General features: G+C 38.4%; 2 protein-coding genes across 7 annotated transcripts; one reads left to right on the top strand and one right to left on the bottom strand.

Moving 5' to 3' along the window:
• The first annotated feature begins 26612 nt into the window (after positions 1–26612).
• Positions 26613–51293, top strand: LOC108673370 (choline transporter-like protein 4). Of its 5 annotated transcripts, none has more exons than XM_018161189.2 (14): positions 26613–26674; positions 34361–34406; positions 36059–36181; positions 36997–37157; positions 38443–38620; positions 41309–41463; positions 43585–43750; positions 44157–44418; positions 45056–45218; positions 45691–45798; positions 46511–46668; positions 47143–47328; positions 47719–47827; positions 49056–51293. In XM_018161189.2, exons 1-14 carry the CDS (start codon positions 26669–26671, stop codon positions 49383–49385), a joined length of 2151 nt encoding a protein of 716 aa, XP_018016678.1. In that variant the 5' UTR covers positions 26613–26668; the 3' UTR covers positions 49386–51293. The 5 variants fall into 5 exon arrangements, with proteins under 5 accessions (XP_018016678.1, XP_047737177.1, XP_047737178.1 ...); XM_047881221.1 differs by lacking the exon at positions 41309–41463 and adding an exon at positions 39376–39530 and having other exon boundaries at positions 26615–26674; XM_047881222.1 differs by lacking the exons at positions 26613–26674; positions 41309–41463 and adding exons at positions 34040–34109; positions 39376–39530.
• Positions 51294–54752: 3459 nt separating this feature from the next.
• On the bottom strand, positions 54753–71745 carry LOC108673379 (signal recognition particle subunit SRP72). Of its 2 annotated transcripts, none has more exons than XM_018161201.2 (13): positions 71226–71745; positions 66870–66984; positions 65966–66106; positions 64788–64905; positions 61724–61917; positions 61160–61343; positions 60703–60792; positions 59754–59966; positions 59035–59199; positions 58007–58174; positions 57485–57645; positions 57114–57335; positions 54753–55851 (listed from the first exon to the last, which is right to left on the bottom strand). In XM_018161201.2, the coding sequence occupies exons 1-13, from the start codon at positions 71329–71331 to the stop codon at positions 55743–55745; spliced, it is 1986 nt and encodes a 661-aa protein (XP_018016690.1). In that variant the 5' UTR covers positions 71332–71745; the 3' UTR covers positions 54753–55742. The 2 variants fall into 2 exon arrangements, with proteins under 2 accessions (XP_018016690.1, XP_018016698.1); XM_018161209.2 differs by having other exon boundaries at positions 59754–59963.
• Between the last annotated feature and the right edge of the window lie 344 nt (positions 71746–72089).

Raw genomic sequence — 72089 nt, 5'->3', positions numbered from 1 at the left:
CATCGCAGGTTCTTGATTTGCTTGTGAACCGGCGATGCGGATATAAAGAAACCGCACCGGAAATTGGCGATGGTGCATTAAATGCTTTGACTGACTCTTATAATGGCTTCTTGTCGAGTATAGTATATTAGCATGTAGAACTGTGTCTGTGAATATTACAGGCTTCAGCAGCCAAAGTTAACGAATAGGTCTAACCTTTTGCCAACTGGTAACTATTTCCTTGGTATTTAAATTTCTGTACTCAACTATGCTAGACCATATATACTATACTAACTATATTATACTATACTATACTATACTATTCTATACTATACTAAACTAACTATATTATACTATACTATACTATACTATACTATACTAACTATATTATACTATACTATACTATACTATACTATACTATACTATACTATACTATACTATACTATACTATACTATACTACACTATACTATAATTTACTACACTATACTATATACTTTCCAAGCCAAAATTTTCGTTTTTGCCCGTTGTTTTTGTGTAGCTGAGTGCGCCTGCAAACTTTATGGCGCAAGGAAACTTGCGGCAAAGTTTTGTTCAAAACGAACAACAAAACAAAATTCACATCTTCGGAGAATTTGCTGGAGTTATATATTATTTTAAGTTGATAGATACTTTGAAATTCTAAAATATATCGCGTTGTGTTTGGCTATAACCAAACCATAACCCACTTTCCATAAATTCTTAATGTTTGATTGATATTATAGATTTAACGTTTCAAAAATTGTAAAAATTTCCGATCTAGTTTGTCATAGCTGTAGCCGAAAATAACGACGTAATACCACATGTAATGCAGGTTATATTGGGTCACGAAACTTCGAAAATGAAGTGTTATCGAAACTAGATGTTTAGGATAATATACGAGAAATATTATTAACAATTATGGCAGAACTAAATTACGTATTAACACTCACGCCAGACATCATTTTCTAACGATAAGTTACACGACTCTTCGATAAAAAATCACGGTTTACTATATACTCTTTCGGTAATTCACAACAACTTTAATTAGCCAGAGTTTCTTCCAAATTTTGCTTGACTTGAATGCATTGGACAAAATTTCTAAGACAACTGGTATTTTAAATGACATTCTGAGCAAACCTTGACTGGCCATTAGATAACCGACTCGTTATTTGCTCTACAGGAGAAGCTTTAAAACGAATAAATGTTTTAATGGTCCAAGAAGAGTACGACATGAATAATAAAAGCAACACAACGACAAGACAAAATAGGCCGTGAACGCCTGCTCACACTTTTTTTCTGAGGTTCTATAGGGCGTATTTTGTGTTGAGAGTTCGAGCAATAAATAACCCTTGGAAGACCTACAAACATTAATGTGAGAGCCGTTACTGGTAGCGAACCCAATAGTATGAACCCAATATCCTTCAAAGAAAATAAAAAAAAGAACGAAACCATTACGAAGATATCCTTCAGGGATTAAAGTATTTCCACAATTTCGGCGGTAGGAAGCGCAGTTCATTCTCTCTCTCACTTCAAGCTTTGAAATTTTATTATCAGTTACACAAATTTTGCGCAGTAAAGGGGTGTCTTTGGTTAATGAAGTTGAGGTATCAATTATTCATTTGTACTGTTGTGTCAATTTTCACTTATCAAAAGAAAAATATTCCCAACAATAAAAAAAGCATTTCATTTCATCTGTCGCTCATATGCTATACGTGAAGACTGAAGATGCTCTTATTCGCTGAATTTGTTATTCGTGTTACGCTTGCAAGAGGAAATATGTCCTCGCTCATCCATATTCTCTTCATTCCAGGAAATCAATTACCTCCGAACCTTCACCGCACTCTATGGCAGCAAACGCTCGAGTGCAATCGTTTGTTACGAGCCCCAAAATTTACTTGGTGTATCATGAATAAGAAGTAATCCAATGGTATTGCAATATCGAAGCAGAGAACACTGTCTGTATCAAAGACTTCCATCTTGTGCTGACCACCGGAAGCTGTATAGTGGCCAAACTTGGTTAACTGCCAGTTAGAGTTAGGCGGAGTTTAAGGGTTACGTTGGACTTTTTTATACGTAGTTAACGTTTTATGTAAGGTAGTAGTAGAGGTTACATTAGTAGTTACTTTAGATGTAGTAAGAACATTAGCTTTAGTTTGTGCTCAGCAACGAGCGAGGGAGCGAGGTGCGACCCCATCATATAGTAGGAGCGTCGGTGAAGACAAGTTGCAGAAAAGTAGATGTGCATTGAAAGTAGAATGCCTAATACGGAGTTTCGTAGTTTAAATCGCTAAATGTGTCAGGAGGCTGACACGATAACATTCATCGCGTGGAATTCGTGGCATATAAAGCAGAACTATTCATGTTTTCATAATAGTTACATGACCTCAAAATCCAATTATGCCCGCGCGAGCAGCATCGCACATTCAACCGCTGTATACTTCGAAATTAGTTTGATATAATTAATTAATTATATAATTCACGTATGCATATTTGAATGAAAACTTCTCTGTTCTTTAGCAAGCCCACCTTATAACTGTGTTAGTACAGCTGCACCATATTGCCGTGCAACTATAATTATTTGTAATTCTTTACCTACCAATTATAATTTTTCGAGCGTTTGACTCACTGAAAATTTTACAGATCCTAGTGCAATAAAAACTGAAATTCTTTGCACCTCATTACAATATCTGAAAATTTTATAAGAGCGATTGCTAACCCCGATGCCAATTTGCCAATGCAAGCGCACCCTAGCTTATATTATTATTTTAAATCCCAACGCAAGTTTTCCTCCGATTCTCCCACACCAGCGAATGCAAAACTTGCGACGGCCGGGATCTCAATAACGATTTCTCAGAGGACCAGACCTCGTGCACAGCGCTCACAGATAAAATGATTGAAATGTGGGAAATCCATCATATATTCACTTCATGTGAAATGGAGTGCATAGCTGGCACAGAGACCCTATTGAATGTCTCTTGGAGTGCCGAACATCCATTCAATCATTGAGATTTTACAATCGTGTATGCACTGTTGGATAATTTTTATTTTAGTTTGTTTATTGTTCAAGCGAAGAGCTTGAGTAATAAAACATTAGCTCATTATTAAGAGAGTAGTCATGAGTCATGCACTCATGACTCGTTACTGGGTGGAAATCTGTTCCCAGTTGAAGAAAAAGTTTTCATTCAAAAATTCCTTCAGGCCGAATCAAAGAAAACTTCATAAAAATGGATATAGATAACAATAAGAGATAGAAATTCATGAACGATGCTGCATATGGAAGGACAACGTTAGTTCTTTACAGTTGAATATTCGAGTTTATTGCTGTCACCAATTGACCATGAGATATAGTTTCAAATTTGAGTTTTGTAATTTAGTAATATTTAAAAAAATAGAGCGGGAAATAAATACACCCTAAGCTCGCGATTTAAGCAAACTAATGATTTCAGTAATTTGTTATTGAATTTTAGGTATAAATACACATTTTCAGGCTCGTTAAGTCATTTTGACTACTCTTTATTTTCCAACGCATCTAAAAGAAGCATGTTTTTCGCTGATACATTGCGATGTATCAGCTTAATGTCTGCTATTATTTCTCGAGTAGCAGTTCAGCCGTTTTTAAAGTAGAATTAGTATTCATAACTTTTTAAATTAAGGTATACGTAGGTAAGATGTAGAGTGCAGCTACTGTAAAACAAAAAAGTTATTTCATGTCCTCTGATATCGCAGTGAACAATCACGCTCAAACATTTGTCCTCTCCATTTACGTTTTCTAAAATTCCTTACTAAGAATATGAAAAAGGAGGGAAAATAACCGAAACTTGAGGGGAAGAAAACAGATACTCAGTATCTGCTCCTATGATAAATGTTAATAATTTAAAACTAAGTAACCCGAGAAAATTATGTTGCAAAATCCCTAGAATATGGTGGCTAACCATGTTCCTAACACCAAGCCAAGCAATTTAATAACTCAAGGAAAACATTTGAAAATTTTGCAAACAATTCTAGCTGTAGATTTTCTTCCAGCCAGAGCGTGCAGTTGTGAGGAATTTTAGTTAACCTTTGTTTAATTTAACATAAAGACTGCGAAAACTTTATTTTGCTCAAGAGTTCGAATTTACTGTAACTGTCATTACAATATAACTGTTACCTATATCGCTAACAAACGAAATTCTATAATTTGGGTCTGGCCACTAGGTAAATATCTTATTATTATGTTATATTATTCAGCTGATGTTCAGTAATGTTCTATAGGAATTTATAACTACGCAGGACCGTCTGAAGAAAATTCTTGAAAACAGCTGTGAAGTGAAAAAACTCAAATAAAAAAATTCAAAATATGTGATCAGGTATTACGTTTATATTTTTGGAGAAAATTTCCAACCTCGAATATTTTATTTGTGGAAAGAGAAAACTGAAAGCGCTTGGAGTGTTTCGTAAAGCTTAAAGTGTGTCGATGGGATCTATCAATCAATTCAAAAAAACGAATGCTATTCGAGGCCAAAAATCAATTTCGTAGTGGCCGCTAATATCCGGCAAGCGGTCGCTTTTGAACGGAGATTGATGGTCACCATCGACGTTCTGAGGCCGTCGAGTGCCTCAAACGTCGTCCATCTATTTTGGCTAAAAAATATGAGCCTTGTTGGCTCGTGGTCAAGTTATACAACTTTTAACTTTTTGATCGAAATTTAAGTGACTGGTCAAAATTTCCGGTAGCACGAGTGAGATGGGCTTAAATAAGAGCAAAGTTGTGACAATTTTTATTTTTACCGTTTGATTCCGTTAAAATTTTCCTAGTTCTTTTAATTTATGTGGCATTTAAATGAGGAAAGTGATCACTAGTCGAGAAAAAACGCGTAGTGACACAAATGTGTCCTCAGTTGGAAGTGGCAGTAATTGTAGAATATGTGGCAGAAACAATTAAACAGTGAAAATATTTTATTTTACATCTGGGTTCAACTTCTGCCGACCTCAAACGCTGATAAAAGATGCAAGGAAATGGGCAGTTTGCAATGTAGAATAATTTATTACAAATATGGTCAGCTACCTACCAGTTTAATGAAGATTGTTTTCTATGGCTTAAAATATTCTCAAGTCATTTATTTTCTGCCTTATGAATGGTACATGAAATAGGTAATTAAAATTTGTTTGCTCCTGTTATCGAGATAAAAAATGTATGCATCTGTATACTTGGCTGCAAAGCTTTGTGTTATATATTTTTGTTAATTGAAGGAAGAGAAATTGTTATTGAACGATAAGTTCAACTACAGACATGAGTACTTACATCATTAGTCAGCTCAAATCTCAAATTAAACAAGATTTTAAAACAAAATATTTCGCCAAGTGAATTCCCTATATCTTCAATAAAGCATCAACTTCGTTGAAAATATAGTTAATTTGCTAAGTGTTTCCTTTGCTTTTGATTCTTGGCAGACATGAGTAAAATATAGATATGAGTTGCTGGTACTTAAACCTCATCTTTTGAAGATCTGTTCTAATCAAGATGACATCGGCCTGAGTTTACGGTCACGTTGGGATAGTTTTCAGTCTCAAGCTTGAATAGAGTCGCTGATCGCGCATCACAGACCACCAGAGGTCGGTAAACTTAATACCAGCAGCGGCAGGAGCCACTGCAAACAAACTGCAAATTGAAATCCGAGCCTCGAAAGCTGAGACTCGCATCCAAACTCTGGTGAGGGCTGCTCTGCTGACTCAGCCCGGGTATTGTCGAAGTAGTCCTGTTAACATTGATATCTTGGTAACTATGATATGTCTTTGCTTGCAAGGCAGCCCAGTTAGCAATATGTCTTTGCTTGCAAGGCAGCCCAGTTAGCAATATGTCTTTGCTGGTAAGGCAGCCCAGTTACCAATATGTCTTTGCTGGTAAGGCAGCCCAGTTACCAATATGTCTTTGCTGGTAATGCAGCCCAGTTACCAATATGTTTTTGCTGGTAAGGCAGCCCAGTTACTAATATGTCTTTGCTGATAAGGCAGCCCAGTTACCAATATGTCTTTGCTGGCAAGGCAGCCCAGTTCCTAATATGTCTTTGCTGGTAAGGCAGCCCAGTTAATAATATGTCTTTGCTGGCAAGGCAGCCCAGTTACCAATATGTCTTTGCTGGCAAGGCAGCCCAGTTCCTAATATGTCTTTGCTGGTAAGGCAGCCCAGTTACCAATATGTCTTTGCTGGCAAGGCAGCCCAGTTACCAATATGTCTTTGCTGGCAAGGCAGCCCAGTTACCAATATGTCTTTGCTGGCAAGCCAGCCCTCTTACCAATATGTCTTTGCTAACAAGATCAAGTTAGTTTTATAAATTGAATAGATATTTCTACTTCCATCTGTAAAAAATGCCGAAGGAACGTAAATTTCCTTTTCCGAGTCAAAACATTCCTATAAATGCTCATGTTTTAATTCGTTGGCTTATTTCATGACGATGCTAGGTATATAACAGTGGTCAGATAATTAATTGATGAGTGCCAGTGGCGTGATAAAGTACCTTACTTCCAACACAAACTGGGGGTTGTTGTGGTTTTTTTGGAGGAGATTTTAAGTGATCATTTACCGTATCTTGCCCGCTAGAAGGTTGATACCACAGCAGTCCAGTCACTATTATATATAGCAGTTTCAGCGTTTATTAGGCCGAAGGCCTGTTGCCGATTCTTAACCTAGCAAAATATTCACAGCTTGTTGCGGTCTCGAACTCGCAACTCGCTGCTCCAATTCTGTTTTGCTTAACCGCCCGGCCTCCTAGCCGATTCTGACCAGGAACTGGCGCACAGAGCTGGGATCGAACCCGCACCTCTCTACTCCAATCCCGGTACTCTGAACTGTAACCACTACTATTGCCGTAATATCGTTTTAAGCAAAATACCTCACTCGTCTATTTTATTCGAAAGTCCCTCCGCCGGGACAGACCAGCTGTCAAAATTATCGCTCGTCTGATTTAAATGACACCTTATGAGGCAGGCCCAGATGGTTCATTAATATAACTTTACTCCACACGTATGACATTTTGCATTCATTTTCATAAACCTTATTCAGCTTCTTCAAATGAGAAACTTTCGTGAAATCATAAATATTGTTCATGATAGATGTAGTAAACGTCCAAATTCAGATGCGAACTCGTGAAGCAATCTTAATGCTAGAAACTGGAAAAAAAACTTTCGTAAAGCCTCTGTTTTGAGAATGTTATTCCTGGGGAGGTGCTAAGTCTGAGCTCCGGTTGTTATGAAACTTTCATGACAGAAACGGAAGTTTGAGCGGAAATTTATTTCCTTCATAACAATTCAAGCTTTGTTGAGGTTCGCACTTAATTTCCTGTTATTGACATGACCGCCAAGTTCGTCAAGGGAGCATCAGCATTTTGGCTGTTTTCTCATAAAGCTTTTCGGAAAGCTTTGAAGATTTTTCTATCATATAGTACACGGGAAATCGTACAGGTTTTAGAAAAATAACTCGTGTTTTGAAGGTATGAATTGTGTTTTGAATATTTCTGGCGCCGTTCAGTACTGCAATTTGAAATTAAACTTGTAATGATCTCGAAAATTTTCTCTATCTTCGTTCCGGTTATTTTAATCTAAAATCGCAGAAGATTGATCATCTTGTAACAATACCGAAAACTTTTCTCTCAGAAGGTAAATAAATAATTTAACAAGGCAATTTACTCATGAATTAAAAAAAAGTATAAAGAAAAAGTGTATGAAAAGACATAATGTCGACCTCTCATTAATTTGACTGAGAAATATTTTTCGTGTCTGACATTAAGGCATTTTGTCAAGGCTTTAATATATGACGCGACATGAAACAATTTTGTTTGGAATTATGGATTCAAACGCTCAACTAAAAATTGCTGATCATTCATTATAGCAGTGAACGTCAGAGACAATTAGAAATTATGTATTAAATTTTAATAGAGTTTGTGTTTGACGCGTCATTCATGTGAACCGGTGACAACAGTCGGTATGTCAGTAAACACAATATGATTTTTGCCAGAATATTCAAACTTAGAGAAGTGAATTTTTGGTCTATAAATAAATTCACTTGATTGACTGAGTCATGATGATAAGGCAGCTTCAAACACAAACTGTGCGACGTAATGAGCCTGTTTGTGCAGGGAATTCAATTTTTGTAATGTGTTCGCTGAAAATTTAATACCTTGTCCAGCTTACTTTCATGTCCTGCCTATTCTCTTTATCTATAATTGAGCTCTCATTGACTAATATCTAATTTATAAATAGTTTAATATCGCTTATATATCTCATAAGCTACTCACCAAATCCATCCTTTGTGCTTCATAGCCGTGAAGAGAAGACTTCCTGGTCCTTTTAATTGTATTATTTGCACTTTTTTGAGCCAGCGAGAATACAATTTTTAGCGCATTTTCTCATTTATGGAAAAAATGCTCTATTGTGCTCGCCATGTCCGTCCGACCGTCCGTCTGTCCGTCCGTGAATTCAAGTTTTCGTAGACGAGAAAATGCGCTCTCTGTCACTCACTGTAGTGAGTACTGAGTTATATTTTTTCTAAATTAGTCTATCAGGGCCAAAAATATTTGTTAACCAGTTGAATGGAATGAGAGTCAATGCAATCTCCCTGAACGGCTGCTCGCGTGAGAACTAAATTCAGGGGGAACTTGGGCATTGGCTTCACTTTGAACGTTTTATGAAGACACTGCCTGGTATAGCGCTGGCCGTATGTGAGATACCGAAGCGGCTATGCTCATAAGCTAGGGTAACTAACATATGGCACAAGCCGGCCGTGGCGTATGGATGCTCCATATGTGTATGATAAGCTTCCATACGAAATAAAAAACTGTATGGATGCGTCGTGGTGCCAAATTGCTTAATTAAGTTGAGATATAACATGGTAGTTAGTTGTCGTCATCTAATTATGTAATATAATTATCGTTTGTGTTATTTCAAAGTGAACAGCCATTGTTAATTAACAGGTATGGAAATACATGTACTAAATAATAAATTTACTCCCGGCGTTCTAAGTGCAGATATCTTATACTTTATCTGTGGTCTCATTTTATACCTTCATTAAAACCTCGGTCTACGCTGATAAAAGCTAAACTGTGAGGTCGACGTCGCGCCAGTCTGCTTGGAACTTGTATTTCAGCCTGTAGACAATTAGAATTTCAGCATAATTTCTAAATAATGTCTTATGCAGGATTTTTTATGTCGACCTGTTGTCTCTATCGTAATTCTTGTGGCTGGTATCGAATGCTCTTGTCAGGGTGCGTCTTTTCTAATAACTGCTTAAATGAGCAATTTTTATTAAGTTAAATACGTGAAATAAGAATACTTCAAAATATTCAAACAACATTTGTTTAGATAATGTCGGATATGCTTTTAAGCTACAACACAAGTTAAATAATGTCCCGGAGATCTTTGTAGTCCGAGTGGCAATAAATCTTCATCATATATACCACCAACAACAATTGGTCAGCACCACAGTACCTAGCACAATGCACAAATTTTCAAAGCCAATCCCACGAATTTACCGCCACAATGTTTATCAGCTTCTATTTCAGGGGGTAAATCTATAAGAACCGCGATGGTTTTTGCTGTGTGTGATGCTTTGAATCTTTTGGATTTGGTGGCTCTAAAAACCCGAACAAGAATTCGCTTTATATTGAGCTGGAAACCAAAGACTTCTGTCGGAACCCGCTTCAGCATCAGTAAAAAATTTCGTTCAATTTGACGCTAGAGCGCAGTCCTTCAACCTCAGGATAGACAAAAGCGCCTTTGAAAGCAAGTCAAGAGCTGTTCAACTTTAGAGTTGTCAGTAGAATAATTGGAAACGGATTAAAAATATTTAGTTAATTGGCAAGACAAAATGTGCTTGTTGGATGAAATTCCAAGCTTTTGAAAGTTGGTCAGTTCTCATGATTCAATAAAACAAAACTTGAGAGTTTCCTAAAATGTATGGAGACGGTGAAGTGATCGATAAAATCTTATCATTGTTGAAAATGTAGTATTTCCTACACATTTACACTGTACATACACTAAAATACAGTTTTTTCAGATAACAGTCTCATTTAGAGACTAAAAACCATCTTTTAAACTTATTTTCAACATTTGTCAGCAATGGTTTACTGCATAGGTCGTTAAAGATACATAAGTTAGGTACAAGCAAAGATTGAAATTCTCTGTATTGAAATGAATCAGCTGCACAGATTCTATGATAGTTTGAAACTCGCTAGTTAATAAGTAGATGGTGAATTACATTTACATGTCGTGGTTGGGTGAAATATTCATCCAGCAATCCAGGCAGAATCCATATTTAATCACTGCATTTTATTTTAGACTGAAGTTACCAAAGGTTTTTGTCGCTATTACTAGTAAATTAAGTAGCCAATATGAGATACATCGCCCAAACTTAGGACTGTCCTTCTTTGAATATTTTTCATTCCCAAATCCATATAACTATATTATTTCTTGGTTAATTCACATAATTAAGCATTTAACCGTAATGGCCCGTAATCAATTCGGGACATGTAATCTAGCAATAAAGCAATCTGCTGTTTTTTAGAAAATGCTGAAGTGCCACAAGTTAAAGAACTTCAAATTGCACATAACACAAGACTGCTTACCCGAAGTCTTCAGTAGCGTGTTTCCCTAAGTCCTCATTCAGTGCAAGTCCTCAATTCTCACTCTCCCATAAAAGCAAAGCGAAAGTTAGCAAAGCTCCAGCAGCATCTCCTAGCTATATATCACAAGAAATACATTCACTTGAAGACGGCAAAAAAAAAAAAAGATATGAATTTAAAATCAGTTCAGTTGTTTCTGAATTCCATAATAATTCCAAAAACTGTGGTAATTTACCCCAAATTTTCACCCTAACCCAAGAAATGTATTCTTTTAGAAAAACGAAAATTCTGTATGAATTTCGCGAGTACAATTCAGTCGCTTTCAAATTTCATTTATTCATAATAAATGTGGTAATACAACTCCTCAAACTCAAGAAAATCATCAGCACTTGAAAACGGCAATACTTCAATATTTTCATGGTTGAAGAAGCTCCTAGAGGCTTAATATTATAATGCAGTAATGGTTGTACAACTATTGGCGGTTGCTCCTAAGAGCACAGTAACATTGCGAGAAGTTCTACTTCATGTTCAATAACATAGCGTGATATTTTGTTTTTATGTCCAAATTTATTGCGAATAATTTTAATACGTTGTAAGGAATATTGTGCAATATTTTGTTTTGCTTTCAAAAATATTGCGCAAAATTTTGGTTTGCTTTCAAATATTACTGTGAAATCTTCTATTTTGCGCTCAATAATATAGCGCACAATTTTGCTTTGTGATCAATGATTTGGCGCAATGTTTTATTTTGTGCTAAATAATATTGCACGGCATTTTGTTTTTATCTTGAATAATATTGAACAATATTTTTTTTTCGTGCTCAAATATATTGTACTATACTCTATTCTGTGTTCAATAACATTGGGCCATATTTTGGGTTATGCGCAACGGGAGCGCAGCCGTGAACCACCAATTTTGTGCACCAATAAGCCCTGAATCGAACGCCTTGGATCTCTCCGGACATCCACCAATCAGCCGTGAACCACTCGGTTTTGTCTTCCTCCGACCTCGCGTTGAACCTGCCGTGCACCACCAGGCCGCGGATCGAATCTGACTTCCGGGCATCGTTAAATTACGTAATTTTACGTTCACCGCACCTGAGGTTAGGTTTCAGATAGCATAGTTCTGTTCCAAAATTTATCGTCCTTCGACAAGTGGCCGTTCGACCGAGGGCTGGTTCGACCCACGGCCTAGATACGGACGGCTTGAAGTGTTGAAGGCTACGTTCCGGAAGGCAGGAATCATGATGGTCCATTACATCCAGTGCAGTGTTGGTCTGCGGCAGGCGACCCCTTTAAAGTGCGTAAATTTCTGGGTTTGGGAGAACTTTTGAGTTTAATTAAATAAAGTTAGTTATGATTCTAATTTAAAAACGGCTGAACTGATACTCCTGATATTATAACAGACTTCTTGCTTCTTTAAAGTGAATAAATTTCTAGGTTTGGGAAAACTTTCGAATTGAATTTAAAATGGTATGATTACTAATTTTTATTTAGGTACGATTGAACTAATATTCATGATATTTTAACAGACTTTTTGCTGCCTCAAAGCGAATAAATTTTTCGGTTTGGGAGATTTTTCGAGTTAAATTTAGGAAGTTATGAATACTAATTCTATTTTAGAAATGGTTGAACTGATACTCCCGATATTATAACAGACTTTTAGCCGCATTAAATTGAATTACTTTCGATGTTTGGGAGAACTTTCATGTTGAAAATAAAATGGTTTGAATACAAATTCTATTTAAGAAACGGCTGAAATGATACTCCTGAAATTATAACAGACTTTTCGTCATTTTAAACTGAATAAATTTATAGGTCTGAGAGAATTTTCGAGTTGAGTTTAAAAATAGTTATCAATACTAATTCTATTCAAGAAATGGCTGAACTGGCAACTGTGAAATTATTACAGAATTTTTTCTTGCCTCCTCAAAGTGAATAACTTTCTAGATTTGGGAGAATTTCCGAATTGAAAAAAAGTCATCAATACTAATTCTCTTCAAGCAACGACGGAACTGACACTCGTGAAATAATACCAGACTTTTTGTCGATTTAAAGTGGTTAAATTGCTAGGTTTGAGAGAATTTTTGGGTTGAATATAAAAAGTTTTCAGAACAAATTCATTTCGGAAATTGGCTGAGCGTCAGTATTCCTCTTTCTCCCAGGTTTATAGGCGGTTTAGTTGTGAGTGAAATTTTTTTTACATGACTGAAGTGGCATTCAAATTTAATATTTTAATTTTTTCCGTTTCAATTTCATTTCATGTGCAGTCAAAATTCTCAACATGGAACCAGCCTGGCAAAAATGCTCTGATTCCGTTATAGAAATTACAAGTTTTCTTCCAAGCCTTTTTTGAAGTGGGACTTCTACCTCACCTTGTCGAGATTTTTTTTGTCGATTTTTTTTCAAATTTTGTCGAGATTTTTTTCATTTCAATGCCTAGATAGGTACTACTTCAAATTTTTTCTCCGTTGTTCATTCTTTAAAAAAATAAAAATTTCTGAACGACATTCTGCAATCTGATTTTTTCAGGCTAGTGGGCGCATATGTCGCCACAAGTCTTAATCCCAACTATAAAAAAATCTGATTTTTTTACATGTAAGTTTCAAGCTGGATAATTTATTTGGAATTTCAGAAGGAATGTGTTCAGGAAAAAATCATTATACGTATGCTATAGAGAATAGAGGCGGAAAATAAATAAATTCAATAGCAGTAATCGGCATTCCGACCAAAAATTCACCGTATTTCATATTAATCAAAACCATTATCCACCGAAAGATCAAAGATATTCTAGGAAATACAATTCGGGTGAATATCACAATCATTTACATCCTACGTGTAAACCATCCGGCTTTGCGACGAGTCGCTATCGCAAACAACGTCGCGTGTCTCAGCAAACACTGTTAGGCGAGAGGAGAGTCAGTTTATTTCCGTATTACGGCTGTAATTTTAGCATAAAACCGAGTCTTCTCGCACCCACCATTTTATGAGGTTCTTTACTGCCTGTAAATTGCGGACGTCACCCATGAGCGTTCAGGTATTGGAGGTTTTAGCTCAGCTTGAAGCTTCTGGTTTGCTACTCCGTCACATTTAAAATTAATTAAACAAAATGAGGTTGAATGTTCACATTAACACTTTGACTACGATTGCTTCATCTTGTACTATTATTTCATTTTTTTGTACTGTTTTTAAACAGGGTTGCCAGACGGTCATTTTCTCCGGACAAATTCCGTGATTCAGTTTTTCTCAATTGCGTTGGCCGGCTAAAATTTATGGGAGCGCAGACGTGAGTAACAAAATTGACTCGTAAACAGGCCCTAGGCCCAACGCCAACCATCAGCATGCAATATCTACACATAGCCTTAGATCAATGAGCTGTGGGTAACTCCGGCTAACAGTAAATACGCTTTGCACAACACAGCCACTGCTTCACAGCGCCGTAGCGCAACTGGCCGGAGCGCAACAGGCGGCGCAGGTTAGGTTGGGTTGGGTTACGTTAGGAGTAGCTGTTGCGATAGGGCCTGTTGCGCTCCGGCCAGTTGTGCTCCAGCCTGTATGCGCTCCGGCCTGTGACTGAACGGCGCTGTTGTGGTGGGCGCTTTGTGTCGAAAGCCGTGAAGATGCCCGGCTGAGTTACGCTCGGGAAGGTATATGAATCGTACTGTGGACTTGGGCTATTCTGACCTCTAGCTATCCACCCAAATTTATGATAGGGGTACTTCCTAATTAAATTTTAAATTCTGCAAAAAGAAAATAAATGGAATTTTTATAGCGGAACCTACGAATAAACTAGTATATATTGAGTTATGGGCCTTTTTTGTTTTCGGATTTGGCCGATTTCATGGCAACCCTGAATTATGTACCGCTACGTCCTGGAGAAATACATTTCGTGGTACGCATATGTGCCACTTCGTAGTCAACGTGTTAACATGAGATGCTACTGAGAAATTTGATGTCAGGTTACTAATAGTGAAAATTTACCGGTGGTCAAATTTCAAATATTAAATAAAGACTTTCACGAACGGGCTCATTTTATGTACTAGGAATTCGAAAAAATGTCAACCAGCAATTAAAAAAATGGTGATATCGTCAGTTTCTGAGCGCGCGTAAAAAGGCGTGCAAAAAATTTGATATTTTTTTAAATAAGATATTGAAATTCCCAGTCACACAATGGCGACAATGTCTGCTATCAATGTTGATATCTAATCTTCTTGTCATTATAGGAGCACAACTATTGCAGATAAAGCATCACGTTAAAATATTCCGAACACCTGCAAGTGGTTGATTCTGAATTCAAATAAACCTACTGATCTAATAATTTCTCACAATGGCCTTGAATGCAACTTGAATGCAGCTAACAAATCTGTACCAAAATGGAACTTAAATCTAAGCTCCTAAGAAGCATAATTAACGATAAAGCTTCTGGGATTTGCAATGAAAGTGTAAGATTGACCAGAAAGTTTATTTCCTGTAAAGAGGTAACATCGCAACGTACAGTGAATCGGAGAATTTCTGCATAAAATATCAGCTCACATAAGCTCACTCTAGCTTAAAATGTTTTAAAGAGAAATCTATAAATTGGCTGAGCGGCTTTAAAGCTAAAGAAAATTTTTCGCAAGACACATAGCAGTTTTATTAGTGTTGATACAGCCAGAGTCACTCATTTTATTTTGGGTTGTAAACTTGATGCAGTTTTCAACGTTGTTGGAAAAGTCGTTGTCAAAATACTGAAGTTGTAAGTCCGCATGGTGAGCCAGAACCAAGTGCCAGCCATCTTTCTCAGCCCCATCCAAACTTCCGGACGCGAAACTGTGAGCAAATAAACAAGGGAATTCCTGACCTGAGTGAATGACATGTTCAAATAAAAAAAATCCCAAATTTTTTATATTTAAAATTCGAGTGAAATTCCACATTTTGCGGCTATGTGACTTTTTTATTAGAGAAACAGTAAAAATCGAACAGCAGACAAAAAACTTATTGTAAACTCTATAATTATCTACTCCTTTGTATGTGGAAACTCTCATTTGAATACTTTCGTATGCACTTTGGCCACTGATTTGATAATTAGTATGGCAACTATACTTTATCATTTACACTTTAATGCCATCTCACTCAATACAGAAGCTGCTTAACCAAGCGCTCATATAGTGCTCCTGCACTGAAATCATAACAGAACAGAACCGTAAATAAGTATATAAAGTATAACTCAGTACTCACTGCAGTGAGTGAAAGAGAGCGCATTTTCTCGTCGACGAAAACGTGAAGTTACACAGACGGACGGACGGACGGACATGACGAGCACAATAGCGCCTTTTTGAATTGTTAAAAAAATTTTTTGTGAATCCGTGGAAGTATTTCCGCAGTAAAGCACCCTAATTTCGGAAAATTCTGTGACAGTTCTATTCCATTTCGTTGATGTTATAAACTCTAATTCATCAAAAATCCCGTCTACTTAACACAATGCGTTGCGTATACATGTATATTACATCGATCTTTTCCTACAGATAAAATTGTTTTACCATGCTTCATTATTTCCAACTGGAAAAATGTATTACAACGTTTCAATTCCCCTTCGAAGTCTTTAACCGAGTTTCATATTCAATAATCTTGGTTCTCAGGCCAATCTCTTCGCAGCGCCGCTTTCAGCACCGTCATTATTATGAACACTTCATATTACAAAGTTTGCCTGGAGATCAACTAAAATAAAAATAATTTCATTGCGTGATTTTTCCGTTCTGAGTTTCTCAACTAAATGTAATTTTTGTTAACGCCCAGCCTCAATTTTGAGATAATTTGCAGTGATGAAGAACTATAGTAACGCCTGCATGTACCAGCTTGTTGCTTCATAATTACCTGTAGTAAACGGGTTCAGTGCAAGCAGCCGTGATATTATTGTATTTATTGTTCCTATTAAAGCTTATGAAAACAGCCGGCAAATGAAACATGGCCTTAAAAGATAAATTTAATGGCTTTTGCGGTTCGCTAAAAATTTATTCATCGTTTAAATTCTACTCCTGCATTTGTTTTGTTTGAATATAACTCCGCAATTTTTTAACTTTTGCAGCCAGGCCTACCGGCCTAGCCAATTCTGCCGTAGTAATTGAATCCCAATAATAGAATACGTAATAATCAACGATCGACAATGTCTCGTAGGAACAATATTACTTCAATAATTCAATGTAAATTAATGGCTGTTAATTCAGGCCGTTCAAGCTCGCGACGCCACTGGAGAGCGAGCTGAGCAGCGAGTTGAATGACGCAAATGAAGTTCTAATTGCTTTAATTTTTTTAACAATTTTTGTAAGCCAGAAGCGTCACTCATGAAGGCTCCTCAGTGTACATTTTTAAAATTTAAAGTATTCTTGTAGAAGAAAACTACATTCTGAATGAAATTGTAGCTGCAGCGCAAACAGCACTATATACTTTAAAGCTGGATAAGTAGAGGCGACAAATTTATCTCTTATGCGTGATTTGTTCACTGCACTGAGTGAAATGCTGAATATTCCATGTTCACGGAGTGAAATACGTAGAATAATGTATAATTTCAATTTTAAATTTGGGGAAATGCGCACTTCATTATTCTACATCTATATTTTTTCGAGGTAGGTCGCTGTTCATTAATTTCATTTATTTTCACGTAAAATTGCTTAAATTTGTGTAATTATTACTTATTCGCCATTTATGTTTATTGTATATTTCGTGTGTGAGTGTTTGATTTTTGTTTTCTGACTAAGGTGTCATTCCGATTCAATAAATAACAATTTTTTCATACATAATTTTTATTTCTTGCATAGTCAATCGTCAAACATTTTTTCCAATTAATAACTTCCCGAATTAACTATTGAACTCTCAACATTTATGTAATTCTCGGATTCGTGTTGGCAAAACTATTCCTATTTAAAGTTTTCTAACTTATTCTTACATGAGAAAAGATCAATTTCAGCTCAGCGAAAGTAAAGGTCTAAAATTTCAACACATTAAAGCTTTAATAGGCATTCTAACAAAAAATCAACGATATTCCATATTAATCAAAACCATTATCGGCCGAAATAATGAAGATATTTCAAGATATACAATCCTGATGAAGATCGCAGCCATTTAAAACGTGCGTGTATAAACAATCCGTCCTCACAACTAGTCGCTATCGCAAACAACATTGCATGTCTCAACAACACTAGGAGGCCAGAAGAGCGTAAGTTTATTTCCGTATTATGGCTGCAATTCTAGTGTAAAACGGAGTCTTTTCACACCCGACCCGTATTTTACGAGGTTCTTCACAGCCTCGAATATTGCAGATACCACCTCTCTTATATGCGCGTTCAGGTATTGGGGGTTTCCAGCTCAGCTTGAAGCTTCCGGTTTGCTGCTAATTCAAATAATGACTTAATTTAAGATCAAGAGGTTAAATGCTTACATTGAAATGTAATACTTCCAATAAATTCGATGTCGTCTTTCTTATAGTAAAACTTTGCCAGTGAATGAAGTTTAAGTGTGCAATAAAATTTGATAGGCCAACTCATTTCAAATTCCATTCAGAGTCAACGAGCATTTCTGAAAAAATAGTAGGTATACATATCGTCAATTTCCGAGCGCGTACTAAAGCAAGCAAAAGTGTTGTTCTTTGAATTATATATTGAAATTCCCTATCGAACAATGACAACGATATTTGTTTTCAATATCGAAATATAATGTTCAATTCATTTTGGGAGAACAACTATGGTCGATAAAATATCGTTTCAAATATTTCTAACATTAACAAATGGATCATTTTGATTTCAAATAACTCTACTGACCTCATCTTAAAAATTACAAATTTGTCGCAATGGCCCCGAATTCCTTTAAAACAGGAGTTGGGGGTATCTGAATGCAACCAATATTGTTCTTAAAACAAAAACTAAATCTAAATCGAACTTCGTAAGCAACATAATTAGCAATGAAGTAATGCATGTTCTAGCTTCAGGGATTTACAATGAAGGTTCAGGAGTGACAAGAGAGTTAATTACGTATAAATCAGGTAATATTTCAACGTATAAAAAATCGGTGAATTTCTGCAAAGAATATAAGCACACGAAAGCTCACTCTGGTTTAAAATGCTTCTATTTAAGAGAAAGCTGTAGATTAGCCGAACGACTGAGGTGCTAAATAAAGTTCTTTGCAAGACACAGCGCAGTTATATTAGTGTTGATGAAGCCAGAGTCACTCATTTTATTTTGGGTTGTAAACTTGATGCAGTTTCACCGTTGTTGGTGAAGAAGTCGTTGACAAAATTACTGAAGTTGTAAGTCCGCATCGTGAGCCAGAACCAAGTGTCCGACATCTTCCTCAGCCCATTTCAAATTTCCGGACGCGGAACTGCAGCAAGCAGAAAATTCTAGAAGCTATTTGAGTGAATAAGATGAGCGGAAAAAATTCAATTTCTTAATTAAGTATATCAGATTCAAATGAATTTCTAACATTTGAGGCCATTTAGTTTATTAAGCAAGTAAAAATTTTTGTCGAGCGCCCCTAGTTCAAAATTTTTTTCGAACTGGTTCAAGCATTTAGGAGAAGAATTACTTATTGTAAATTCGGTAATTCTTCACTAGTTTGATGCTGCATAGTCGGATTCATCTATTTGGGTAACCACTATGGCCATTGATTCAATAATTAGAATGAAAATTATGATTTATTATCTACAGTTTAATGACATCTTACTCGTTATAGGAGCTGTTGAACCATGTGCTCATGAAGTTCCCCGTTCTATTACAGTAAATAAATAAATAAGAAATCAAGCAAATACATACGAAAACACGTAAAAAAGGAAATACATTAATATATTAAAAAATATAATATTGCCTTCGTGAGAGTGAATCAGGCGCCAGGCTCACCAAAAGTGCTCATATATGTAAGCGATCAGACCGGCCAGCTGCGAGTCGTGCTCCATGGAGAACAAGTCACTGCCGAGCTCCAGACAAAAGTTGCGCGCTTCTGCAAAATTTCGTTCTTTGACATCCATGCGCAGGCAGCCGATGGGGGTGGATGTGCAGCCAGGCATGGCGAAGCAACTGGTGTACTGCGCGATAGGATACGCTGCACCGAAGAAAAGTGAACTATTATAAAAATTTTTTATTCCAATTGTACTAGGTGCTTACTATCCTTACTGTTGATATTTATATAGACAAATACTTCAAACTATCGTCACTCATGAAAAGATCCGGTCAAATGACACGAGTTTAGATCTATGAACAAGGCACGAAAAGGAAAAGAATCGGCGACAGGCCACATCAGGCCTACACTTCAGCGCCGACATCACTATGTTACGTTATGTTAATTAAACGCTTACGTATCCTATAAGAAAACAAAACAATTGTTCAATGCCCAAATTGATGGTGACTGACAGGCTGCTCCACTTATTGGTAACAATTACTTGACATGACAATGTTGCAAATTCGAGAAGATTGTACATTTGAAGTTAAATTTAATCAATGTGAAAGGTATTATCAAATCTACTTCAATCCTATCATACTCTGGTCATTCTTGCATATAGGATCTTTATGATCGTCGCAAGAGCTGCTGACAACGGGAGGGTTGTAAGGCGACTGGCAGCTATGCTTCTGGCTAACATCGAACAAATTATGTCGATGTAAATTTTCGTTATTATGGGCCACTACGACCGTTTTACTGAATCAATTATGTAACTTGTGGTATCATTCAATCGTCAAATTTGTGACGGTGAATCTGCCTTGCTGAATTCAGACGATTTTTCATTCGTGATAATATGCACCCTGCGCATCTATCAAGATTACCGAAAATTTCGGTAATTTAATTGGTTGATCTTCAGAGGAGCTCTAAGGTGCACGGCCAATCAATATGTATCTTCAAAGGTGTCTTTTAGAGCCATCCGTCTCATTGGCAATGATCGATTGAATCGTTTAGATTGATGAGCTCATTTCCAAACAGACCTCATTCATTTAAGTCGATGATGATGTACTGGCAGGGTGGCCCAGTGGTTATACAGTTCAGAGTACCAAGATTGGCGCAGAGAGGCGCGGGTTCGATCCCAGCTCTGGGCGCCAGTTTCTAGTCAGAATCGGCAAGGAGGCCGGGCGGTTAAGCACAGCAGAATTGTAGCAGTGAGTTGTGAGTTCGAGACCGCAACAAGCTGTGGATGTTCTGCGATGTTAAGAATCGGTGACAGGCCTATAATAAACGCTGAAACCGCTATTACAGTATATACGCACGGCTCCATCAGTAACGGATTTCATCAAAGGTTCAACTTGATTTAAAAAGAACCACAAGCTAATGTTTTCTTCGACCCATCTGATGCTCCATTGAGCCTTTGCACTTCTGGCAAGATATTGAAGCCTGTTTCGAGAATTCTGTGTCTGATCAAACGTATCATCTATCATTAAGCTCTGGTAAGCGGCATTGCATATTAGGACGATTACAGAAATAGCTTAGGATTTAAAAATTTTTACCTTTTAAACTTTTACAATTTGTAAAATTTTACAAGATGTAATGTAAATGTAATTTTACATTCTATAAAATTCTCGAATCGAATATGTACGGCCTGTATAGCCATGCCCCAAGTGATGTTTGCCAACAAGAATTTACCAAGAATCCAAGAGCAAAGAGAACAGCCAAAATATTCAATTTTTTTTTTTGCAAGAGAAAACGTTTCGGAGTCAAGCTACATCGTCAGTTCAGGGACCTATAACTTAAGTAAAATGTTATTTTATTTTTTTATTTACTAATTGTCCATAATTTTTTGGGGGGTTTTGAACTGAAACGTTTTCTCTCATAAAAAATTGTGAATTTTTTGTCTGTTTTCTTTGCTTTTAAATTCTTAAAATTTTATTTAGAGCAGACGTCGGTAATCTTTTTCACCCGCCAACCTTTTAATGAGATATTTGTAATTAATTTTGTCGACCTACTTTTGTATCAAATGTCTGTTTTGTATCAAAAGTCAGGACATATTTGATTGATTCATATTCTTCTCTTTGATAAAACTTTCTGATCGCCGTGAATTTATCAACATCTTCGTTCTGCCCTCAAACCCCATTTGTCACCCTCCTAATGTATGGGGTGGGTGTTCAATCGAGGGCTTCTGAAACTATTTGTGGGCCACGACTTCACCTCCAAGCTAATAAGATAGTAACAGTAATAAGGATGTCAGCGTTGAATGGACCAAATCTGGCCTTTCGCCAATTCTTCACATCGCAAAATTCTTACAGCTTGCTGGTGTTTCGACCCCACAACTCAATGCTCCAATCCTGGTACTCTAAGCTGTAACCACTGGGCCACCCTCTTTATTTGATCTTAATGATTCATAAGAACTGAATATTGTACTAATTTCTCTTAAATTTTTCCAAAACGCTTTTTGAGTTTGAGTGCGCTGTCGGGTCGGACCTGCAGCTTATAGTTCGGTTAATTGTCGATTTGGCCTTTGTACCATCAGCTCAATGGTGGCATTTGTATGGAGCGTTTTCTCGCGGAGAAGCTCAAGCGGCTATAGTTAAGTTATTTTTGATTAAGTAGATGGTCAGGGCTATTAATATGTCCTAATTATATAAAAGTGCAAGCGTTGATTTATTCTTTGCGCATGCGCATGGTGGCAGGACGTGTTTGAAGCAGCTCCGCAAAATTCCCGAGTTTTTAAGAATCCAAAAGAAATTTTACAACAGGTTACGTGCCGAAATTATTCCCAAAGTTATAAAGTTCTGAAATATGCATTGTAAAGACCAGCCGTTGCGAGAATTGTGAGATACGGCCCTCCAAATATACCGACTGCCCGCATTGTCAACCTTCGGGTCCAAAATGGCGGCTTTCGTCACCATTCTACTGAAATAAACCAAATATTCTAACCAAGTCTTCTGATACGCCTTATTTTCGCTTTGCAGCATTGATCAGTTCGCGATTTGGCGCATTCGCCTCCTGTTACTACTTGCGCAAAACATTGAGAAGAATCCAGCCCCACCTAGATATCCTTGTGATGAGTGTATAGTGGATCTGTTGCGTGCAGAGATCGTGGGATTGCGTGTGGCAACTGTGAGGTGTGATATCACACCCGCTGCATCCGCATGAGTGACACTGTATACTTCGCATACACCATGCAGACCCCATGGAGGTGCTTCTCCAGTGGAGTACCAAACTTCTCCACGTCCATGTTCTCTCCAGTGCCTGCAGAATCGCTGCTCAACTCCATCGGTAGTGGGACGCACACCCCGCCCTTTACATCCCATCATTCACTGGAGGGAATCCCGAGGTCATCATCCACGTCTGAGCACACCAACGCACCTGCCTACCACTCCCACCTCCCCCCACCCTAACTCCACATCACACCTCTCACATTACCACATCGAACCCAATGGTCGTGCACCACACAAATCTACACCTGTGCGCCTCGTGAACTCGCCCAATTTCACCTCGTCAGCCTCCTCGGCTGGGGCACGGGATGCTTCCAACATTCCTAAGCCTATCCATTACTCATATTTTCTCAGAACACTTGTTTTCAAATTTCCGAGCCTAAGGCAGAAGAAAGCTGAATTTCAAACCTCACTTAACGCCGCGGGGCCTGACATCGTGGTCGGTACAGAAACTTGGCTCAATCCCGAGAATTGGAGCTCAGAATTCTTACAGCCTACAACGCATGCAGAAAAAACCGTCAAGGCGGCTACGGCCGTGCCCTGGTTGCTGTGCGTTCCGGCCTCATCTCCCATGAGATCTGCCACAACTCGCCCGCTGAAGCTGCACTTGTGCAGGTCCAGACCAAAAGAAAAACGAACCACTCATCTTATGATCCTTATACAGATCCCCGCAGATACTTGTGGCCAGCAAAGGCTTCAGGACCAGATGACATCCCGTGCCGGCTGCTGAGGAGTTGGCCCCCGCTTTGACTCTCCTGTTTGTGAAATCCTTGGACACTGGCCAGGTCGTCGGCATCTGGAAACACGCCTTGGTCCAGCCTATCTTCAAGAAGGGAGACAGGAACCAGGCCGCCAAAAACCGCCCCATCTCTCTCACTTGCATCTGCTGTAAGCTGCTGTAGCACGTTGTGGGATTTTCGATCACGGCCCACCTGGAGCAATGCAAGATCCTTACCGACTCCCAGCATGGCTTCCACAGGAACCGGTCATATCACTAAACTGACCCTGACAGTTGAAGATATTGCTGCCAAGATGGAACAGGCTGACCAGACGGATACTGTATAACTTGAATTTTCCAAAGCGTTCGACAGAGTACCCTACCAGCGACTGCTATCGAAGCTGGACTTCTATGACCCGTGGGAGGGCCAAGCAGTGGGTCACAGGTTTCCTGTCTGGACGAACGCAGCAGGTGATCGTGGAGGGGAAAACGTCCAGTATGAGCCCAGTGCTTTCCGGCGTCCCACAAGGCGATGCTCAGACCGACCATATTTCTTATATACATCAATGACCTCGGAGAAGGAATCAATGCCAGAGTCAGACTTTTTACTGATGACACGCTCATGCATTCTCGCATAAAATCACGGCTTGACGCGTAACGACTACAAGATGACATAAACAAGTTGGAATTGTGGGAACAAAAGTGCAGATGGCCTTCAACGGTGACAAATGCCACCTGCTGTCAGTCACCATTAAGAAGAATAGAGTCTCCACTACCTACTCGTTCAATAGACAGGCGTTGGAACAAGTCACCAGTACCAAGTACCTTGGCGTTGAAATATCAGAAACTCTGCACTGAGTGAAACACAACGAGGCGACTGCAGCCAGAGCCATCCGGTCCTACGCGTTCACCTGTCGAAATCTTAAGGGATGCCCAACACAAGTTCAAGTTCATTGCTACAAAGGCCTCGTACGACCGGTGTTAGACTATGCATCACCGGCCTGGGATCCGCATCAGCAGCCCCTGAAAACTTCCGTTGAGATAGTACAACGCAGAGCGGCCCGCAAAATTCTGGAAGACTTTAGCCCCCACATCCAGTGTCATTGAGATGGTAGCCAGACTAAAACTGGAAAAGCTCTATTGAGGAGAACGGCTGACAAAGCATGCATGCTGTACAAAATGCTGCTTAGCCAAGTCGATGTCCAACCTCCTTCAGGATTTTGCCTACCAGTCACGCGTACAACAAGGGGCACCAGCAGAAGCTGCAGGTCCCGCGGAGCAGAACCGACGTCCACCTACACTCCTTCGGCCATCAGAATATGGAACTTTCTGAGTACAGACGTCGTGGTAGCAACATCGCTACCTGCCTTCCAGTCGGCTATTCAAGGCTGAAGGCGGACTATAACTGAAATCTTTTATCGCCTTTTATTAATAAGACGTTCTCCAATGACGTTAGACGTTCTCCAATGTGCTCATGTGCGTGCGCGCAACCGTTGGTGTTTTTTCTTCAGGGTGGATAGCTAGAGGTCAGCATAGCCCAAGTCCACAGTGCGATTCGTATACCTTCCCGAGCGTAACTCAGCCGGGCATCTTCACGGCTTTTGACGCAAAGCGCCCACCACAACAGCGCCGTTCAGTCACAGGCCGGAGCACAACTGGCCGGGGCGCAACAGGCCCTACCGCAACAGCTACTCCTAACGTAACGTAACCTAACCTACGCCGCCTGTTGCGGTAGGGCCTGTTGCGCTCCGGCCAGTTGTGCTCCGGTGCTGTGAAGCAGTGGCTGTGTTGTGCAAAGCAGATTTACTGTTAGCCGGAGTTACCCACAGCTCATTGATCTAAGGTTATGTGTAGATATTGCATGCTGGTGGTAGGCGTTGAGCCCAGGGCCTTTTTACGAGTCTATTTTGTTACCCACGGTTGCGCTCCCCAACCAAAAAAAGAAGAAGAATTATTTGGACCGGATCGGTCTAAGTCCGCATTGTGGTTTGCATCGCTCTTCGAAGCGTTTCTTGTAAATGCATTCCATCATTTCCATGAACAATATGTAGGCTATAACCTTTATAAAAATGTTCATGTCTTGATGAAATAGTACTTTATTGTAAACATTTGTGAAATAATGAAGTTTTAAAAATTTTCTGCCGTGCTCTGTTTCTTTTTCTAATAGCTGTGCTGTCCAGTGTTGCCAGATGGGCCTTTTTCAGGCCAAATTTCGCAGATGTGGCCTTTTTTAAAGGTATTGGCCTGACAAAAATTAATTTGGCCTTTTTATCCGTTTTGGGCATTTTTTATGAAAAGTGTAATTCCCGTTTTTTTTTCTGATAATTTGGTCCTTCAATTTTATCCAAGACGAGTACACCTAAATTTAGTTTTGCCCAAGACGAATAAACTCTAATTATGACACGTAACTGTGTCAACACTTCGGTTTACAGGTTTAGGTGGCAACACTGGCGAGTGCCGCTCAATTCGGGCAACATTTTGGTTGAACCATGGGACTATATCCAGTTGCCGAGTGGTATAAATAACCACGGATGGCAGAGCTGAGAGCGCGTATAATCGAGTATTTGCAGATATGAGTTTACATTTATTTTCATTTCCGCGTATAAATATTCTACCATCAATACCACAGAACTTCGCCACATCATTAATGTCGCCGGCCACTTCACTATGTATTTTCTTAGCAAACTGAGCCAAAACTTTCTAACGCGATCGAAAAGCTTCAAAGATGTAAGGTGGCAATCGAATCCTAAATATCATAGTTCTGGACCTGTATTATACGGTTTTATTTACGGTCAGCAAGTAACGTGCAGGCTGGAACCTGGCGGCTTATGTAGCATTGGCGGTAATTCAGCTCGTACACTTGGTGAAATTGGTGTAGTTTTTTTGCTTTCTCAAAGCGTTGAGAGTAAATGCATGCCCTGCGAATGGTTAGAACTACCTTTAATTTAAGAATTTCTTATTAATTTCAAATGAGGCCTTTTGTGGCCTTTTTTGTGAGCTAAATTGGCCTTTTTCACTCGGCTCCATCTGGCAACCCTGGTGCTGTCACTGCTGCGCCCGCTACGGCGCTTTTACCTACTACTTTCACGTCTTACTCTTAGGTTAGGCAAACGCAGTTGCAGTTGGGGCCTGGGGCTGCATGTAAATGATGTACCTAGGTAATTGTACGTGTCTCTGAAGCTCTTTCATAAAACCAACCAGAAGAAGGAAATGAGTAAACGCAATTCAAAGTGAAAATGGAGGTCAGAGGAAATGATATTGCTGTTGATTGAGCAAGATTGATGACTCACGCCACTTAACTGCATCAATGCATGTTGAACAATATTGTTGTGGTGGGTGGTGAAGTAAGTTGAGTAACTATACTCTGAAGAGGCAAACATTGTCAAATCATTATTTTTACTACCTACTACAAGTCCTACAACTTGATAACTTCAAAGTCTTCATTCTTATTGTTTCTTCCGTTAGGCCTACTTACCTATTTACTATTGAGTATGTATTGAATTATTTGAATACAGTGAAGTGAAAGCTCAAGACCCAATCCAAAGTGGGTTCTTTGTTCTTGCAAATGAACTCACGGAGACTCCTTGAGTTCATCAAAATGATCAAACCGCATAGGCATATTAAAAATGAACTGATTCTAAAAAAGCTCTGGTTTGCCACTATGTCAAACGCAAACTGTCCCAAATGCAAAAAATGCTCCAAAATCTCTTATTAGCCTAGTTATTACCCTGTGCCTGTTTGATGGTTGGCCTATGTTTAGTTGTTTACCAAAACTTGTGTTTTTCTTGAAAATTTGGAACAACTTCCTGCATACCTATCTGACAATCTGAGTTTGAGTCACTTTGACCAAAAGGCAGAACTGAGAAGAAGCATTCATTCCTACAAATAAATGATTACATGATATTTAAATGATGAATGATAAATAATTATAGGGTAAACGCGGTATATTCCGACACATTAAGGACGCATAGCCGCATAGGCCATTGAGAAATGGAAAACTATAAAAAAATAACCGTATGGGTTACTCAAGTTCTGTTTGCTTCACGTGACTCTCAAAACACCATACTACGCACCGCGGCACCAGCAACAATGAAACGTCACAAAATGTTGCCATATTTATTTAAAAGCCTTTAGAATGCAAACCTACCAAATCCCTATATTCTGACAGGACACTGTGTCAGTGTTACTATATTTGGCACGTGGTGAGACGTATTCCGACCGTGCTTCAAATTGTACTACAGTACTAATACGTTATTCCAACATCCATGTGTTCAAAATTCGAATTTCGATCGCTGTGTGAGACTGTGAGGCTGTGCGGCGTGCGGCCCAGTGTGGAAATCCAGAGGGGTAATATATTAACTGGTAAACATAGCAAATCAGAAAGCAGGACCCAAAAATCTGGAACGTCCAGGTCCAGCACACTTCCACTTTCAGCCCATTGGCCATCATCATCACTGATGAGTCTCTGCAAGATGCCACAGCTGTTTCATTGAAAAAAGCAGTGCTTGCATCATCACAGTAGGCTAACAAGAATCCAATCAACGCTTGAATGCCAGGCTGTAGAGTAGGGCCTTTTAGCTCGAGATATCGGCGTCTTTTCAAGCTCTCCATCAGCCACATCGACCTTAAATTGGCGTCCATGGCCGATCATAAACTATGGCTCAGGCAGCCATGACCAACCATAAACTATAGATTGCATGATCAGCCCTGCTGTCACCGCGCCCATCTTCAGCTTGTTTGATTGCTTGTATCTGTCACCCGATCACAATGTGCATACGTCTGGCAAGCCCAATGCTACTGCAGAAAAAAACTTGTCACGCCCATCTTCAGCTTGTTTGATTGCTTGTATCTGTCACCCGATCACAATGTTCTACATCGCGTAGTTCAGGTGGCTATGAGCTCGTATGCTTGGGTGCTCAAATGTAGCTCTCACCACCATCGGAACTACGCGCTACAACACATAGTTACGATCGTAGCGTGTAGATCAATACGGCGCATCGGCCATATCGATCGTAAATCGTGAATTATGGAGAAGCATAATTGGCGACCGGCGTCCAGTGGTGTCCAGTTTCATCCTCCTCGGCGTCTTTGGTGCATGAAATCGGCGTCCTCGACCTATGTTGTGCCATGCTCTACAGTCTGGCTTGAATGCGTCCAATGTAACAGTTACAACACAAGAATCCAATCAACGCTTGAACGCATCCAACGTACTGTCACAGGGATCCAATCATTGCTAGAACGTGTGCAATGTCACAGCCACTGGAATCCAATCAGTGATAGAAAGCTAGAAGGGACCGCTTCAAATGCACACAATGTTAACGCACTGATGCTAACTTAATGCTTAATGCTACAATTCTTATTTCAAGAGCGTAATACAATAGTGTAGTTATGTCATTATTGATGGAAATCGCAAAGAATAACATCTTCACTATGTACACTCACTCACAAATACATGAAAAACTGCCTATGATTCAATCCACAAATACAAAACTGACCACCGATGCAAGCAGCTGAGACATACAATCTCCTTTCGTTGCAATCAATCAGCCAAACAAAAAACGTAAACAAAGAAGGTACTAGCAGGGATACCAACCGCACCAGCAACCAATGTGAAACCGACATCAATATAGTCATGTGACAAAATGAAAGATACAAATTCTTCTATATTAAAAATTTATCAGTAACTGACATTCAACAGAAATCAGAATGGTTAATTAATCTTCGTAAATATTATACATGCATGCAGAATCAATCGTGTGCAACAGTGGCGGGAATGTAATGATGGTTAGTGTAGTGGTTAGTTCTCATTAAGCAATCGGTGGGTAAGGTAACTACAGAACATTACTGCAGATAAAGCTCCCAAACCTTGAGACGATAATTGAGTGAAAACTTTACTTGATATATTGTGAGCCTTCTAAAGTACCTATTAATAATGAAGAAATCACAAGTTTCACAGAATCTAAATGTTTGAATGCTAAATTTTTGACTTTCGAGTACTCTATTGACTATTGAGTCTATTCTAGTCAGTCAACTGTGAAGTGTCATGTTGTTTGTTATGCATTACCTTTTCTTCGAGAAGTTTCTCCAACTGCCGATGAGTTTCTCCTCAATTTGAAAGCTGAGGTAATGAATAGGTGTCATAAACTATTTTTTTATATTTAATTTGAAACTATTATGTTGAGTAAATAGTATTTCCTTCTGTAGATCCATCCCTCTTGCTCATCTGTGAGTGATGCGCACAATTAACGATCTTGCATGGGACCTTCTCTGTGTTGCCTGACTTGACGTTCATACGATCCTAGCTACCCCAACCGAAGCTGATTTCTGACGGCCTGCAAACCTGTTTCTAGTTGCCTGGAACGTTTTTTTTAAGGCAGAACGCTTTTTTTTTATGTGAACCACAAATTTTAGAATTCCAGCCTGCTGTGCGCTGTATTGGAATACGACACGGCTTTGAATTAGAACACTCTTGAATATTGAGCACTACTTAATTAGGCTTTTAATTAACAGTTATTAAGCTTTTAATTAGGAAAATTTTAATTTTTGCACACAGCTTGGAACGAGCTGTGTGTGTCCAATTCAAGTTGTGTCGGAATTAGTTTTTATGTGTCTAAATCTGTTTCTCAACTTAATCATTTATTAATTTATTTACCACTTGAAATCAGCAAATACAAGTATACTTAACACGTTCCCCGCGCATTGGGCCATATGTGTACCAACAGTGATATTCCACTGCTGCGTATTGGGACACCAGTGTACCAAACGCAGTATTTTATGCCGTTTTGATAAAACACATGTAACTCGAAATTTTGCACGTAAACTTTTTCTTTTATAATATTATTGTTCACTCAAAAAGTGGATTATTAAGTAGAACAAATCAATGGACCAAAATTTTATTCGTAAATCTCCTTGAACAAACGATAAGTAACTGTAAAATTTCTAACTAATAATTCCCTTCTAATCCCTTCTGTTCCCTTCTATTCCCTTCTGTTCCCTTCTATTCCCTTCTGTTCCCTTCTAATCCCTTCTATTCCCTTCTGTTCCCTTCTATTCCCTTATATTTCCTTCTATTCCCTTCTATTCCCTTATATTTCCTTCTATTCCCTTATATTTCCTTCTATTCCCTTATATTTCCTTCTGTTCCCTTCTATTCCCTTCTGTTCCTATCTGTTCCCTTTTGTTCCCTTCTATTCCCCTATATTTCCTTCGATTCTATTATGGTACATATAAGGCTCAATAAATACTTGGTACACCGGTGGTACAATACGCAAGAACAACATGTGGTTATTATTTGCTTGCGTAATGTACCACATGCGTCCCAACATTTTTATTGCAGCTATGCAAAGCTATGATGCCATAGAGCTGCACACACCTCCTCTTGTCCCGGCCAATGGCGTCTAACTGAAGCAGCAACCACTGAAAGCCTTCCGCAATAAGGGAATACTGGGGAAATCTGGATACGCGGGGAACGTGTTAAAGGATTCCTAATATATTCACAGACGTATTTAAAAGTCTCAAACCATAGTATTCTTTCTACAATCTACACAAACAGTTTATCACTATTTGGTAGAGCAAGGTCAACTGTCAACTTTGACACATTTTTCGATGATCTCATTGGGTGGCATGCACCGTCTCTCTTTGGATCTGAACATTTTCCCACTAGATGGCCCAAACCTAGTGTTTTGGCAGTAGTTTGACACACAAATGTATGATGTCACTATTTCAACCATCAACGAACGCATGGAACTAAAACAAAGCTTAATAGGTGTAAAGGAAAAACTAGAGAGGTGTCGGAATTACCCATGATGTTGGAATATACCGCGTTTACCCTAATTATAAATACTAAAGATGATATTAAATTGTAATAATAATAATAATAAATTAATAATAATACATGTACCATCAAACGGAGTAATAAGGGACGGTTTTGAGCATTTTTTGTTACCTAATAACTTCTCACCATGATACATTTTCTAAACAAGTTTAGGCTCATTGTGTAGGCTATCAAATGGCATATTAAAAAAATTCTAAATGCTATTCATAAGGTTAAGGATAAGGTGCCACTGCCAGGCACAAAATAAAACCATCCTAAATTACCGTCCCAAACGGGGTAATCTCAGACACCTTAAATAAAACTGTATTTTAAAACTTTTGAAGCCTGCAGAGTGTAGGTAATCATCCATTACTAACAGTACTTTGAAGTCCTCTTGCATTGTAGATGATGTAGAATTGTAGATGTAGAATAAATGACATTTTCTGTGTTTCTTTACTTATTTACCGTCTATTGATATGATATTGATAACACATTATTTATTCATTACTGTATTATTTATGTGATATTACACTGTATCCATGAACATGCCATTGAGCATTTACAACAACCTTGTCCACTGCAAGCTTCATATCAGCAGCCATGTAGCACTTCTTCTGTATATATCTGTAAGCTTACAGGACGGTGTGTAATTTTACACCATTTTAATTGGGTTTAGTGAATTCACTATGAAAAAGATTGTAAAAAATACCTGAAAAAGAATGGAATGTTTTAGAAACAACCATCATATGTTTTGGAGATATAAATCATACTTTAGGTTAATTACTTTTCATTCTAGTATGATACCCAGTGCACAATTCTATATATGACATTCTGTGTACAATTCTATATATGACATTCTGTGTACAATTCTATATATGACATTCTGTGCACAATTTTGTGATGACTGACAATGCATTAATTTTTTATTAGTGAAATTTTTTGCTGAACAAGGTAAATGTAATCCAAATTCTTTGTTGTTAAATAATTTTTTCAATAACTGAAGCCTTTGCTAACTGAGGTTAAACTGTAAATGCATTTTTAGGGGTGTCCCTTATTTAGCTTATTACCTTGGGGCTTGGGGTATTCAGCACGGAAACTCCGTGAGTTCATTTGCAAGACCCTTGTTACCCCATCGCTTGGAAATGGCTGCCATTTTTTTTAATGAGATAGGCAAATTCCCTCAATCGCGTTTTCAAGCCAACACCTGTGTGCAACTTTTATGTTAGTAACATTTTTTAATACGGCAAATATTTTTTTTTGCTCCAGACCTTAGTAGAGGTACTTTTCCAAAAATAGCACTTTTCACACTTATTTCAGTATTTTTAGAGATAATAAATGTATGATTTCTTAACTAGCTTTATACATAACAGATAATAAAAATGTTGAAGTTTACACCACTATTTTTAGTTTTGCAATATTTTTATTAGTTTGGCTGCTACAACATTTTTACAAAATGTGGGATGCATGCCCGATTTACCCCTGCCCATCCCTTATTACCCCGTTTGACAGTACTAGTAGTACTGTATCACCAAACGCCATTGCTGCAATGGCATTCAATTGAACTTGACAAGTTGCATCAGGGGGGTAGGTGCAAGTAAACAATTTCATGTAACAATGTCTTTCTAATGGTAAAATCATCCTGGTCAGTCAATTATATGCAATAAACTCCTAAACTTTTCAATATGAATAAAAACGGGAATGAATCACATCACAAATGATCACTGAAAGTGAAACACTAACACTACCACATGGCTGAACATGAATTACTGTATTGCCATTACCAAACGCATGCAGCACAGACGTTGGCCTCAAAAATTGCTTTTTTTGTGGCTTCTAGAAATAACTCCACGACTAGTTGTAGAGCTCTGAAATTTGGAGACCATGCCCTATAAACTGTAATCCTGATTTCCTATCATCTTTCATTAACATCTCCTCCATGCAATATCAAAGTTTATTTTTTGCATAAAGTGGTACCATTTTTTAATCCCAGCCGAGCAAGTAGACAATACAAATTTCTCAAAAAGCAAGATGGTGACATCATAGTTTTAAGTTATTTTCCTTCCTTCCCAAACACATGTCAATCAAATTAAGCTACCATGAGAGGCAATTGGTTTTATTGCCTCCTGCATGCTGAAGCAAAAATTGCCTGTCCACCATTTGGTAGCTTTGTTGTGATTGGTGTGTGGTTTGTGCTCTTACTTAATTAAATACAAGATAAGTTATCCAGTAGGAATCTTGCAGCTCAAAAAAGGCCTGAAAAGCTCTAGTCACAGCTTCAACAGCCTACAGCTATAATTTATTTGTAAAATTTACTATATTGTTTTAATTTCAGATTTTCAGTTAACTAACATTCTTTGAGTCTTTCTTTATTTTATTAATAAATCTTACATTGATTTATTCTGTTGAGTGTTTAGACTAATTAATTTAGTAGTGTATTCTGTGAATTTTGAATGCTGGTGGAGCTGGTTTCCAAATCATTCTTGACAAATATGTAGTAAAGTTGCATGGCATCTTATTTGCTTTTGAATTCTTTGACAACTTTTAATTTAAGATAAATAATGATATAAACAAAGGTTTTTTTTATATTGTTAGGCCATAATATTGACTCTTTGTTTTGTGTTGATGCATAAACACTCATAGCCTGATATGGAAAAAATGCATAGCTTGTTGATGTGTATAATTTGAGGATTTTAGGTCTGGAACCTAATTATGTACTTAAATCTTGTTCAATAATTTGAAGGCATAGAAAATTATTTGTACTCTTGAGATAATTGTATATTTTACAGATTTTACATATATATTGTTCATGACGTTTGTAGCATCTTATATATATACATAATTTCTGTCACTTGATTCTCTAACTGGTGAGTATTACTTACTTCTGTGGTGTCAAATATAAAAAAGTTGAAAAATACAATATCCTGGCTATAATTCTGGATGTTTTTCAAATGTAGGTTATCATTCAAACTAATAAGCAGTTAAGAATAAATTTCCATGCAAATTATATATTTGGGTACTTGGCTTCTAATTTGGTTAATGTGTGCCAAGTTTTCTTAAATTTATTGCTGATGGTGTCATATGCTTTTCTATTATATTATATTTATTGTTTGTGCAGGCCTATAAAATGGGTGACAAGGTGGAAGATGAAGTCAACAAATATGGTAAATTATGATTTTTACATACAGTATTTATTGTATGATTGTGTCACAGTATTTATGTTCTAACTGCTACTCTTACATGGGTTATTTAGTGATTAATTCTTTAGCTTGTGCATCTGTTTAATATCATCTGTGCATCTGTTTAATAATCTGTTTAATATCAGGAGCTCTGATTTCTTGAACTAGTAAATTTGGAAAATTTTGTGTTTAGTGATAATTATTTATTATTTTCTTGAGCTACTGAATTTTACTTAGGGTTCAAGTTACTCATGTTGAAAATTGTGGATTCAACCTTGCCATTCATTCTTTGAATCCGCCATTCATTCATTCAAATCACGAAAGTTTGAATGACTTTTAACATTAATTATGTTCTATACTCTCTCATCAGTGATGGAAATTTTACAATTGCTGAAAATGAAAGATTTTAATTATGTAGGCTTCTTGTCTTGTAGGGAATTTTGTACACTTGTTGCCAGTTAATTTCACAAGGAATGTTATTTGATAGGTGTGTACCTAGTTCAGTTATGTATATATATAGTTAATCCCTTTAAAGAATGATTGTTTAGGGAAGTAAGTAATTTACGAGTGTAAATTTATGAAATTGACAACTTGCTTGAGAAGGGAGTTTTGACTAGTTAGTTCATGTCCATGAATTTTCACAGCATTTTAAAGATGTTGCTATGATGTTTATGCTTTTGTATGTATACCATATTTATAGCATGTTTATACACTGGTGGTTATTGGCCAGAGAATTAATCTATTTAAATTTTTAAGGTCAAATGATATTCTCCAGATGACATTAGTTAATCAAATAAAACAAAAAAAAAAAACTTTTAAAAACCACGTTTTCTTTACGGACAAAAAAGAAAAACATTTACTCTTACATACCATTACATTACATTTTACATAACTTAAATGTTATGTAAGAGTAAATGTTTTTCTTTTTTGTCCGTAAAGAAAACGTGGTTTTTAAAAGTTTTTTTTATTTGTTTTATTTCATTATTTTTAGCTTTTTAAAAACAAGAAAAATGTGGTTTTAAATATATTATTCTATATTTATTTATTTTATACTTTTTACTTAGCAATTTTAGCAATTCAAATCAATTTCCATGGTTGACAAGTGTGGATGTTCGAGAAAAAACTCAATTCCAAACCGTGAATTTTCAGTGTTTTTTACATTTTTTTTTCTAAAATTTTTTTTTTCAAAATTATAATTTCTGATGATCAAATCTTGAATTGTTAGGCAGCATAAGCATGCATGCCAAATTTCAAGTTTCTAGGATGTTCAGAAGAGCTCTAAATTAAGGTCTGAATTTTTGATGACAGACAGACAGACACGAAACGAAGCTAAGAAAAACGTGGTAAAATACAGGTTTAAGGAAGTAATTTTATTTTATTAACAATGTTTTGAATATAATGACATTCATTTTCAAGTTATTGGAAGCATTGAATACAGAAATTTTGGTGGAAATACATACATCATACATGTAAGTATGATACTTCGATATTAATAGCATTGAAGTTACAAGTTAATATCCCTTAAATAGTTCCTATTACTGTATTTCATTATTTGTGTTTTCCTCTGGAACTTCTCATAATTAATTTGAACATGAATTTGGTTTGCATTGATTTCTCACAACGATTTCCCATTGCAGGAACTGCCCATGAGTTTGACCCTGACTTCAAAGGGCCTGTGAAGTCACGATCCTGCACTGACATCCTGTGCCTGCTGCTCTTCGTGATGTTCCTTGTTGGCTGGGGCGTCGTGGCGGCATTTGGTGAGCTAAAGAGTAGCACTTTTAGATATATTGCATTTGACCGTTTGACTTGAAGGAGGCCTGTTTAATTTTTTTAATAAGCTAGGCATTAAATGCTATTCAATAATTTCCAGTAATTCAAACAAGGATAGATGTAATCAGAAGTGGCTAATGATCATATTCCTGTTTAGCCTTTTTTTATATTTTTCTTAATCGTTACATTTTTCATCTATTCTGTGACAAATGTGTAATTATTCTTTTGGCACTTGTCTTGCTTAATGTTGAATGATTTGCTAAGAGAAAAAGGTGTGTGCACTGCAAAAAGAAATGTGTTATTCCACTAGAATATGCCTGGCTGGATAACAGAAGTCAGGAATGCAATAATGTACCAGGTCACACAGAATGTCACACATCGAGCGATGAGCGTGAATGTTTTGGTGTGTGATCTGGTTAGCATTTGTGCGTGTCAAGTGCGGAGTGATGGTCTCTGCAAAGTTGCGTGAGAGGAAAAGTTGTGAGTTCAGGAATCAATTGCTCTGGGCTGATAATGGACGGAAGTGTGTCGTTCATTGTATTTATTTTTTAATTCTTTCTTTTACTGAATCTATAGAAGAGTTGTGTTTATTTGTGTTTGGTGTATTGTGTGAATGTATCCTTTTTGTCCGGTATGAAATACATTTTATCATTCTGTTATGAAGGGAATATATTTGTTCTTCTGTCAGGGAACCTTCAGTGTTCTGAAATAAATTATACTTCTTTTATTCCTCTAGTTAACTTTATTGTACTGCCACCAGATAGATATTATTGCCTTTGCCTGATCCTCTTTTTGCCGGCAGGAATAATCCATGGCGACCCCAGCCGCCTCGTGTACCCCACGGACAGCCGGGGTCAGGTGTGTGGCCGGGACCCTGTAGTGGAGAAGAAGCCTTACCTCTTCTTCTTTGACCTCACGCGCTGTGCCACACTTAAGGCCTCCACTGGCTGCCCTACACCACAGGTTAGTCTCTCCTTATGGCCGGGACCCTGTAGTGGAGAAGAAGCCTTACCTCTTCTTCTTTGACCTCACGCGCTGTGCCACACTTAAGGCCTCCACTGGCTGCCCTACACCACAGGTTAGTCTCTCCTTATGGCCGGGACCCTGTAGTGGAGAAGAAGCCTTACCTCTTCTTCTTTGACCTCACGCGCTGTGCCACACTTAAGGCCTCTACTGGCTGCCCTACTCCACAGGTTTGTCTCGCATTAACAAATCATTATTATATTTGCTTCCTTATTATATTTGCTTCCTTATTATATTTGCATATTATATTACATTATTTGCTATAATGACTATTTGGTCATTATTCATCGTGCATGATTCAACATGAAATTCAAGCTTCTGAAGCTGGATTTCACATTAACAAATCAAATGACATTGACAATACTCGGTCATTGTTATATTTGCTTGGTGCTTGACGAAATCCATGTCAGCTGTTTCACTTCTGCTTTGGTGAGATTAACTATGTTATTGCCGTGATAAGTGTGGGGCATGTTCACTGTGAATAATACCCATTGGGTGACGCTTTTCTCTTGTCCTTATAACTTCCGTGATTGTTAAATTGAAATTTTGGAGAGATTTATTTTAAAAATTTACGAGCTGGTATTAAGCCAGGAAAAGTTGTGAATTAAGATTACGATATTATAAAATTAATATTTACTTTTGATGAGAATTTTACCACTTGTGCAGAGAAATCGATGTAACAAATAGAGATTTCAGAATAGGATCTGATTACATATTCACTTTACTCTGGTTTCCTGTCATTTTCATTCAAGATTTAATAGCAGGAACTAATGTAAAAGTGGTAATGATATCTACACAAACTGTCGCGCTTGTGGTGAATAGACCAATGCACAGCCTGAGTGACCCAACAGCTACACCCCATGCAGCACACTTGCCGATTCATTGAAGTACAGCACTCGTTACTACTGCAGTACAGAAGTTTCGTGAGAATAATCTCTTGACGCTTCTGAATGGGTATCACATTATCTCTCTTGGATGAAAGGTTGTAACCTGTGTCTTATGAATCTCATCTGTCCTTGTTCAGTAGGTTTGTATAGCACTAGGAATGCTATCGTTTGTATCGTACTAGGGATGCTATCTTGTCATAATCACTTGTCACATGTTGCGCTTATTTATGTAATTTAAAGCATTTAATATTCTGCAATGTTCAAGTCTTCAATATTTAATATTCTACAATGTTCAATATTCTTCAATACACAATATTCAATATAGTACCATATTGCAGATCTGTGTGGACAAATGCCCCGACAAGAACTGGTTCTACTCCCCCACCACGGACGACGCTGAGGTCCGCCGTAACCTCAAGTGTCAGTACGACGTGGACCCCTTCAACACCTCCATTAAGACCTCGGACCTCGTACTTAATGGCAAATGTGCATTTTATTATGTGCGCAGCCGTGAAGGTTAGTGTCGCATCCCTTATTCCTCTCTCCTTCATTCCTTTCTTCTCCCATCCCTTATTCCTCCTTTTCATTCCTTTCAGCTCCCATCCCTTAATCCCTAATTCATTCCATTATTTTTTCATCCCATATTCCACCCCTCCTTTCATTTGTACTCCCATCCCTTATTCCCCCTTCATCCCTTTCTTCTCCCATCCCTTATTCCCCCTTCATCCCTTTGTTCTCCCATCCCTTATTCCCCCTTCACCCCTTAGTTCCCCAAATCTGTCGTGAAGGATAGACTCTTTAATTTGGTACTTCACTTTTAGAGATTTTGGAGGCATAGTGTCGTCCGCATCTCTCTTTTTTTCATCTATTTTTTAAATTTATAGTTACTGTATTATTTTATTCCCGCTACTGTTAATTAAATTACTGATTGATGCTTTGTCAACTGCGTTCAAAGTATTGCAAGTTATGTTCGCGTGCCGTTGCGTTCTACACTTTCTGAGAAGCAGATCTGTCCTTCAAGTTTAAACGCATTTAGGTAAAGTTTTAATTTACTTGTTCCGTGAAAGTTTTCAACCAAAACTGTAATTCTGTAAAGGAATTAAACTAATTTGCTAGAATTATTCAAACACACTCCCTATGGCGCGTGTTTAGCAGATGTGTAATCTCTCTATTGTTAGGTGACTGCTTAAGTTTAGTTAAGCTCAAGCAAATGCCAGGTAGTGTAGCCACAGTGAAGGTTTTTCATTTAATTGTAATAACATTTTGTGTAGTTGGTCGTCGCTGCATTCCTGAACGCGTCACCGAGCACACAGTTGACATCATCAATTCTATTGACGCAGCATATGCCAACCAGTCGTCTACTCAGAAGTTTGACATGATCATGCGCTCTATGAAATATGTCATGCGCTTTGCATATTGGCAAGAGGTATTCCCGTAGTGTAATTAATGCCATTTTTTACCCAGTTACTTTGCTTTTCTAACCTTGTTAATGCGTGTTGGGGTAAATTATTCTCTGGCTTTTCTAACCTGCTTGCCGGCCAGATGTGTTCTTCCTGTCAGCATCTCTGGTTTTTTGGGCGTTGGTGGGGAGTAAAGTTGTAACGAGAGAAAATTTATCGAATTGTGCAAGTAAAAACTGCATTTGTGGAATATTGCATGATGCAATGGATGTTTGAAATGCTTCAAGGCTTGAACCAAGAAATATATAAATTAACACATTTCCTATCTCGCCAATGGCTATTACGGAAAATAATGTCATATTGAGCACCGGCTGAAGGTTACTTCTACTTCTTGGTTAGAATCTTGTGTCATTTATTGGTGTAAGCCAGCGACTGTGACGTGGCTTGCTAGTGTATAGTGTAGTCGGTTGAGGGTCATATGGAAATACTGCAACTTTAAGAACGCTGAAAATAATACCTAAATTGACGTTCCCTGCATATCTTTTCGGATTTATCAGCACCTGATGGAAATCTGATAATGTCTAAAAAAAATTTACCTCGTACAAGAAACTAGCGTACGAGTGCGCGTGTTTCATTCCATATCATAGTTTTTGCATCTTTGCAGCAATGTTTCCATTCTGTTCTAGAACTTATTGACGAATTAATAAACATGGAAAACAATGTAATTGCTCTACTTTTCCATGCTCAGTTTACTCTGCAAACAATCACGCGATGTTTCTTTTGGGTGTAATCAATTAGTGAGATATTCCTTATTCATTCCTTATCTAGCCTGAAAGTCGAGGAGGATTCATATTTCTTGCGCGGCTTCAGATGAAAATTATAAATTTGAATGTTCTTTTGTCTATTTCATAAACTATTAATCTTTAATGACTCAAATATATGATCGCCATCTCTGCCCAAGATTAATGACCAGCTGTGATCAAATGACACTGTTGGATCAGTTCCATTCCTGTAATCTGTCACACGCATGATCCTGCACTATAAAAGTGACCGGTTGTTATCCCTTTGCACATGGATGCATCAATTGTCGACAATGTTATGTATGTGCGTCAATATCTTATTCATATATTAGGCCTGATAACAATAGTCGCTGTAGCCGTCAAAGGTTCAATGAAGGTTCATTCCATGCACAGTATGAGCCTGTTGCTCAAAAAATTAATTTGTCAAATTGTCTCATTAAAGACTCGTTTTCTAACACGCAGCACCAGCAAAGGGCGAACGTTCCACTATACGCACGCACTTTTGTCGGGCCAAACTAGGTCAAGATAATCCGAACAAAGGCAAAAAGTGCATCGCTATCTGTACAAAGTATCACTTTTTTCTTTAAGGATTTTTACTGCTGCCACTTCATGCCGGCAGTTATTATAAGCCTATGCTTCTAAAACAATTTCTGTGGCAAATTTGCTCAAATTTTCAGCACTCTAATCTTTCTTCATTGTCATGTTATCCATTGATGTGTTTTGACCGTTCGTCTGATTTATTTATTTGTGCTTGCGGAATTTCTAGAATCAGGTTCGAAGAAATATAAATTTGGAATTTTGTGTCGTCTCTAGTCTCCATTTCCAATTTGTCGAATATTTTATAAAGAACAAAAGTTGGAGGGAAGAGCCTCCATTGCTGTGCGACTGTGCTCCTGACTTTAGCCCCCTGTTGCTTTGCGACTGTACTTCTGAGCCTCATGGCTGTGCGGCTATGCCACATTGCTTTGTGGCTGTGGCTAAAGCTTGGTCGGCACGCTGTGCAGTGGCGCGACGCTGTCTGCCCGAGATCGCAGAGTTGGGCGCTGCGATCCAGGACGCCTCAGGCGCCGCTGTCACCACGGCCGAGCAGGTCCCCGTCACCGCCGAGCTGCTCGCTAAGGCCATACGCTATCTTGCCCACCTCTATAAAACTAAAGCGGTAATTACAATTCATAATGCCGTAGTAATAAAAATTCGCTGACATTCGTGTGCAGTAATCATAATTCTTGTTGCGTTTTTGCTCAAGCTTTCACGATCCAAGGTCATCCGCTACTTTGCACGGCTATAAAAGCAATGTTGCGAGTCTAATTTTTTTTAAGCGAAAATTCAAGCACGTGGTTACACATGTGCACGCTTTTTTATTTGAGTTGGTGTTGTGTTTTTACCCAAGCTTTTTCCAATTAAAGGTCATCCGTTACCTTACTCGTCCATATAAAAGCAAAACATTTTTTTTGCACCCATTCTTTTCTTGAGTTGGTATACGTTTACCTAAGTTTTTACGGTATAGTGTGTAATTTTCTCTTTGGCTTTAATGTTACTGTTCCTTTGGTTTGAGAATTAACTTTGGTTATTGATTGGTTTAATTAGCTATGCGATTGTTGTGTTACGTTTCTCTTCTGTTAAAGTGAATAGCTTGTTTTCTCGAATTTACTGTGTCGTTCCATCCTCATGCCTCTAATACAGTATTATGGATCTCTGTGCCAAGCATCAGCACTTCATGCCGCACATTTTCCTCATGGTTATTTCCTCTCGAATTCTGATTTCGCGGCCATTAATTTATGACGATCTTTTCTCGTGGATCGCTGTTGGGAAAAAAGCGTACAATAATGTTGCCAGATAATCGCACCTGTGTATCTCTTATTGGAAGGCTTACAATAATTAATCATTTCTACATACGAGCAAAAGCGGCGTTCTCAGACGCTGAACTGGGCTATCCGACTCGCAATTTGAAATTATTATAGATTAAAATGTTACCTTACTTGAAGAATCCTTATTTATTCAATGTTTTGAATTGATTGCATTTAGATATCTAGATTTAATGAGAACGCGTAGTGTGAAAGATGACTATGAAAACGAAAATACCTTTCTTCGACTATGTTAGAAATGCTATATTCTTTTTTTCCTCAAATTCCATTTTCTGGTATTTTGCATGGAGCTTTGCTAATCCGTCGCTCTTATTTCTGAACGCATGTGATTCTATTTAATTTTAAAGGCTTGCTTTCAACATTTGTTGAAAGTACTGCATGTTATGGTTTGTTTCTATAATTAACATATTCACTTCCTCAAATGCACGCGAAATATTCAATAATTTATGTTGAGTAAATACTTGAAATGATTTAGAGATCCTACGTCTGAATTGTGATAATATTTGCCTTGCCTGTTATTATTCGTTCATATAATTTTTTGCGTCTAATTTTTTTGATAATTTATAAACTTATTCAACTTTTCTGTGTAACGTTCCCTCAAACTTTTGGACAAGATGTCTCGATTTCTTCTTAAAATAATTACAAATGTGAATAAACATAATACTTCACAATTATCATGTGATTGGTGCCCGTAGCTTGAGGTTTTTTAAAGCCTATTCTGCATGGTTTTTATTCAGTATGATTTGTTTTGTCATCAGTAGCCAAATGAATTTTCAGGAACTTTTCGTCAATAGTTAAAGGCTACGCTTAAGAATGAACAGGATAAATTTTGCTGAAAGCACTAGTGATTGTCATGGCAATCTTTAGTATTTAGCTCTTCACTATACCTGCAAAGTGCACTCGAAGCACTAGGCCGTGTGGTTTGTAGGTTGTGTTGAGATTGTATAGGTAGAGATTTTCTATATTACTCCCGACTCAGTTATCTGAAAAAAATAACAGTGATATCAAAACCTCTCACTGTGATTCTTGTTATAATCTTGTCACATTAGCCATTACCCTAATGAGACTTTAATAAACTAGGGCTGGTAAATCACACTTCGTTCCAATGTTATTCACACGACGCACGTCAGTATCCGAGATTCAGAGTATGAGGTTTGAACATTTTTTTTTATTTTTCTGCTTTATCTTCTCCATAAATTTTATTGTAATTTGCCACGGGCAACTAAACCTGCCGATGTCTTTATTACTAAAATTCACGCGTGTGCTTTGATGTTTGTGAATCTTTGCTAAGACCACGATGAACTAATGGTTATTTATGGTACTGCATCCTTACCAAAATTTCCGAGCAGATTACTTTTCATTATTTCATTAAGTTTCAATTCACCTAATAATAATAAAACATATGAACGACACAGGTAGCAGAGGGAGCGTTCGAAGACATCAAAGCGACATGGCACCTCATCATCGGGTTCTGTGTGCTGGCCATGGCCGTGTCGCTGGTCTGGATCTTCTTGTTGCGGTTCATCTCCAAGGTCCTCATCTGGTTCTCCATGGTCGCCTTTGTGGCCATCTGCGCCTTCGGTAAGCGCTTATTCTATTTCGTAGTGTTTTTTTAATAAAAAACCTTAAAATGCTTTATTGAAATTAATTTTATGTTCGAAGTAAAGGTAATTTAGCTATTAGAGTCTAGGAGATAGTTGATCCAGGAATACCTGAGGTTTATTTGTAACCATTCATGTCGTAAAATTAGGCAGAAGTTCTTCATTTGTGTAAGTTTTACTCACTGAAATAACAAATAAGACAATTGTTAATTTTAAGAATGTTGTGGTGTTTAATCAGAGTTGCATAAAGCATAATAATTTATGTAAATAATCTGTTATCATGTTTATGTATAATTATAATTCAGTCGTCCATTTCAGAACTCGAGGCTATGTACATTGTTGAAGTGAAGTTCTTTATTTTTTTATTAACAATTTATTTCTTGCAGCCTGTTACTACTCGATGAGCCAATACATCTACCTGCGGTCACGGTCCGCCAACTCGACGGAGGCGGCGAAGGAGAGCAGCCCTCAAGCGCTCTCAATAGAGCAGGAGTTGAGGAGCGAGTTCCAGAAGTACTCTGAGCGCGAGAGCACCTGGCTTGTGCTCTTCTTCGTGTGCTTGTCGCTGCTGGTGATCTGCCTGCTGCTGCTCATCATCCTGAGGAAGCGTATCAACATCGCCGTCGCGCTCATTGGTCAAGCCAGCAAGTGAGTTTCAGCTGAAGTTTCATCTGAAGGCAGTTTCATCTGAAGGTAGTTTCATCTGAAGGTAGTTTCATCTGAAGGTAGTTTCATCTGAAGGTAGTTTCAGCTGAAGGTAGTTTCATCTAAAGGTAGTTTCATCTGAGATTCTGAGATAGTTTCATCTATAGGTATTTCCTCTGAAAGGTAGTTTCATCTGAGATTCTGAGGTAGTTTGATCTGTAGGTATTTCCTCATGATAGTTTCCTGATCTTCTGAATACTTTAGTCTCTAGGTGATCTGAAACTGAAAAGTTTCAGATCAACTAGAGTATCTGAATCTGAAAAAGTGCTCAGTTGCATGATGTCGACATGGTACGGTTGCCAGACATCATCCAGAGCCATGGGTGACATGATGTCAACATGTTGCTTGTTCCCCAGAGCCGTGGGTGACATGATGTCAACATGTTGCGTGTTCCCCCAGAGCCGTGGGTGACATGATGTCAACATGTTGCGTGTTCCCCCAGAGCCGTGGATGACATGATGTCAACATGTTGCGTGTTCCCCCAGAGCCGTGGATGACATGATGTCGACATGTTGCGTGTTCCCCCAGAGCCGTGGGTGACATCACTGACATGATGTCAACATGTTGCATGTTCTCCCAGAGCCGTGGGTGACATGATGTCGACGCTGCTGCTGCCGGTGCTGCCGTACCTGCTGCAGGTGGTGACCATCTCTGTGTTCTGCGTGGTGGCCGTGTTCCTCGCCAGCGCCGGCCGCCCTCAGTACGCAGTCTCCTGCAGCGGCGCCTGCTGCCCCGGCCTGCAGGTCCTCTACCTATTGTTATATTGATTACCATACCGTAATGCCTTTATGATAATGATTATCATAATTAAAATATTGATTACCATTTACCATACTGCATTGATGATAATGATCATCCCCCCCCGTGCCATCTCGTCCTTGTCGTGGGGGGGGGCTTGCGTGTCTCGATGAGACCCGAGGCTGTACGGCCTCAGATGCAATCATGGCCGGTGGAATCTACCGCCCAGCCCCTGCGCCTAAAATGGATCAGGCTATAAGCCTTGAAGACGGAAGAGACCAAACATCTTTGACGTAGCTGAAGACCTCACCTCCGGCGCGAAATAGATAGCTATCTGAAGCGCTAGTAAATCTTTTACTACTACTACTACTACTACTCATAACAAAAATTTGGATTACTATACTGTATTGATGATATGATGATAGTTGAAGAATTGGTTACCATTCATCAATCGTTGATAACGTCGACCACCCACAGGAAGGGGCCATGTGCGAGCCCGTGCACTTCAACGAGACCAACGCCTGCGCGGGCGCGACATGTCAGTTCCTGAAGGTCTACGTCAACCCTCACATCCCCAGGCTGCAGGTGTGCTTACGTGGGATGTGTTCAGTGGTTTTCTGTCTGATGTTACCCTCGTGTCATCAGTTTCATGATGAGTTATACGTGCAGCCTTTACTTGAAATCCTCTTCATGGAACCTCTACACCCCCAGGCTTCCGGGGGACATTAATTGCTTGATGTGTTTGTATTTTCTTACTCTGGCGTTACTCTCGTGTCTTCAGTCTATTAAGAGTTACATTCTCAAGTCTTTTCTCCTGATGTGGCCTGACGGCGACAGGCCACATCAGGCCTACACTTCAGCGCCGCCATTACTATGTTATGATGTATCTATGTAAATTCTCGAATATAAATTTCATTATCGGTTAAATTCTCGTATCATGACAATGTCCTAGCGTGGTAACCATACACGTTTTATGTAAACCTTGCCAAGTGTTGACGTTCTGTGACTAAGTGGCATATTCTATTTTGAATTTCCATTAAAATATTTTTTTTCTCTCTTCTTAACATTGCCACCTGCAAGTTCTTGCATATTGATCCAAAATGTAAAAAGAAAACTTCTATACGTTTTATTTTTACACTTTTGCCAACTAGGTATATTATGATAAATCAATTATTTGATTTGGAATTAAAACCTCTCTAATGAATTTTAGTCTCACATTGATTATAGTGTGCTATTCATTTAGTTCGTAATTTCCATGGTACAAAATGTTCTGAGCTTTTCTTCATCTATTGATTAGATCTACAACGTGTTCGCGCTGTTCTGGTGCCTGTTCTTCATTTCGGCAATGGGAGAGATGGTGCTGGCGGGCGCCTTCTCGTCTTGGTATTGGGCTTTTGATAAGAACAAAGACCTGCCTCTCTTGCCTGTCACGTACAGCCTCGGTCGCACGCTCAGGTAAGGGCCTGCCACTCTTGCCTGTCACGTACAGCCTCGGTCGCACGCTCAGGTAAGGGCCTGCCACTCTTGCCTGTCACGTACAGCCTCGGTCGCACGCTCAGTTAAGGGCCTGCCACTCTTGCCTGTCACGTACAGCCTCGGTCGCACGCTCAGTTAAGGACCTGAAATATTGAAAATTAAACCTAAATATTCTTAATTCTTAACAAAACAGCTGGCACTACATATTCGCTTGATTAATATCACTGGCTTTTGATTCAGTTGTTCAAGAATTTCTCGCACAGATACATAAATGAATTATTACAAAACAATTTTTGCAATGATCCCCTTATGTCACTTTCAGTTTTCACAATAATGAATGTTATCAAAGCTGACGTGGGGAAAGTGCACTTGAATGTTTGACCTTGAATTAAGTTTAGGTTGATTGCAATGTTTTAAGGTGTAGCGCTTATTGATGTACGTTTTATTTTGCAGGTACCACATAGGCACACTGGCGTTCGGGTCGCTGATCATCGCTATAGTGCGCATGATTCGCCTGATATTCGAATACATCGACAAGAAGGTGCGCGAGAAGACCGACAGCTGGCTCGTCAAGTGTCTCATGTGTTGCTGCCGCTGCTGCCTCTATTGCCTCGAGAAGTTCCTCAAATTCGTCAACAGGTGCGCAAGCTGATGTTTGTTACTTACAATTTTGCCAGCAGTTGAGGAAACCGGTTATTTGCTGCCGACACAATATTTTTTTAAAGTGAACTTAAGGGTGCACTAACTGCTACGTTATTTTAATTATGTGCATTTCGGTAACATTGCTCTTGCGTGCATATGAATCAGAAAATTCGGTAAATTTAAAATTCTTTACATTTAGGACATAAGTCCTTAAATGTATCAGTAGAATTCAAACCGAACTGAAATCTTATATATATGAAGTACATGTGTCTCATGATCAAAAGTTTCATCATAAAAAATTAATTTTTTTACTATCGATGTCGAATTACCCATATAAATCATTAAGCAGTTTGGTTATTCCATTATTTGAGGCTCTATGTTTCCCAGGAATGCCTACGTCTATTGTGCCATCTACGGCAAGAACTTCTGCGCGTCCGCCAGGAGCAGCTTCTCGCTCCTCATGCGCAACATTGCGCGCGTTGTCGTCCTCGACAAGGTAAGCAACGAGCTGTTGTAGTTGATTGCCCACACTGGTAGTGGCGACTAGGCAGGAGGTCATAGGTCAGTTTCTCAAGGCACTAATGCCAGTGGCAGTTCTACGACGATCACTGACCCTCCAGAAGCATTTGTTTTCATTACACAACACAATGGACAAGCCAGGTACTCATTTATTAAACAAAATTTGATGAATGCCTGAGTCGGCCATGAGATGAGCTTCCCGGAAGAACTTATCCTCAGTCAGACTCGAATTCGGATCACTGTGTTAGGAGAGGCGGTCTCTCTCACCGCCGTAGCTCAAGGTGAGCAACACCGCGCGTCGTACTATTCGTACTACTATTACTACTATTATTACTAGCTACTTTTACCACTAGCAGTATTCGTCGTACTATATGCATACTGCTCGGAGCCTAAAACGTACTTTATGAGCATAGATTCCATGAAGATCCTGCACATGAAGAACTACGACAAGGGTAGCAAGTGGAACATAGCATATGTGAACTGCAGCTGAAGGAAGAGGTGGAAATGAATGTTGCGTTTTTATTCAACTCTCATTCAAATAGCTGGACAAGGTAAATGTGACGAAAGAAAAACTGTTGAATTATGTGGAATTGGCCTTGACATTATTTTGTTATTCGCGTGTCTACAATTGAACTCTTCTATGACACGTTTTTAGCGCATTTTCTCATTTAAGGAAAAAATGCACTATTTTGCTCGCCATGTCCGTCTGTCTGTCTCTCTGTCTGTCCGTCCGTCTGTCCCTCCGTGACTTCACGTTTTCGTCGACGAGAAAATGCGCTCTCTGTCACTCACTGCAGTGAGTACTGAGTTATATTTTTTTCCACTAATGAACACGTGTGGCTTGGGTGGCCGTCTGCGCAATATCTATTTGTTGTCTTATTATTTTTTAGGTAACTATCACTAGCCAAATTAATGAATCCGACATAAACACTCCATTCATTCATGCAAAGAAGTTGAGAAACTTCCAAATTTGATGGTCAATGAACTCATTGCATGTACTCGTATCAGGGGCTGCACTATCAAGAATAATTAAGACTTCGTAACTCCGTCAGCCAATCACGGACGGATATTAAAGCTGAGCCCACCAATCACAGACAAGAAATCGGCTGCGCTGTCTGCTTATGCCGCTACATGTACCTATTACGCATTTTTGAGTATATGTCTCTAGATACGTAATCAAATGTAAATAATAATATTTTGTGCAGGTGACCGACTTCCTGCTGTTCATCGGCAAGATGGTGGTGACGGGCGGCGTCGGCATCGTGGCGTACTTCGTATTTAGTGGTGGAATCCAAGGTATTCGTAGCGAAATTCCTCACACGAACTACTACCTCACCCCTGTCATCCTCATCACCATCGTGACGTACTTCATCAGCAGCGCCTTCTTCTCCGTCTACGAGATCGGCGTAGACACGCTCTTCCTCTGCTTCCTTGAGGACTCGGAGCGCAACGACGGATCTGAACAAAAACCCTACTTCATGAGCAAGGATCTCATGAAGATCCTGCACAAGGAAAATAAAACCAAGGAGGAATAATGTTGTGAGCGCTAGCTCTACTTCATTAAAAAAGACCTTAGGAAGATCTTGCACAAGGAAAACAAATCTTGGGAGGAATAATGTTGTGAGCGCAAGCTCTACTTCATGAAAAAAGAGCTCATGAAGATCCTACACAAAAATCAAGGAAGAATAATGCAGTTTACGTCCTTAGTGCCGCAGCTCTTGCTCACTCGTGGGCATTGATCACAAAAGACGCGTGTCTCCTAATGTTTGCCCTGCCGTACGTCCGTAAACTTCGTCTCAAAGAATGTTGCATGAACTTGCATTAGTCACTATTTTTTGATGTGTTTTTGAGTACTTGATAGGTACATATTCTCGAACTTGCCTCAAAATGCCTATTGTTTTTGTGAAAGTCCGACACGATGAAAACTAGCATTATTTTCTGCCATTATATATTTCTTCATTTTAAGCTGCGTATTGTCAGATGTTGGCTTGACGGAATTCTTATTGTTTCGTTCCGTCTTCTAATTTATGTGCCCCGGATTTATGATTTTGCTGGTATAAGGTTATGAACCTTTCCTTATAGCAATGCGTGTATTCCTATATCAACTATTGGTATTCATTTACGTGATCGCGTTGACCCTATTTGTGTTCAGCTAATAGTTTTCAGTATGAAAGCTTATTTTTATGTTAAGTGCTCATCAATCGTGGTTGCTGCCAAAAAAATAATTAGGTTATATCATTGTGCGATCTGTTTTGACATGTTTTTGGAACTCATGCTTTTATTGATTTGAATAACATACCATTTATCTTGTATGTGCTTTTGTCAAGATAAACCAACGGATTTTATTTATCTCATCTATACTTTTGACGGAATGTCTGTACTTTTAACGGAATCTATATTTTTGTGCTTTAAGAGTTCACAATTGAACGTCAGAACAAAAAAACGTTTCATAACCCGACCATGTCGACACGATCGTCTATGCCGGTATTGGGTAACGAATGCATTTATAATCACATGTTAATGTTACACTCTTATCAATATGTATTTGACTTACTCACTCTGACCCGACGTTCACCGGATAATCATTCGAACGCCTCAAAGGTTTTAGGTTCTTTTGTTCATTGTTCTGCTTGTCAGTTATTATATTCTATTTTTATTTTGAAATTGAGTTTATGTCGGTACCAAATGTTATGCACCCCCAGGCTATTTCAACTGATCTTCTTGACGAATGAATATTTTCTTTTCTTCGATGAAACAAGATGCACTCACATGTTTTTATTTCGTACATAAACAAAATTCATTATTCGTTGATCTAATTCGTGTAACTTGAATTGTATTAAAACTTTTCTGTGGTCTCGTTTGAGTACTTGATGCGAAAACCTTTTTTTTTTTTTTGTTCCAACTATGACCGTATTATTAAACGGTCTGCTATCTTAATGAGTATTGTGTGTTGTAGTAAATGATGTATGATGTATCCAATGTTACCGTAAATTTGCATGACTAGCTAATCAAGTAGACTTGATTATGTTTACTCTAATCACATACTTCTTATAAGGTGACTTTGTCGTGTCGTTCATGTCTTTCCGAACTAAATAATACGGGGATCGACGTGCACTTCACTGCGGTGTTCAGCGTGCATGTTGTTTGTTGTAATTCCTTTGGTCTCTACTCGCCTGTAACGATTCAATTCATTCTTCAGCTGTGGGCGTTGAAATCCATAAAGTAAATGATCAACTTATTGTTATTGCATGTTAGTCATTAAAAGGCATTTATTGACATCGCAATGATGAGATGGCATCATACTCGGTCGTCGACTGCATGATATTATTTTAATATTAAGGTTTTTGCTTCTCGTTTTCCTCTGAGACAATGTGGCCTTGGAAATTAGAAAGTTTCAACTTGATGCGTGTGAACGGAAAACAAAAATGGGTTGAGTTTATGTCGGTACCAAATGTTATGCACCTCCAGGCTATTTCAACTGATCTTCTTCTTTTCAACTGATCTTCTTTCAACTGATCTCTTCTTCTTCAACTGCCAGCTTTTTTCAATGGCCACAGTGGTGGTAGTCAGACACAGTCTACGTTAAGGACATGTTTTCACTCGCAACACATGCATGCGCTTGCATACCTGGTTATAAAGCTAGCTCTTATTTGCTCATTATTCCGCTTATGTAATGAAGGTTTTATCTCACCTATTCTTAACTTCTACCTTTACAGTGTCGCAAATGTCCCCGAGTTCATTGCGCTGTTTTTCATTGGATTAAGACTAACCCTGTTTTTCACTGGAGTTACTAACGTTACAACATCGTTAGACACAGTTGTGTGGCACGATGTATTTTCAGTGAACCCTTCTTCACTCCTCGTGCTATGTGGATGGTCCCTATTTTTTTACTTGCTCTTCAACATTGATTTACTTTTGCCTAATATATTTGTACGAAAAGAACGGGTTCATTTAGCACCTCGACAACTCTCGTTGAGCCCCTACATCTCATCTCAATACCTGGTTTTCAATTCGTCCAGTCTGCCCTCAGCCCGGTTTAACGCATACCCGGTCACTGCAACCCCAGGAGTTGTCTTGATCGCTCCTTTTGTATTGGTCTTCAAGCCATTCCAGCCTATGCTTTTTCTCGCATTTTGAACATCCGTACATTTATCTAAGTATTATTAGTTTTAAGTCTGGTTTGTGACATCCATTCTTTCCTGGTGTGAGTTAAGGTGTGTAAGCCTAAGCAAATTGTAGAATAAGTCGAATTTATCACAAATGATTGCTCTACATGTATTTATTTTAGCTGAAATCAGCCGCACATGCACTGCCCTTAAGCTCCCTAATATTTTGCGAAGTAATTGAGCCATCCATACTTCTGTAGGCAAGACGAGTTACAGACACCGGAATCATGGTTAGAACTGCAGTGCAACCCTCATCTGACTGCATAATTTAGCTTTATAATCGTACCGAGTGTAGGTATTGTTAGACCTAAGCATTTTGACTCTTGACGAGTCAAAGTTATTTTGACTCTTGACTTGGTCATCAAGAAATGAATGCGGTCGACGTTAAATTGGTTAGCTATCAATACTAGCCCACCTTTCGCCCCCAGAATGCAGTCTTATTATGACAATATTTGTACCTGATCTTGAGCGTTCCTAGTATGCATTCATAGGCACGTTCATTCTGTAAGAAACACGTGTGCAATTTCTTCTGGCGCCGCTTTCGAAAAAATTAGCGATTTACCTATCGTAAATACCATGAGTGATGTTACTTGCAAGGCAACTTCACCTATGAGGATCTCATTTGGTCTTCTGCATTAATTTCTCTGTAGCTTCAGTGTGTGATGATCCCATAGCCAAGTGGTTCGTTTACCAAATAACTTAAATAGTGAATCTATCCCTTAATTTTCTCTTAACTCTCTCAAGAACGATGCTCATTTGCGGGTTACTCGACTTCTTGTCACCACCATTGTTTAAACCACAACTTTTTTTACGCAACTGTATTTTGTCCCTTTGCGATAAAAATTTTACCTTGTACGCAGAGTAAAAATGTTCTCTTGTACGGAAATATTTTTCGCCACACACGGGTTATTTTTTTTATCTTGTTATTTAGGATAACAAGGGTCATCCCAAGAAAAATAATGGCTATTGTCAGTATTTTCAGAAATATTTGGTCCAGGAAAGTCCTAATTATTTGGTAAGATTTCTTATCTCTCAATTGTGCTATTTGTCGTCCTCCATCCGTCGCACGGGAGAGAGACGAGCTGACTGTGTCCTCACAGTTATCATGCCATATATTGTTAGTATAGTTCTGGATGTTATTGTAGGACATGATCTACTTGTATACTACTTTACTACTACAAAATCTGCTCCGAAATAGTAGTACCGTGTGTTCTGCAAGGCAATTCAATTCTATCAACGGGCTACTAACTGCCACAAAAAGCTTGTCAGCAAGAATCTCCGTGCAGATTTGTGATGTTAGTGGCACACGATTTTTGGTGGAATTTTTATCTTCTGAACAGGTTATTGTAGCCCAGGCCAAAATATTGATTGCTGTATTTTAATTCGCTCTACGTATGGTGGGGACATGCATTTAGCTGTCAGTTTAGCTCTCGTGATTGCTTACGCACAGGTTCACTTGGATATGAACTATTTACTACGAAATTATACGTTTATGTTCGGTATTAGATTTCCCTAACTTTTACATGTTTTGGCAAGCAAGCGTTCTGTCAGGAAGTAATGGCGTTCTCTGCAGAATTGTTTTTTAAGCTCTATGATTATTATTGGCTTGAGCCTGCCTATAGCTGCCTTTACCGACCATTGGCTGTAAAACTTATAGTTTATTGATAAATTTACGATGAACTTTCTAGCCTAGACAAATTTTGAGAAATTGCTACTTTACTCGTGACATTAGATCTGAATCTGTGCCTGGTAAGCCTAATATTGTACTTCCTAAGGACCAATAGTCTGTACAATCGTACTTACTAAACTTAAAAGATAATTGGCAATCTTGACTGGCTGATGAAGGGGTCGATCTTGAACAAATTCCAGTTGCTCGCTAGATCAGTTTTACTACGTAATGCGTGCGCCACTCTCATTTAAAGCAGCCACCCGAAATTTTCATCGTTGAACAAAATTCATGTAAGCCTTTGATCAGCCATTTCTTTTTGTTTCCAACGTTAAACCTGGAGCCAATCGTTGTTCTTTTCAGAAGAAGGAATTTTTTCCGGTTATGAGCTTAGGTTCCGAGTAGCACCGTTGCCGAGACATGGCATTCAGTGTGTTCGCTGATTCGTATTCGTAAGTACCGTTTCTACATCGCACACACAATAGTGTTCAACTCGCTTATGCCGCGCGCTGTATCGAACTGTGATTAATTAAGTGTTCTTATGAATAATCTCTTTGGTGTGTTGAGTAAACGTTACACGCAATATGACTGTCATTTAACTCTTCTTATTACCTCTTCGAATTTTCAGATGCCGTAAATTCACCTTTGCCCATTAATGTTCGATTTTCATTTTATCTTGGCACTGAATTTAATAATAATGCAGAAAAATGCGCTGGTAAGTGGCAGAGTATTTTAAGAGCTTCGAATGAAGACTCGATATACGAACAATAAATCATTGTTCTCGTGTCACATTTTCTTCCGATGCTTTTCTTCATTTCGTTATAGTTTGAACGCCGTGAAATTAGACGCTAGGCAGTCGAGTTTGAATTTATTCGTAATGTTTGCTGGACCGGTGACCGTCAATCTTTCATTACCTCAATTTAATAGGGCCATGTTTGAACGGCTTATGCACATTTTACTTGAAAATTCCAAAAAATGGGTACATAGAATTTTCAATAAATTCTCAAATCTACTCAATGACATAGAATAAAGTTGTGCATATTTTGCCTAAAAATTGACGAGTATCTGCAAAAATTTCGATCGATAATCAATTAATTGATGCAGGTTATCCTAATGACCTATTTATATAATTAGCTTCTATGAAATAAATCATAGACATGCAAACTTCAAACTTACGTTTACTCCAGATTAAACTCTTTCTCGGCATTTTGACGGACTGTAGCAATCAGAAATTTGTGACACTATCTCCCATCCTGCAGATTTTAAAGGTAATATATTATCATTGAAGTGATCTCATTTATTAGTAATTGCAGCCGTTAGCAGACCATGCAAATGAAAGTAGATAGTTTGCCCACTTATCAGCAGTACACATGTACATGTGAATGATCTTTTCATACAATAATGACATAATGTGCAATGATCCGTTACCATTGACGGTTCTCCGCAAAACAAGTTATGCCCTTTTACACGACAAATACCACAATCTGATATTGGAAAAACAGTTGGCATGGACAAAGTCGCCTCTGTAAACAAGTAACGCAAACAGCAGTTGATGAAAGATGAGTCTCAACCCCACGAAGAACCAGGAAAACTCTTACAAATTAAATGATAGGAAATAAACCGGAAACCCCAAGAAAAAACCACGGCAAACATATCCAGCACGCAAACGATGGAGTAACCAGCTGTTGCTGCACGCAACTGATGGAGCGACCAGCTATTGCTGCACGCAACTGATTCATTCAACATAAATTATCAGCAACATTTAACTGATGATTGAGCGTCCAGCTGATTGATGGAGCAGCAGTATCCAGCTGTCGGGCCAAAGCATTCAGCTGGTGGGAGATATTATACAGCTTCTGAAGGTACAGTACAAGTTACGGCACTATTAAGCTGGTCCGGCCGCTGCATGATCTACAATCAGCCTTCTGAAGACTCCGCAGCTGAAGGCGCAGTAGCACACAGGTGATGACGCCCCAGCTGTTGCAGCACACAGTTGATGCAGACACAGCTGATGTATCAGTCAGCTATTGCGTGACACAGTTGCTGTGCTATCCTGCAGTTTACTTCTTCTTGTTCTTCTTCTTCGGCATGTTGCGCCGCGGTCCCACTGCCTCAGGCTGCTGTTGCTGCTGCGAGCTCTTGTGCAAGCCAGGGTTCTTCGTGATATCGCTGCAAACGAATTTATTATTAGTGAATTGTATTAAAATAATGGTAGCAACCTAAAGAAAAAGCTATTCATGTGTTATATAAAGTGAACACTATGGTATTGTAATGTTTCAATCCTATGATGTGAGTAAAATTAATAAGCGCCGTTATTAACATGAAATACATTAAATAGTATTTAAACTTGACTAAGATGGACTGGTCATATACATATAAAATCACTAGAGAAATGGCATCAATGAACCACGACTATATCACTCATTAGCGTGCCGAGCCACTATTTATCAGCGTGGTCAGAAATGCATGAATCACTCACTATTTACCAGCGTGGTCAGACATGAATCACTCACTATTCACCAGCGTGGCCAGACATGAATCACTCACTATTCACCAGCGTGGTCAGACATGAATCACTCACTATTAACCAGCGTGTCCAGACATGAATCACTCACTATTCACCAGCGTGATCAGACATGAATCACTCACTATTCACCAGCGTGATCAGACATGAATCACTCACTATTCACCATCGTGGCCAGACATGAATCACTCACTATTCACCAGCATGGTCAGACATGAAACACTCACTATTAACCAGCGTGTCCAGACATGAATCACTCACTATTCACCAGCGTGATCAGACATGAATCACTCACTATTCACCAGCGTGATCAGACATGAATCACTCACTATTCACCATCGTGGCCAGACATGAATCACTCACTATTTATCAGCGTGGTCAGACATGAATCACTCACTATTTACCAGCGTGGTCAGACATGAATCACTCACTATTTACCAGCGTGGTCAGACATGAAACACTCACTATTTACCAGCGTGGTCAGACATGAATCACTCACTATTTACCAGCGTGGTCAGACATGAATCACTCACTATTTACCAGCGTGGTCAGACATGAATCACTCACTATTTACCAGCGTGGTCAGACATGAATCACTCACTATTTACCAGCGTGGTCAGACATGAATCACTCACTATTCACCAGCGTGATCAGACATGAATCACTCACTATTCACCAGCGTGGTCAGACATGAATCACTCACTATTTACCAGCGTGGTCAGACATGAAACACTCACTATTAACCAGCGTGTCCAGACATGAATCACTCACTATTCACCAGCATGGTCAGACATGAATCACTCACTATTCACCAGCATGGTCAGACATGAATCACTCACTATTCACCAGCATGGCCAGACATGAATCACTCACTATTCACCAGCGTGGCCAGACATGAAACACTCACTATTTATCAGCAGCGTCGCCGACGCCGCCCTGTGTGCCGCGCCCCACGTCCCTGTCTCGGCGCCGCGCTGCCCTGCGCCGGCCGCCCCCACCGCCAGCGTTGCGCCGCTGCCAGCGAGGAAGCCAGCGGTCAGGGTCTGGCACCACGCCATGCACGTACCTCTTGGGCAGCACAGTCCTGCGCTTCTTCTTCTTGCGCTGCTTCACGCGCCCGCCCGCTGACCTGCTCATTATCACAAACATTATTTTCATTATATCATTAGAATTAAATGGTCACATGTGATGCACACATAAATGCACGGCCGTGAAGTGACCGCCAATGACCCAGTTACGATCATAGACGGGTAAGTGACTCGTGTTTCTGTGACTCACTTGGACACATCGCCTTCAGCAGCCTCTTCAGCTTTCAGCGCGGCCTTCAGTAGGAACTTCGGCCCAAGGGAGGCTTCAAGGGCGTCCGCGTCAGCGCCTCCTTCGGGAATCGGAACGTCCGGCAGCTCTTGCGACAGCTGCTTCGCCTTATTTGCATCAAACTGAAAAATAATAAGCCTTCAATAATAGAAAATAGTAATTCTTTTATAATGAAAAACAATAGGAATTTAATAAATGTCTGATATAAAAAAAGCAGAGCAGCGGCAAGTAGGGGCAAAGCAACATCTATATTTTTTTCTGTGATTTTAGACCAATAAGCAGTCTAAAATAAAACCGAACCGGGAGTTCTTGGCTGAATTTCATTAAAAACCTGACTGTAAAATAAAATTGAAAGAAATGGAGATTTAAGCACAATGGTTTGTCGAAAACACCACCAATGAGAAATGTAAAGTATGTGAGCACATCACAGGTATTAATCAAAATACGACACACAAGCGTAAGGAATATAGAATATTTATATACCTGAGCATACGCATGCAACAGCGCCGGCAGGACGGCGGTGGCGGCACCGGGACAGATCTCCCGCAGCTGCTCGAGCGCCAGCGCAGCGGCTTGCGGGTCGCCCTCCTTCAGGTGATGGTCGGCAGCGCGGCGCAGCATCGCCTCCAGGGCGTCAGCCGGGGCTCCTGACTGACAGAGCCGACGATGAACTTAAAAAGCAGTCTTATTAACTTAACCTGCCGTCTATGGACGGTAACATGACTCAAAATACGACTGACAGACAAGGTCGATAATAAAACTTACAGGAAGTTTTAACCCTGCGGTTGTCTTCGGCTCGGAATGACCCACGATTCCAACCATATTCACGAAGGGCGTAGGGCGCATACCGGAAATAAAAACAATAGGAAGGATAACCCGTAGTTTGCAGGTAGTAAGATGTCTCTATGTACGAATAGCATCGCTTCCAGGGGCTCCAGACTGACAAGGCCGACAATGAACCTTGCAGGCAGTCTTACCCTGCCGTCTGCTGACGGTGACATGACTACAAAGCAAATAGCATTGCTAATGGTAATATATTGGTATATATACAAAAAGCCGAGCATCCACATATTAGTGAACTGGTAAAAAAATACATTATATCCGATTTAAATACTCTTATTTTTACATTTACGCATTCTTATATTTACCTGTTGTAGATTTATTGGGAAACAAATTATTTCAATTTGTAAAAATCTTGCATTAGTTGGTAGGTACAAGGAGATACAGATGGAAAGATTGCACTATGAAGACCATAACTCTACACAATGAAACAGAATAGAATAGCCAAATAATTAAACTAAAAATCTTCAGAAGAGAAGAGGGAGATGTTAGACAAAAGAATGTTAACATACAGGGACGAATGCATAAAAAAATTATGGTGGTCAAGGAAGAGCTGTGTAAAGTGATAAATGAAAAGGAGCCATCGAGACTAAATAACTTGTCTAGCGACGGAGAAAAGTCTCTGGAAGATCAACAAAAACCTGATGCATGGCTCCGCCTGAATAAATTACCTTATTTTTGTGGTGCCAATTAGCAGCTTCTTTATAAATATTAGATACTGCCGCCTTATTTTTCTTGGCGGTGTAGAGCACGACGAGTGAAGCCACAACTCCAGGTCGGTAACGGTCGGCGGGCGGTAGCTTGTATAGCTCGTCAGCTCCTCCGTTAGCATCGTTCTGAACACAAGCGTCCGTTAATGACTTAATACAATAGCTTGCAACCAGATATGAGACATGGTAAGAAAAAAATATTATTCATGAATTAGAATGACTTTACGGATGGTAAGTCATTAGCTTTTAGTAGCACAAAATAAATTATCACTTCAACCAAGAAAGAACGTTGCACAATAAAATCTCAAAAGATGGTAAGTCTTATATTAGTCTTAAGTAGCACAAAATAAATTATCACTTCAACCAAGAAAGAACGTTACACAATAAAATCTCAAAATCTATGCGTCAACATTACTACACAAAATAAAAATGATTGTGGCACACATAAAGGCTAACAAAAATGATTGCGGCAAACCTAAGTTCAAACAAAAATGATTGCCTCGAACGTACATATAGATAGCAATGCTTGAGATGAACGTAGGTAAAAAAGGAAGTTATTGCACTGCACGAAAGCGCAAATGACGGCAATTGCGGTACGCATAAATGTAGATAGAAAATTTTGCTAGGAACTTAGCTAAAAAACTAGGAACGAAAGTTGCTAGTCCCAGCACGACGTCCACCTTGCTAAGCTTGAGCTGCGCAGCGGCGAGCCTGACGAGGTGAGCGCCGTGCGTGTTGCCGTCAGCCCAGCGCTGCAGTCGCTGCACGGCCTCCTCCAGGCGCCCCGCCCTCGCCAGGCTCGCCGCCAGCACCAGCACCGCCTTCGCCTGCACGCCTGCGCTGCCGTCCCGCACTAGCGACTCGCACGTCGTCAACAGACCCGCGTCTTCCTGCTATCAGAAAAAATGAATGAGTCAAATTGTCTTAATAGTGACACTATCTTGTCCTGTTGTCCACAGCAGACAGAGGGCTCTGATAAGCCTATTTACCGGGTCAAACTGGGTCATGGCGACCCACACTGAGACAAACAGTGAATCACTATTTAGACCGTCGCACTCATTATTCTTGTGCACGTGGAAATATCATTAAGGACAGACACTGAAAAATAACTTTAGATATTAATTGCTATTTTCACAAACTGAATATGCAATCAAGAAAGGATATTGGAAAATAGCTCCAAGAAAATTATTTCAATAGAGCAAGGGAAATTTATATTAGTGAATGCATTTCTGGAATAAAGTGGGAACCATAAATTCATGCACAAGATCATTGGCATGTTATAGGCAGAAAAACATCTACATCTTCTTGCTCACATTTTTTAAACGTTAATTTTTAAATGATAAAAAAATTTGAACCGTCCTAAATAAATTGTAAGGCTCACATATACCGGTAACAAAATTTATAAGTAAAAAAAAAACAGCCACATCTTGATACCCCATGAGCCAATATTGGCACACCTGAATGCAACGCCACATAGATGATTCGACAGGAGTTATACAACAAAGAACGAAATTAGTGATAAGTTGCCTAAATTGTGATTATTTTTCTGCACATGTACGGTAATTTCACTTGACGACTGTACATATCAAGAAGACATACTAAGCAGCAGTCAACTCCAAATATCAAGACCTGCTGCTGCGAGGCGAGCGAGATGATGCAGTTGTTGAGCGTCAGCTGATCCCGCTGAGCAGAGGTGAGCTTATGCTCCAGGCCAGCAACCTAGAAAAATATGTATGGGAAAAATATAAGTTAAAAATAATTGCATACGAGTCTGAGAAATAGACGAAATTGAGACGAAAGATTGCTGAACCCCTTAAAGCTTTACCCACTTTTGTCCATGTATATATTAACAGTCATAATTTTTTTTATAAATTATAAGGTCTAGTAGCAGGAGTTAACGCAACAACACAATAATTCGGGCAACTCTAGGCCAAGCTCACTGACAAAACAACCAATTCGCAAATTGTCATTCACCAATTGTCTACGGATATATTAACCGTCCATGTTTATTACATCTCAATGTCAGGTAACAAGAGTTAAAGCTTGTAGACAAATATTTTATCAACTATAGACCAATCTCACTGACTTGCGTGGCTTTCATCTTCTTGCGAGACTCGAAGACATTTGTGTCTTTGTTGGCGGCAGCAACATTGTTGTGCAGGATGGCCAGCAAGGCAGGATCATCAACAGGATACTGCAGCACCGACGTGTACAGCGCTGTGGCCTCCTTGTCTCGTCCACAGCACTGCAGCACATAGCCAAGCTGCACCCTGCAGTGCAGAGCTATTAAGTCTTTTGTCTCCTTATAATGCAACTGCCGTCAGTGCTATTCGTATCTAATGAAGTGGTAAGCACCATCAGTAACGACGAAAAGCCAAAGTGGTATCAAGTAGTGTGTTCCTTGAAACAACTGCGACAACAGAACTGCTTTGTGTGTCGTAAAGTGAAGTTCACTGCTACATTCTTTATTGATGATTCAGTCTAGTTTTATCAAATATTATTTCTTTCTTTTAATGAATTTCAAATCAGCAAAACTTTACTCACCAGATGGCAGATTAAAAAATTCATCGTAGCAAATGAAACTTAGAATTAGATGACTGCTACACAAATTCAAACAGAACTTGCAGCCACAACCGAGAGAAAAACCAACTTGATGATAGCTTGGTCCTGATGTATCTCCTTCTCAGAGGCTCCCTCCTCCTCCAGGAAGCTCTTGCACTTGTCGAGCGCCACGTTGAGTCTCGCAGCCGCCTCCACAGCGTCGCCTGCGGCAGCGACGGCGCACGCGTTGTTGTACCAGAGCTCGTAGGACGCCGAGGGCTTGGGGCGGGCTGGTGCCTCGCACTGCAAAAAAACTATTGTTACATTGCAAAATATTGGTTGCAGTTAAAGGACTCCACTGCAATATCAAAACTTCCTTAGGTACATGCGTTGTCCTCAGAATGCATAATGGTTTATTTCTAGTCGGTGATTGGTGGGTTTAGCTTGAGAAGCCATCAGTTATTAGCTGAAAAAGAGTTACGAACTCAGAACTATTGTTGATAGTACGGCCCTTGAAGAAGTAGCATTAGTGCATGTGGCATGCTAGAATAAAGTACCTACTAGTGAGTGATGTGATGGTATTCTCTACCAGTAGTGATATGAGGCCCAAGTTAAGTGCACATTTCGGAGCTAAAATGGCAGAACAATCAACTAGCAGCAGCTTTTGGACAACTTTTTTATAGCGCAACAATACCATCCTTCGTTTGGTTGTCAGTGTTTTATCTGCTCTGAATATTTGTTACCCGGAAGCATTTCACATGCAATACCAAAAATTAGCTCACATTATAGCCATTTTTTCACAGACATGTGTATCCCTCCACGTAGCAGGGTTGGCGATTTTTTTGATTTTTTTAAAAAAATCAAAAAAATCAAAAATCAATGATTTTTTTTATTTTTTCATGATTTTTTTGATTTATTTGATTTTTTTGATTTTTTCAACTTTTTTGTCTTTTTGATGTGTTATTTTTTATGTTGCAATTAGCCTACTCTGATAGCACAGTGCACAGCACTATCAATAGATCTACTAGTTTTATGTCCTATAAATCTACCAGACTCTACCCTCTATACACTCCGACTAGTAGTTACTGAGTGACTGACTGCACTGTTCCCATTTAATTCAGACCAATAAACCAATACCAAACGTAAACTGAACGATAACCAAACAAACATCATACGACTTGAAACAAGACTTAAGTTATGAGAAAATCTAATACTGTTTGAAATGAACATGTGCACAATTCAAATATTTTATATCCATTCACTGCATTTAATTATTTTATATATAGTCTTATAATTGTAATTGTTTTGTTTCTAGTTTTAAATTCACATATTTAAAGATTGAAATTAAATATTTTAATTAGAATACTCGTATTAGGGTGGTAAATCTTTCTAATTGCCTAAAAGGTCAATACAATCTCAACCTTTCAATATACAGGGTGGGGTTGAAATGATTGAGCAGTTTTGAGGTAAAATAAGAGTAATGGAGGTACATAAAGAAGGAAGTTTATTTTCCTAGAAGTTAGCATAACATACCATTTAGAATACTTATGTTTTGAAAACAATAACTGGAAGATGGAGGCTATTAGCTGCAACACACTGTTGGAGTCGTTCTCAGAGGAGGGAGTAACCATGATAGTGAATTCCGATCGCTATGCTGCAATGTTGCAAAATTTCTTGCAGCCCATGATGGAAAACATTGTTGAAAATGAAGCATTGCAAGGCGTGTGGTTCCAGCAGGATGGGGCTACAGCTCACACAGCTTGAATGTCACTCAATGTTTTGAAACGCATGTTTCCCATAGGTCTGGTGTCTCTGAGGGGTGATTTACAGTGGCCTGCGAGGTCACCTGATTTGAGCATTTGTGATTTCTTTCTTTGGGGGCATCTAAAAGAGAAGTTCAGAAGTCGCCCTCACACCCTACCACAGCTAAGGGGATGGATTATTGCAGCAGAGGTTATGGCCATACCTCGCCATATGTGTGAACATGCTGTAGGAAACTTCTGAGAACGACTCCAACGGTGTGATGCAGCTAACAAACCCCATTTTCCTGATATTGTTTGCAAAACATAAGTATTTTAAATGGTATGTTATGCTAATCTTGAGGAAAATGAACTTTCTTCTTTATGCACCTCCATTACTCTTTTATTTTGCCCCAAAACTGTTCAATGAGTTCTGCCCCACCCTGTATAAGCTAGCTAACACATTTAAATTGTATATTATAATCAATATATAACAAATAGTCAAATAGTTAAGGATTACTTATAGCCTTATAAGAATTAGCTAAGCTGCTAGCTACATACATTGTATTGCACCCTTGATGCCTCTGTACCAAAAACATTCAATTTATTGGAACCTAATACACACTAAAGGCAACAAGTTTATATACCAATTTGTCATTTATAGTACATTTATACCAAACCATGAATAACAATACCTCAATATAAATTAAAGACTGCCACTCAATATATTTAAATATATGAAAAAATCAAAAAAATCAAAAAAATCGAAAAAATCAAAAAAATAATGATTTTTTTATAAAAAAATCAAGTGATTTAATCACATGATTTAATCATTTTGATTAAATCATTGCCAACCCTGCCACGTAGTCTATGTTATTTCACTTTTCAAAAGAAAACTGGTCACCCCGATGGCTCGAGGAAAGATGGCACATGTGGCATGCATTTAATACTATCATGCATTTATGCTTGATTCATTCATCTAATATTGACCAGCATCGAATCTAATTTTCATTTCAAAAATGGATGCCTATCATACAATCATTTAAACCCCAGTTATATAACAGACCCTACTTTAACCACTGTCATTAAGCCATATTGAACCACCATTACCTAGCACAAGTTTGACTTAAATAAAATAATAAACTTTGAAATCAACGCACTATATCCTGTAGTATACATCCTATCTTACTTCATCAAATGTCACGTGAACCAAATATTAAGATTAGCCAATTTTAAGTACTTAAAATTGGCAAAGACCAATGTCATAATTTGCTTGTTGTCCTCTTTTCAGTTGATTTCTCATGAGTGAAGAAGTATTGGAAAAATAGGCGGATTTGCCAAATTATAAATTTCTTTCATAAAAATTAGAAAATTCTGTGGACCTACAACAAACCAGTGTACTAGAATAAAAGAATTATAAATAGAGATGCACACCTTGCCCTGCAGACATCTGTGGACCTGGACAGCAGCGATGTTGGTGGTTCTCTCCACATCCAGATCATCATCAGCGCACCGCACAACTTCGCGGTACGTCGAGTTGCACTCCTCGTATCTGTGCAAAATGACCTCATAAAATAAAATAAAATTCAACTGGATTTCTGAATTTTTCAAGTATTTTTATACATTCTTGGAGTATAAATTCAGTCAGAGAATCAGGCGTAAATAAGGATGAGAAACGATTTCTGTTTCAGTGAATCAATCAAAATTTTGAGAATAAAAAGCAATAATTTAAAAGAGAAAGTACGTATTGAATTGATGTGTCTGAGCCCTTCTTGTGAATAATTCCAATTCGACTTCTTTCTTCTTCTCCTTTAGTTTCACCCTTAAAATATGCACATTGAATGGAAATTTACTCTGAAATGCAACTCACATCCATAATAATTTCAGCAAAAAAAATTTAGGGCTAAAAGATTGCGAAGTTCAATTATGAGAGAGTTTCCCAGATAAATTAAGTGTGTTCAATAAGATTATAATAATAAATATATATACATTTATAGAGTGAGATAAAAGTCAGATTCTGACAGCTCAGATTAATGTTAAAATCCACATTATGATAAAAAAAAATAAATTTTTGCAAAATAAATATATTCCACCATATCTAGGTCAAGTCTATAATTTTGCTAACTTTAGGACACATTAGGCATTCATAAACTGTTTATTGATAATATAAGAGATTTAAAACAAAAAAAAGTGCATATTGAAGATGCATAAGGTAAGACTATGAATATTTGTATACCTCTAACCAAATCTGTTTATAACAATGTTATCAGATGTTACCAGTCAGATTCCAGTACCGGTAGTATTCATATGGTGTTTAGTTTTTCTTCAATGGACCATTGATATCTTTTTTGATATTTTCACAAGATATTGTAAGTTTTTATTCATACTTAGCAGCTAAAAAATTTACTGGCATTTCTTCTGAGGTTTACAACATAAAAAGAATTCCTGTTCTCTGACAGAATCCTTGACTCATAAGCAAACTATTGTGCATAAAAAAAAATTTCCTGAAAAATATTAATTAATAACAAACTAGAGGAATTTTAGCCTGTGCAAGTAATCATATTCATGTAGACTAAGTAAATATATACCAGACAATGAATGGGATACTCAACTGTTCAAGTCGGTACAGAACTTGTGCCAGCAGCTCCTTGCAGCGAGGGGAGTCTCTGTCAGGCGCCGCTAGCAAAGTTGTGTGAGCTTTCCTGACCTCATTAAGGCGGTACTGGCAGTAGGCCAGCTCAAACTGCATGGCACTGAAAAAAAGTGTACTCTTAGAACATACCTTGAAATTTTAAATACATACAACTATTCTAAGAATTTAAATGCCAGTTATCATGAAGTAGCACAGTGAGTGATTCAAATGAGTGTTGCAAGTGCAAGACTGAGTGTTCATGAATATATGGCTGTGTAGTGTGTTCAGTAGGTTTGATACATGCAAGTGTGCGTGTGAAACATGTTCATACATGAAAGCGTCAGAAGTGTCTGTGAACTATGCCAGTGTTAAAGTTAATGATTGTGTGTGTACAATAACTGTACATGCACACACAATCACTGAAATGTGAGTGCATGCAGATGTGAAAGTGTGAGTTGGTCAACAGAACCTCAATGGAATTCATGAACTAGGATTCACAATTTTATAAATTCCTAAATTTACCAAGGTCTCCTATTTTTAGTGGATTAATTTAAAAACTAGGGAAAAATGCAAAGAAAATGTTTTTTTTTTTCATAAGTTAATGAGTTTTAAACTTTAAAAATCTAGTTTGCACTGAAAATCACCTTAAAAAATTCTACAATAATGGTTACCTACATTTCTTAGATTTAGATAATTCAGAAAAGATTATATACTAATTGCAAAGTATCTATCAATTACTATAATTAAATTCAAGAAAATAGTACAAAGGAGAAAGACCACTGGCCAAGTGAAAGCTTGAAGTGAGACAGAAATTGGAAATAGCAAATTAAGTTATCTGCAAATTGGGCAAAAATTTAGAAATGGTTAAACAAAGAAGAACTTACTTTGAATTGGGAGCTCTTTCAATGGCTTTGATGGCATCAGTGAAGCTGCCGAGATGGATTGATGCCACCACCCTGCACTGCCATGCTTCTGCTTGACTGTGATCATCATTCAGTACTGGAATAGCCAAAAAATTATTGTTCATATTTTAACATACTGGAGTTACAAAATCAAAAGATATAGGAATAAACATTTTGCCAAGAAGTTGATAACATCAAACAGGGTAATAAGAGATGATGTTGAGCATTTATTGTTAACTTCTTACCATGAAATATTTCATTAACAAGTTTGGGCTCATTTTAAAGGTCTTTGCGAGGGCTATTGTATGGCATCTCTGAAAAAATTCTATATGCTATATGTAAGGTGCCAGAGGCAAAAGAAAAGCATCCCAAATTACTCCTGGAGCTGGGTAATTTGGGACACTTGAAATTTAATTTTAAAAAGTTTGAAGCATTCAGAGTGTACCGGTACTGATCCATCACAAAAAGTACTCCAAAGTCCTCCTCTTCCTTTTGTAGAGGATGTAGATTGTAGATGCAGAATAAATGACATTTTCTGTGATTTGTACTTGTTTTTCCTTAATTGATATGATATTACCATATCCATACCTTACCGTATTATTGATGTGATATTACCGGATCCATGGAAATTCCATTGAACATTGACAACAACCTTGTCCACTGCAAGCCATATAGCACTTCTTCTGTATCTGTAAGCTTACAGGACTGGGCTTGCAATTTTGCACCATTTCAATTGGGTCAAGTGAATTCACTATAACAAAAATAGGTTATAAAAAATATAACTCAGTACTCACTGCAGTGAGTGACAGAGAGCGCATTTTCTCGTTGATGAAAACATGAAGTCACGGACGGACAGAGAAAAACAAACAGATGGACATGGTGAGCACAATAGTGCATTTTTTACATAAATGAGAAAATGTGCTAAAAACATACCTGAAATGGAAAGGAATATTTTAGTGACAACCGTAACATTTTTATAGAAATAAATCATAGTTTAGGTTAATTACTTTCCATTTTATGTTGCCCAGTGCACAATTCTATCTATGACATGATATGCACAATTTTGTGATGACCGATGATGCATAAACTTTTTGTTGAGTGAAATATTTTTTGCTGAGTGAGGTAAATGTAATCAAAATTCTTTGTTGTTAATAATTTTTTTTTGTTAATTGGAGCCTTTGTTAACCAAGGTTCTACTGTAAATGTGTCTTTAGGGCAGTATGGAATTCCAGAGGGGTAATATATCAACTGGTAAACATAGCAAATCAGAAAGCAGGACCCAAAAAATCTGGAATGTCCAGCACACTTCCACTTTCAGTCCATCATCATCGCTGATGAGTCTCTGCAAGATGCCACAGCAGTTTCATTGAAAAAAAACAGAGTTTGCATCATCACAGTAACAAGAATCCAATCAATGCTTGAACGCGTCCAACGTACTGTCACAGGGATCCAATCATCGCTAGAACGTGTGCAGCGTCACAGCCACTGGAATCCAATCAGCGATAGAAAGCTAGAAGGGACCACCTCAAATGCACACAATGTTAACGCACTGATGCTAACTTAATGGGTAATGCTACAATTCTTATTTCAAGAGCATAATACAATAGTGTAGTTATGTCATTATTGATGGAAATTGCAAAGAATGTGAGAAAGAATGTACACTCATTCACAAATACATGAAAAACTGCCTATGATTCAATCCACAGATACAAAACTGACAACCAATGCAATCAGCTGAGACATACAATCTCCTTTCGTTGCAATCAGCCGAACAAAAAACGTAAACAAAGAAGGTAGCAGAGATACCAACAGCACCGGCAACCAATTGTGAAACCGACATCAATATAGTTATTAATAGTCATGTGAAAAAGTGAAAGATATGAATTCTTCTATATTAAAAATTTATCAGTAACTGACATTCAACAGAAATCAGAATGGTTTAATAACCTTTGTAAATATTATACATGCATGCAGAATCAATCGTGTGCAACAGTGGCAGGAATCTAATGATGGTTAGTGGTTAGTTCTCATTAAGCAATCGGTGGGTAAGGTAACTACAGAACATTACTGCAGATAAAGCTCCAGAACTTTGAGACGATAATTGAGTGAAAACTTTAGGTGATATATTGTGAGCCTTCTAAAGTTTTATTAATGAAGAAATCACATGGTTCACAGAATCTAAAGGTTTGAATGCTAAATTTTCGACTTTTGAGTACTCTATTGAGTATTGAGTCTATTCTAGTCAGTCAACTGTGAAGTGTCATATTGTTTGTTGTGCATTGCCTTTTCTTCGAGAAGTTTCTCCTACTGCCGATGAGTTTCTCCTCAATTTGAAAGCTGAGGTAACGAATAGGTGCCATAAATGTTTTTTTTTATATTTAATTTGAAACTATTATGTTGGGAGTAAATAGTATTTCCTTCTGTAGATCCATCCCTCTTGCTCATCTGTGAGTGACGCGTGCAATTAACAATCTTGCATGGGACCTTCTCTGTGTTGCCTGACTTGACGTTCATTCAATCATAGCTACCGTAACCGAAGCCAATTTCTGACGGCCTGCAAACCTGTTTCTAGTTGCCCAGAAAATTTTTTTTCAAGGCAGAATGTTTTTTATGTGAACCACAAATTTTAGAATTCCAGCCTGCAACAAGGCATCAAGGGACATCCCCCGGGGGTAATATGGGACACCCCTAAAGCAGGCTGTAATTCTAAAATTCGTGGTTCACATAAAAAAAGGGTTCAGCCTTAAAAAAAACGTTCCAGGCAACTAGAAACAGGTTTGCAGGCCCTCAGAAATCAGCTTCGGTTACGGTAGCTATGATCATATGAACGTCAAGTCAGGCAACATAGAGAAGGTCCCATGCAAGATTGTTAATTGCCGTGTCACTCACAGATGAGCAAGAGGGATGGAACTACAGAAGGAAATACTATTTACTCCCAACATAATAGTTTTAAATTAAATATGCAGAGTTTTTGTAGTCCTTCATCTTCCTTCCCTAAATGTCTGGCTATGTCAATGCATATTGGTTGGAATTTCCTAAAATTGAAAATGGAGTAAAATAATGGCTGGAGAAAACAATTATTTCATGGGCTATTTCTGAAGATCAATGGCAAAAAATGTTTAATTTTTCTTTTCATTACAGAAATTAGGCAATAGAAACAGATGTCATCAGCCATATTTTCCAGTTCAGTGATTATATACATATGTGTTAACCTACAGCAGGGGGAAAAAGAATACAGTGAGTACTGAGTAGTGAGTACAAAGGAAAAACTTTATTTAATTAAAGCTTTTTCAACAAAATAACATAAACACACATTACTCTAATGTAAATTTACATGGGAAATACAAATATAATATCAAAATAACAATACCATTAAATATTGACTTGATAATTACAATTTTGTATTAGTTAAGGTTCAAAAAGTATCAAACACATGATGAAAAATTAGAAAATGCCTGTGAATCTGCCAAATTTTAATTGATCCTGTGTACTTTTCAAAATTTCTTCTGTAAAAACTAAAAAGAATGGCCTTTTTTCAACAAAAATTTTAAGAAATCACATGTGAAGCATTACATTTTATCTATACTTTTTTTAAAATTCCAGTGCAATATTCCAAATAGGTTTAACAAATAACAATCACAAGTGAATTTGAAAAATTGCTGGTTAAAATAGGGATAGGCCACCTTTTTTTTCACTGAAAAAATTGGAAAAAGGCCATAAGAATGGGTAAAATTGGCCAGATTTACAGGTCTTTTTGTCCAACTCATAGGTGGCTTCTGCAGCTTTGCCCAATTTTCCAGAAATCCCTTATCCCATTCCCTGTTATGGGAATGTAGTCCCACTGTCCCAATATAGTCATCACTCCCGACTTTGCACAGTTCCTCAGAACTACAGTCCCATTCCCTGTAGTCACTTTCAAAACCTATGTCCACAGTCCACTGCAGCTGCCATTGGCCAGAAATTAGAGTAAACTTTACTGTCATTTCCAATTAAAACTCATCTGGCATGGTTTCATCAAGCTAATGAAGAAGTTTATTTAATGTGAAAATTGGTAACCATCATTTCTAAAAAATTAAATTTTTACCTGAAAGTCTAAGAGATAATCTATCAGTTTGAAAAGACAATATTTTTCACACATGAACTACCTATGATGTTGAACTATGATGAAGGCATGACCTTCTGGCCCGTTTCCAGTGAGAAATGCAGCATTGCAGTTGCAGCTAAACCTTGTTTCTTATGTAGAAAGCTTAATTTAAATTTATTGTACATTTGTTGTCATCCTTGTGAAGTAATAATACATGGAACAAAATTAAAAACAACATATAAATAAGGACTTGCCTTTGTTCGCCGCTTTCAGTACTTTGCTGTAACTTTCAGTTTCAATTGCTTTTTGTATTTCAGCATACGCAAGCGCAATTCTACTTTCTTTTGCATTTTTCGCCATCTCTGTTACAATGCATTAAAATTAAGGAGTCTAATTGGGATTTAGAACAATATAATTTGATAATATTCAAGTTTAACCCTACTTCTTCTTCTTCTTAGCAGGGGGTCCACACTGTGGTGGACATAAAGCCACAGGTCTGCCTGATGGATGACCGCTGGGCCTGAGAGCTTGGCTTGTTGCTTGTTAAGTTTTTAGCCTCTTAGTACAGGAAGCTAGTCTGTGCTCTCTTAAGGGAGATCGGTTCTCTAGTAGCTCCGTACAAGATTTGAGGAGTTTGAAGGATACAAGTATTAGTAAATGGACTTAAAATTAGAAGCTCAATTGAGGCAAAGCATGAAAGGTAAATGAATGCTGATTTAGCCTCCCTAGCTCAGCTACCTACTTCAAATACCTAAAAGACTTGTCTAGATGTTTATAAGTATGCCAACGATACCAGCAGGCAGAATATAAGTGGCAGTAGTCAGATGTGTACATGGCCGCCATGCATGCTTGTGTACAGCTGTTGCATGGCAACCTACAGCTCGCCTAACCTGCCTGACTTCAATATGAATAGAGTAAAAAATCGAAATATTTTCTGTTGTACATTATCATTATGATTACCTCCCCCCAACAAATTACATAGAGTAAATTCGACATTAATGCATCTTAAATTACGTTGTAGCTCTTGTCTTGGCAGTGCATGACGTTGACAATCCAGAAGAAAATGCGCTATTGTATCCGATGCATTGCAGGTGGTACATTGATCTGTGTTGCTCATG

The sequence above is a fragment of the Hyalella azteca genome, unplaced genomic scaffold, assembly GCF_000764305.2.
Source record: "Hyalella azteca isolate HAZT.00-mixed unplaced genomic scaffold, Hazt_2.0.2 contig7364, whole genome shotgun sequence".
Lineage (NCBI taxonomy): Eukaryota > Metazoa > Arthropoda > Malacostraca > Amphipoda > Hyalellidae > Hyalella > Hyalella azteca.
This window is presented reverse-complemented; position numbering and strand designations above follow the sequence as displayed.

Excerpts from the sequence above, each read along its gene's own strand:
- LOC108673370 (XM_018161189.2), top strand. Across the intron at positions 37,158-38,442 it reads CTGGCTGCCCTACACCACAG|ATCTGTGTGGACAAATGCCC; the intron begins GTTAGTCTCTCC and ends ACCATATTGCAG. Across the intron at positions 44,419-45,055 it reads CTCATTGGTCAAGCCAGCAA|AGCCGTGGGTGACATGATGT; the intron begins GTGAGTTTCAGC and ends ATGTTCTCCCAG.
- LOC108673379 (XM_018161201.2), bottom strand. The coding sequence starts at position 71,331 with ATGGCGAAAAATGCAAAAGAAAGTAGAATTGCGCTTGCGTATGCTGAA. Across the intron at positions 66,107-66,869 it reads GAAAGAGCTCCCAATTCAAA|TGCCATGCAGTTTGAGCTGG; the intron begins GTAAGTTCTTCT and ends ACTTTTTTTCAG. Across the intron at positions 58,175-59,034 it reads ATTGGCACCACAAAAATAAG|TCAGGAGCCCCGGCTGACGC; the intron begins GTAATTTATTCA and ends CGGCTCTGTCAG.